The 72,089-nt window shown below is 37.7% G+C and overlaps 1 pseudogene; it reads left to right on the top strand.

Annotated features, from left to right (window-relative positions):
* The first annotated feature begins 16,912 nt into the window (after positions 1–16,912).
* LOC101447729 (melanoma inhibitory activity protein 2-like) lies at positions 16,913–19,061 on the top strand (annotated as a pseudogene).
* Positions 19,062–72,089: the final 53,028 nt, after the last annotated feature.

Raw genomic sequence — 72,089 nt, 5'->3', positions numbered from 1 at the left:
CACTGTCTGTTCTCTGTGTCCATTTGCTACATGTTCTTCTGTGTCTGCTTGTCTTCTCTTCTCATCTTCTCTTTACAAGGCACCGGCAATTGATCCTGGGACCTTCAGTGTAGGAGAGAGGCACTCAGTCCCTTGAGCCACCTCAGTTCCCTGGTTGATTGTGTCTTGTTGTCTTTCTTCTCTGTCTCTTTTTTGTTGCATCAGCTTGCAGTGTGGACCAGCTCTCTGCAGTGCAGGTTAGCTCACCTTTACCAAGATGCCTGGGAACCAAACTTGGGATCTCCCATATGGTAGACAGGAGCCCAATCCACATCCTCTTCCCTTCACTGTTTTTTTTTTTTAGTTTTTATTGTAGTAACATATATGCAACCTAAAATTTGCCCTTTTAACCACGTTCAAATATACAATTCAGTGCTGTTAATTACATTCACAATTACATTCACCACCATCAATTATCAAAACTTTTCCATTACCCCAATTAGAAACTATGTACCAATTACATATTAACTCCTCATTCCCTAACCCCATCCCCGCCAGTGGTAACTTACATTCTAGTTTATTACTCCTTGAATTTGCATATTCCAATTATTTCATATATGTGAAATAAAACATTTGTCCTTTGGTACCTGCTATTTTATTTAATATGATGTCTTCAAGTTTCATCCCTGGTGTAGCACATATAAGAATTTCCTTCCTTTGTATGGATGAATACTATTCTATTATATATATCCATTATATATATATATATATATATGTATGTATCACATTTTGTTTATCTATTCATTGGGTTGCTTCCATCTTTTGGCAATTGTGAATAATACTACTATGAACAGCAGTATGCAAATATCTTTTAGATATTTCAATTCTTTTGGTACTTACCTAGAAGTGGAATCACCAGGCCATACAGTAATTTTATACTTAACTTTCTGAGGAACTATCAAACTGTTTTCCACAATGGCTGCAACATTGTACATTCTCATCAAAAATGAAGTGCTTACTTCTCCACATCCTTTTTAGCACTGACTTCTGATATTCTTTTTTTAAAAATAGAAACCATTCTATTGAGGGTCAAATGTTATCTCATGGTGGTTTTGATTTGCATTTCTCTAATGGCCAATGATGTTGAGCATCTTTTCTTTTTGGGAGAAATGTCTATTTCAAGTATTTTACCCATTTTTTAAAAATTGGGTTCATCTCTTTGTTGCTGAGTTGTAGGATTTTAAAATTAAACCCTTATCAGTTATGTGGTGTCCAAATATTTTCTCCCACTGTGTAGGTTTCTTTTGATTTTCAAGATAAAGTCCTTTAATGCATGAACATTTTAAATTCTGATGAAATTCCATTTATATATTTTTTCTTTCATTGTTTGTGCTTTAGGTGCTAACATCTAAGAAACCATTGCCTAACACAAGGTGCTGAAGATGCTTTTCCTATGTTTTTTCCCAGGAGTTTCATAGTTTTGTTTCTTACATTTAGGTCTTTGATTCATTTTGAGTTAATTTTTTGTATATGGCATGCGGTTGAGGGCCACCTTCATTTTTTTGCATTTGGGCATGTAGTTTTCCCAGCACCATTTGTTGCAGGGACTATTTCCTAATTGAGTGGATCTGGCACTTTTGTAAAAAACCAATTGGTCATTGGTTGGATGTTTCTTGAAATTTGTCCTTTTCATCCATGTTATCCAATGTGTTGATGTAAAGTTGTTCATAGTATCCTTTTATAATCCCTTTTTTTTTCAATTAAGTGTACTGGATATATGTAATTTTTAAAAATCATACAATATATTACACAATGTATTTGGTTTATAGTAACATCATACAGTATTTGTCCTTTTGTATCTGGCTTGCTTTGCTCAACATAATGTCCTCCAAATTCATCCATGTTGTCATATGTGTTACAACTTCATTTCTTCTTACAGCTGCATAATATTCCACTGTGTGAGTACACCACAGTTTGCTTATCCATTCATTGGTTGATGGACATGTAGGTTGTTTCCAATTTTTGGCAAGCATGAAGAATATCACTGTGAACATCGGTGCGCAGGTATCTGTTCATGTAACCGCTCTAGGTTCTTCTGGGTATGTACCCAGTAGTGGTTTTGCAGGGTCATGTGGCAAATCTATATTCAACTTCTTTAGGAACTGCCAAACAGTACTCTACAGTGGCTGTACTATTCTGCATTCCCAACAACAGTGAATAAGTGTTCCTATCTCTCCACATCCTCTCTAACACTTGGAGTTCTCTGACTTTTTAATAGTGGCCATTTTGATAGGTGTGAAATGATATCTCAGTGTAGTTTGATGTACATTTCCCTAATCGTTAGTGATACTGAGCATTTTTTAATGTGTTTTTTTGCCATTTGTATTTCTTCTTTGGATGAATGTCTGTTTAAGTCTTTTGTCCATTTTTAAATTGGATTGTTTGGCTTTTTATTGTTGAGTTGTAACATCTCTTTATATATCATGGATATTAAGCCCTTATTAGACATATGATTTCCAATATGTCCCCCCATTGAGTTGGCTACCATTTCACACTTTCAACAAAGTCCTGTGATGTGCAAAGGAGTTCAATTTTTAGGAGGTTCCATTTATCTATCTTTTCTTTTGTTGTGTGTGCTTTGGGGTTAAGGTCCAAGAAACTACCACCTACTACAAGGTCTTGATGTTTCCCTACATTTCTTTCTTTCTTTTGGTTATAGATATCCAATACTCCCAGCACCATTTGTTGAAGTGACTGTTTGTCCCATTAACATGGATTCGGTAAGGTTGTGAAAAACCAGTTGACTGTATAGGTGAGGGTTTATTTGGGATTCTCAATTCTGTTCCACTGAACAATGTATCTATCTTTATGCCAGTACCATGCTGTTTTGACCACTGCAGCTTTGTAATATGTTTCAAGGTCAGGCAGTGAAATTCCTACCATGTTGCTCTTCATTTTTAGAAAACTTTTGGCTATTCTGGTGCACTTTACCTTCCAAATGAATTTGGTAATTGCCTTTCCTAATTCTGTAAAGTAGGCTGTTGGAATTTTGATTCCATTGCACTGAATCTATAAATCAGTTTGGGTAAGATTGACATCTTCATGATATTTATTTTTCCAATCCATGGACATGGAATATTTTTCATTTGTTTAGGTCTTATTAAAAAAATTTTTTTAGCATTGTTTTGTAGTTTTCTGCATATAGTTCCTGTACTTCTTTGGTTAAATTAATTCCTAAGTATTTGAGTCTTTTTGTTGCTACTGTAAATGGAATTTCCCCCTGTTTTCCTCCTCAGATTGTTCAATACTACTGTACAAAATATTACTGCTTTTTGCCTGTTGATTTTGTATTCTGTCACTTTGCTGAACTCATTTATTGGCTCAAGTAGCTTTGTTGTGGATACTTCAGAATTTTCCAAGTACAGGATCATGTCATCCACAAACAGCAAGCATTTTACTTCCTCATTTCCGTTTGGATGCCTTTAATTTTTTTTCTTGTCTAATTGCCCTAGCTAGAACTTCTAGCACAGTACTGAGTAACAATGGTGACAGTGGGCATCCTTGCCTTTTTTCAGCTCTTAGAGGGAAAGCTTTAAACTTTCCCCATTGAGTACAATGTTTGCTGTGTATTTTTTATATAAGCCTTTTATTATATTTAGGAATTTTCCTTCTATTCCTATCCTTGGAAGTGCTTTCTTCAAAAAAGGATGCCGGACTTTGTTGAATGCCTTTTCTGCGTCAATTGAGATGATCATGTGCTTTGTCCCCTTCAATTTTTTAATGTGGTGTATTATGCTGATTAATTTTCTTATGTTGAACTGGCTTGCAAACCAGGAATAAATTTCACTTGATCATGATCTATCAGTCTTTTGATATGTTGTTGGATCAATTTGCAAATATTTTGTTGAGAATTTTTCATCTATGTTCATTGGAGAGATTGGTCTGTAATTTTCTTTTCTCACAGTGTCTTTATCTGGCTTTGGTATTGGGTGATGTTGGCTGTATAAAATGTGTTGGGTAATTTTCCCTCTCTTCAATTTTTTGAAAGAGTTTAAACAGGATTGCTTTTAATTCTTTTTGAAATGCTTGGTAGTATTCACCTGTGAGGCCATCTGGTCCTGGACATTTTTTTGCTTGGAGTTTTTTGATGACATATTCAATCTCTTTAAATGTGATTTGTTTGTTAAGTTCTTGTATTTCTTGTAGCATCTGTGTAGGTTGAGTATTTCTAGGAATTTGTCCATTTCATCTAGGTTGTCTAGTTTGTTGGTATACTGTTTCTCATAATAACCTCTCATGATCCTTTTTATTTCTGTGAGGTCAGTTGTAACTCCCCCCCCAACCTTTCATTTCTAATTGTATTTATTTGTATCCTCTCTTTTTTTTTCTTTGTTAGTCTAGCTAGGGTTTTGTCAATTTTACTGATCTTCTGAAAGAACCAGCTTTTGGTTTCTTTATTGTTTTTTTGGTTCTCAATTTCATTTATTTCTGCTCTTGTCTTTATTATTTCTTTCCTTCTGCTTGCTGTGGGTTGATTTGCTTTTCTTTTTCTAGTTTCTCCAGTTGTTTTGTTAAATCTTTGGGTTTAGTTCTTTCTTCTTTCTAAATATAGACATATAGGGCTACACATTTCCCTTTTAAGCTTGCCTTCACTATATCCCATAAGTTTTGATAAATTGTGCTTTCCTCTTCATTTGTCTCAATATATTTACTGATTTCACTTGCAATTTCTTCTTTGACCTTCTGATCATTTAAGATTGTGTTGTTCAGCCTCTCCACATTTGTGAATTTACTTTTTTCCTGTCTATTATTAATTTCCATTTTGATACCATTATGATCTAAGAAGGTGCACTCTATAATTTCAATCCTTTTATACTTATTGAGAGCTGCTTTGTGACCTAACATGTGGTCTATCCTGGAGAAGAATGTATAACCCACTGATTTTGGATGAAGTGTTCTGTATATGCCTGTTAGTTCTAACTCTTTTATCAGATTGTTTAAGTTCTCTCATTCCTTGTCGATCTTCTGTCTAGTTGTTCTCTCTAATAATGCAATGGGGTGTTGAAGTCTCCAGCAATTATTGTAGAGATGTCTGTTTCTCCCTTCAGTTTTATCAGAGTTTGCCTCATGTATTTTGGGGCACCCTGGTTAGGTGCATTATTTATATATAATATATATATAATATATTTATTATATATATTATAATATATATAAAATTATATATATAATTATATATATATATAAATATAAAGGTATTTAAGACTGTTATATCTTTCGGGTGGATTGTCCCTTTCATTAATATATAATGGACTCATATATCTCTTATAACTTTTTTTTTGCATTTTAAATCTGTTTTGTCTGATAGTAGTAAGCTACTCTTGCTCTTTTTTGATTGCTATTTGCATGGAGTGTCTTTTCCAACCTTTTACTTTCAACTTGTCTGCATCCCTGGATCTAAGGTGAGTTTCTTATAAGCAGCATATGGATGGTTTATGTTTTTTATCCATTCTGTCAGCCTGTATCTTTTGACTGGGGGGTTTAATCCATTCACATTCAACAATGTTACTGTAAATGCTTTATTTACTTCCACTATTTTATTCTTTGATTTTCCATGTCATATCATATTTTTGTCTTTCTTTTTACTCTTTTGATTATCCTTTCCACTGTTCTTTCTTCTGTACTCTCTTCCAGGACTCTTTCTCCTGTCTTTTTATTTCAGGTTTAAGGTTTCCTTCAATAGTTCTTGCAAAAATGGATTCTTTTTCTGTAAACTCTCTTAGTTTCTGTTTGTTTGTGAGTATTTTATACTCAATTTCATACTTGAAGGACAGTTATACTGGATAAAGCATTCTCAGCTGGCAGCTTTTCTCTTTCAGTATCCTAATTTTATCATACCACTGTCTTCTCACCTCCATGGTTTCTGAAGAGAAATCCGTGCTAAGTCTTACTGGGTGTCCCTTCTTTGTCTCTCTTTCCTCTGGGTGGTGTCCAACCTTTGCCTGGTCTCCTAAACCCTAGAAGATTCTTTTCCCAGGCTGTTTCAGCCTGACCTCTAGCTATTTTTCTTTTTTTTTTTAAATTTTTTTATTTTTTATTGACTTTGTAATAATATTACATTAAAAATATATATGTGAGGTCCCATTCAACCCCATCCCCCCACCCCCCCTCTCCCCCCCCCAACAACACTCGTTCCCATCATCATGACACATCCATTGGATTTTGTAAGTACATCTTTGGGCACCTCTGCACCTCATATACATTGGTTCACATCATAGCCCATACTCTCCTCCATTCCATCCAGTGGGCCCTGTGAGGATTTACAATGTCCGGTGATTGCCTCTGAAGTACCATCCAGGGCCGCTCCATGTCCCAAAGACGCCTCCACCTCTCATCTCTTCCTGCCTTTCCCCATACCCTTCGTCCACTATGTCCACTTTTCCCATTCCAATGCCACTATTTTTCTTTTTATAACCCATTTTATTTCCTTGGGTATGGTAGTAATGTCCCCCCTTTTATTTCTTATTTTAGTAATCTGCATATTTCTCTTTTTTTCTTTGTCATTCTAGCTAAATGTTTGTTGATTTTATGGATCTTTTCAAAGAACCAACTTTTGGTTTTGTTGATTCTCACCCCTGTTTTATTATTCTCTATATCATTGATCTCTGCTCCAATATTTTGGTTTTTTTTTGCCTTCTCTTACTTTGGGTTTATTTTGCTCTTCTTTTTCTGGGTCCCCAGTTGTGAGGTTAGATCTTTGATTTGAGATATTTTTCTTTTTTAATGATGACATTTAGGGCTATAAAGTTCCCTTTCAGCTCTGCCTTTATGGCATTCCATAAGTTTTTATATGTTATGTATTCATGTTTATTTGCCTCAGGATATCTCCTATTTTCTTCTTAGATCCATTGGTTGCTTAACAGTGTGCTGGTTAATTTCCACGTATGTGAATTTTCTAATTCTCCCTCTGTTATTCATTTCTAGCTTCATTCCATTATGATAAGAGAAGATACATGTATGGTGTTAATATTCTTAAATGTATTGAGACTTGCTTTGTGACCAAGCATATGTTCTATCCTGGAGAATGACCCATGTGCACTAGAGTGGAATGTGTATTCTGATGTTGGGTGAAGGGTTCTAGCCATGTCTGGTACGTCTAGGCTTGGAATATCATTCAAATATTCTACTTCCTTATTGATCTTCTGTCTAGATGTTTGATCCATTACTAAAAGTCATGTATTGAAATCTCTTCCTATTAATGTAGAATTGTCTATTTCTCACTTCAAATCTGTCAATATTTGCCTCACATATTTTGGAGTTCTGCAATCATGTATATATACATATATACAAAATTGTTATGTCTTCTTATCAAATCGATCTCTTATCAGTATGTAATGACCTTCTTTGCCCCTCAAAACAGTTTTTTTAAACTTAAAGTCTATTTTACCTGATATTAGTATAGCTACCCCAGATCTCCTTTGGATACTATTTGCACAGAATATTTTTTCCATCCTTTCACTTTCAACCAACTTGTGCCTTTGAATTTAAGGTGAGTCTCTTGTAAACAGCATATAGTTGGGTGTATTAGTATGCCAAAGAAGTTACAATGAAAAGTACTAGAAAACATCTTGGCATTTTTTTTTTTTTATGGAAGTACTGGGGATTGAACCCAGGACCTCATACCTGGGAAGCAGGCTCTCAACCACTTGAGCTACATCTGCTCCTCTGTCTTGGTTTTTATAATGAGGATTTATTTGAGGTAAAAGCTTACAATTCCAAGGCTGTGAAAAGTCCAGGTAAAGGCACTAGACTAGGTACTTTCTCTCCAAAGTCAGCTGCTTTGTTTTGAAGCTAGATGGAGCATGGCCTCTGCCTGTTCTCTCCTCCTCCAAGCTTTCTCTCTCTCAGGCTCAGCTGCTCCACTTTCTTCCAGATTTAAGCTGCAAGCTGGTATAGGGCTTGTATCTTAGGGCTTCCAATATCAGTCTTGGCTGCTCCACTCTCTTTCCAATTTCAGCTATAAGCTATCAGGCAAATGACTCATCTCTCATTGGGGCTTCAGCTATTGGAGCCTTCTCCTTTTTGTCACTTGGTAATATCAAATAAGACAGAGCTCTCTCTTCCTATATCTATCTCAGTGAGTGCCCATTTATATCTGACACAGCAAGGGGCTTGGGAATAAACTTGAGTCATACCCTACTGACATGGTTGAATCAAAAGCCCTAAAGCAATCTTTACAGGTAATCTAATCAAAGACCCATCTACTGAATTCAATATAATCAAAAGAAATCACACCTGGAGGAACAGACTAGTTTACAAACAATCTTTCTCTTTTTGGATTCATAACATAATCTCAAACTGCCACACTCTACCTTCTGAATCCGAAAAAGACATTACAATATTCCAAAAAATCTTAAAGCATTTCAGTAGCAATGCTAAGTACAAAATAACATGAAAATCAGTTATAGGAATACAATTCGTCTTGGGGAAAAGTTCCCTCTGGTTGTAGACTTGTGAAACTTACAAAACAAATTATGTGCTTCCAATATATAAATGAGGCACAGACATAGGATCAACGTTTGCATTACCATAAGGAGAATTGGGGAGAGACACATGAGTCATGAAAACTAGAAGGCATACTCCCGTAGATTTCAAAGTTTGAGAGTCATCCTTAAGATGATGATTTCTTTTTCTCTTCAGGACCCCATGGGGGGCCCACCCTTTCCACAGGCTTACCCAAAGGCCATTTTCTTGGTTCCACTCTCATCAAGCATCTGGGTGGTGACCGAGCTCCAGACCTTACACTCCAAGAATATTGGGGTGATGGCTACACTTTTCCCAATCTTTGGGGACAGTCTCAATCCCTGTAGTGCAGTGATGTGGTGGCAACATTCTTCCTAATCTCTGGTATATAGGCCTAACTCCCTCAGAACTGTAAGGTGGTGAGCTGATCCTCCCTGATCTATTGGGACTAGGTTCAACCCCTTCAAAGAAGTGAGGTAGTGATCTAAAACTCCCCAATCTGTGGGGAACAGTCATACCTACCTCAGAGAAGTGGGATGGTGACAAGCTCTCCCCAACCACTGGGGAATGTGCTCCACCTCTCTGTAGCTTGTGGTGACCAAATTCTCCCTGAACAGTGGCCTGGAACATTCACCCTCTTCAAATGTCAAGCCAAACTCACACATGGTTGGGGTCTCTCTCTTGGCCCAAGGAGATGCCTTAATTCTAAGTTTCAGCTTCCATGGTTTTCCTCTTAAAGCTATTTGCCCTTCAGTCTCTCCTCTCCCTGTTCTTTTTTTTTTTTTTTTTTCTGTCTGGTTGCATCATCATCTTTTTGGTGCATTGCTTTGCTGTGCGGGAACCTTGCTCCTATCCATGCTGCACAGGGGCCTTGCACTTCACCACACAGATCTGGGATGCCTTTTTTCTTTTTTTTTTTACCAGGAGGTCCCATGGATTGAATCTAGGTCCTCCATATGGTAAATGAGAGCTCATTTGCTTGAGCCATAGACGCTTCCTCCTTGTCCTTTTTAGTCCAGGCTTACAGTGGTTTTGTTCATATAGATCTTGCAAATTATTGGTTTATCATGCAGGAAATAGGGGTCCAAGCCATCAGACAGTAAGACTTTCCAGAAGTCCTTCCTGGATAATTGAATTTCCAATCCTGACTTACAAGTTCCAAGTTTAGTTAATTCCTCACTCCATTCCTTTCAGTCTGAAGAATTCCCTTTAGCATTACTTATAGGGCAGGTTTAGGGTGGTGAACTCCCCCAGCTTTATTTTATTTAGCAATATCTTAATATCGCCCTCATTTTTGAAAGACAGTCACTGATACAAAATTTTTATTTGGAAATTATTTTCTTGCAGCACTTTAAATATTTCATCCTGTGCTTTATTGTCTCCCTGCTTCCTGATAAGAAATTAGCACTTAATCCTATTGGGACTTCCTTATATTAACATATGTCTCTGGGCATGGTTCTCTTCAAGTTTATCCTGTTTGGGGTTAATTGGGATTCTAGAATATACATAGTCATGTCTTTTGTTGAATTTGGGAAGTTTTCTGCCATTATTTATTTGAATATGCTTTCTGCCTTTTCTCATTCTTCTCCTTCTGTCTCCCATAATGTGCATATTGGCACACTTGATGGTGTCCCACAGGTGTCTTAAGCTCTGTTCTTCTTTTTTTAAAAAAATTCTTTCTGCTCTTAGCCTGAGTTATTTCATTTTTCTTTTCTTTGAGTTCATTGGTTTTTTTCTTCTGCCACTCTAATCTGCTGTTGAAACCCTCTTGGAAATTTTTCATTTCCATTATTGTGTTCTTCAACTTTAGTATTTCTGTTGTTTCCTTTAAAAATTTCTGTATCTTCATGGCGATTCTTATATCATTCATTCATCATTTTTTCCGATATCATTAGTTATCCTTGTTTTCCTTTATGTCTTTGAGCATGTTGAACATCTTATTTTTCACAGTTTTTGTCTGGTATATCCAATATCTGGTCTTATTTGATCATGTTTTCCAAATTTTTATCTTGTTCCTTCAGATGGGTTATCATTTCCTATTTCTTTGTTTATCGTAATCTTTTGCTGCACACTGTATATTTTAACATTTCAAGGTGTTAACTTTGGCATTTCATCTCTGAGCTGTCTGTTCCTTACGTTTGTGTACAACTAACAGATTTCCTTGAGTGTCAAGAGCTAACAAACCCAAACCAAAACAAACCAAACGAAACTCATCTTTCACAGTCTTTGTAAATTGGCTCTGTGCTGGCTGGGGTCTCCTTCAGTTAGCCCTCCTTTTAAGAAGATCAATCTGATGTGAAATTGTAAGGTCCTCTCTGTCTTTCCTGAGCTGAGTCTTGTCCATGGCTTGTGCTCATGGCCTTAGAAATTCAAACAATTACAGGAATTTGAATGCCCTCTCTATTGCCTATGACATAGACTTTCTCCCTGTCTGGGTCTTCTATTGTACGACTTAAAGCAAGTGATCCTTTGCTCTAGGTAGCTTTGATTTAATTGCTTCTATACTGCTTCTGCCTATAGGGCAAATTCTGGGAGGGTGATTCAGAGATGAGTGTCCTCATTCAGTCTTTCAGGCTGTCACCCAGTAAATTGGCACTGACATACAGGAACCCCAGGTGCATAGAGGTTAATCTGCACCCTCCAGAACAGGGACAGGGACCCACAATGGAAGCACAGGCTATCTCCTGTGTGGTGAAGGCACCAGCTGGGCACTACAAGCTTTGACCTTTTTCAAAGTTGCATTTTCTTGCTTCAACCCTTTCACTATTTTCAGGAGTTTTGAAGAAGATGCTCTGCCAATTTTGCTTGTTGTTCAAAGATTATGTGGAGGAATGGAACCCTAGAACATCTTATGCCACCATCTCAGCCAACCAAAAGTCCACATTATACTTTTAGCTCTTTGTGGGCCCGTGAGCCACTAAATTCCACTAATCCTTTTCACATCATCATTCAGTCTGTATTTTTGAGATTGAATTTTTTAACTTAAGGCAGAATTTTTATTAATGACTGCCAAATTTTATCTCATCAAATAGCTATGAGACCAAATCAGGGATAAGACTTAATAAATATTATGACAGTAAATCACAATAGTTTGAGCAGAAATCTTTCAGAATTAGAGAATACCTGACTTTAATAGCTCCCATCTAAGTACCAACCATTCACCAATACAATGATTCTTTTGCCTCAAGAAAATTAAAATGCTCTGACCAGAACTGTTAATATGAAGTGTCATTGTTTTAAGTGCTGTATCAGACTCAAACTCCAATCTGACTGAGAGCCCCAATATTTTGCAATTTATTCCCATCAATTAATGTAATAATTAGTGATTATTGAGTGTTTACTATGAACCAAATGCTGTGCTAAACATTTGGACATGAATCTTCTCATTAATTCCTCTTAACAACTCTGTGAGATGGGTGCTGTTATTACATGTATTTTGCTGAGGGGTTAAGCAATTTACCCATGGTCATTCAGCTGCTGATGAAGCCAAACTTCAATACCTAGTGTCCAAATCCAGAGTTATTTCTCTTAAAGCAGAAGGACAAGTATAATATTTCTTTTTTTGACAACTGCTAAGGAAACTTCCTAGGAAACGTAGTTGGATGATTCAGTAGAGTAAATAATTATTTCTTAAGTTTGAAGCCACTAGATGGCAACATTTCCAAGTTTTTTATTGCTTAAAGTAGAAAAAGTAATTCAACTTTATTATTGATTGTTTTACTATTAATGGTTAATTATCTTTGGTTGGCCAAATTATAATTGTTTTCACAATTTTTAGGAGGGTTTTTCAATAGAGTTATGTAAGTACTGCAGAATTTTAAGTGGGATAAAAATTGGAATGTAATTCACTGTTTCTATCTGTTCACTTTCAGCTCATTTTTTTAGATAGTGGAATGAGTTCTTGTGAAATTTAAATTTATTTCCTGAAGTTTTTCATTTATACCACAGTATTGCTGCCAAGTACTGTTTGCTCTTACATTTGTTTGTTTAATTTCAGGCATGGCAAACAATTTAATAGCACTTTTCAGAAAACGTTATGCTTTAACAAGTTTTAGTGCCTTTACAAATACAATTTTTGCTGCCTGGAATGCACCTCCCCATCTCTATATTACGCACTCTTGGGCATATTCTAAAGCCTGACTTACATATGTACCTTTTCCCTCTGATATGCCTTTCCCAATTAGTGCAGGCACTTAGGAATTCCTCTACCTGCATCATCACATATGCATGCATTGATTAGTCTTTATTACAATATATATGTCCTAGTGATATACTCATTGGTCTATCCTCTCACTATATTGGGATAACCTCAAAGTCACTATTCTTTAAATTCATATTTGTAGCCTTTTCCCCATAGTGCAGGGTATTGTCACACAGTATTTTCTCAATAACTGAAAAAAACCCAGGATATTATGTGAACTTATCACAACCTATATATCTCATCTGCTACTAATGGTTTTTGAGTTTCTTTTCACATTTTTTCCATTACATCCAATGCTTCAAAAAACATCCTTGTTCCTGTCTTGTAGGTATATGAGGATTTCTTTAGAGTATATCTAAAGGCAGTATTTCTAATCATAGGGTAGTTGACATTTATCATTCTTTTTGGCTGCTCACCAACTATTTCACCTTCCTATGCTTTGGGAATTTCTCATTTACAAGTATAGTAGGACACAGAACCTGCTTTCCACTATAAACACTGAAAATGTCAAATTATTTTTTCAGCTTCCCTTGCACCTAGAGTGTGGGCACATGATCTTGGCTCTGTACTTAAGATTGGAAGACAGCTATGTAGGTCATTGCTGCAAGATTAAATTTTCTGGTGGCAGGGGCAGCCAAGCTATTGGTGGCATTTAGTGTACAGAGCCAGCTCAGTTTTCAGTGCTGGTTGCAACAACTGGTGTTTGGTGGAAGCTGCATTGGAGTTCTCATTAAACCTCTTCTATGGTGAGATTTTGGGCATCATTCTAAGTTATAAAGTCCTTACCCTAATTCTCTAGGCTTCCCAATGATTGCATGAACTGCTCAAAATCCCTAAAAAACTTTTTTATTCTTTTAAATTTGTTGAACTTGGTTTTTTGGTTTGTTTTAAACTAAAAATGCTGACATACATAAATGGATATCAAGAGTTGGCTGGGGGTTGTTATTTATAAATATTCAGAACAGTTAAAAGAGAGAATGAAATTCTCAAATTTAAAATATTCAATTTAGGTCACAGATTGAAAAATCAGCTTTTTTTTCTATGGCTGGGCTAAAAAGAATGACTTCTCTCTTGGAACCAAAGGATTGAGATAGCCAAAAATCAAAGTCAGAATTTAATTTTGCACATTTCCCAACATCAGCTGAATTTACAGTCCTACCTAATGTCTTATATGAAAGCTATAATTGGATGAAGAATGAGCAGGGCTCTGCAAATTGAAGTGGGGTATGCAGAGAGATTTGATTTTTGACTCAGAATATGCTGACTCCTCACCCACAGAGAATTCCTTACCTGTAGAAAGGCTTATCTCCATCTGACTCATGAGATTGTTCTTACTTTCCTTGAAGACACTCTCACAATCTTACCTGAAAACCATCTTGGAGGAACAAGGCAATTTTCTTTTTGGCATAATCCCAACACTTCTCATTATCTCTAAATCTATAATGTCAGATGTTAACTAGAACTTGGTGCTGGGTGAGTGAAATTACAATGTCAATCCCAGGAGGACAAGGCTCAGACTTTCAAGATTTTTTATCTTATAGATATAAATCTGACCAATATATATGACAATGGAATCTGAGCAAACTAGACCAGTAACGGAAGAATATAATTTAAGACTGAACTGAATTTATCAAGATAAGTATACTTACCAGAAATTTGTGTTCTAATATATTAGCTTATGTATCTGGGTATGATTTTCATTGTTTTCTTGCTTGCTTGACTAAAATCTATATGGTAGCCCATGTTGAAGGAAATTAACATGCCAGAACTTTTTTGGTCATAGAGAAAAGAATTAAAAAACTTGGGAGGTAGAAATGTTAGGTTAATTTATTATGTGCATTCTGTTCTTTTACTCCTAAATATATCCCTCAAGAGAGAATAGAAGATAATTCAAAGCCTTGAGAAATACATCAGAGTGGAGAACACCATCACTGTGAGGGCTCCCTTGATTTCAGTCAGAATGAGATCATAGTTTGGCAGAAGCTAAATAGAAATACTTAATCAATAGAGTCAAATTAGCATGATTACCATAATGGTAGATAGTGAATTCCTGATGATGAGACCAGGTAATTACCAGGCCTGAGATGCATGATGAACGATATGTTATCAAATCCAAACAACTACTAAAAAGTTGGTAGCCAAGCAGCTTTCCATGGCCAAATGAAAGTAGTATATGTGGGAGTGAGCCTGAGAATATCCAAAGGCACAAGTAAGTTGCATGTGACTCACATTCTCAGTGTGAGTTCATTATCAATTCTGGTCTCATCGAGAGTTCATTATGACCCATCTATTGAGGGGGAAATTTTTTACCTTGGTTAACAGATTAGTCTATGTGATTTGCTGACACCAGCTGGCAGTGCGCTACTATAGTCTTAAACCACCCTTGAGGTTGGCCTGTAAGGACCATGGAAAAAGGAATGACTGGGTGAAATTTGGAGGATTTCAGGTTATTTTTCAGTTTTTTGTGGAAGGTGTGGTCTGAGTTAAAAATCCACACACCTTCATAGGCACTGGCTAATGGGACTTGGAAGGAAGAAGATTAGAATTTTAGAGACAAGGGGATTTGGGGAGGAAAATATGTGAATGGACCTCTTCTTACAAACACACAATATGTGAATATTGTCCCAAATGAATGCTAATCAAAAGGCCCTTACCATAGAAAAAGTTTTTAATAATCAGATTGACAAAATGACAATTCCTGTAGCTGTCCGTTATCCTTATTCCATAGCCTTATAATTTCTTTCTCAGTAAGATCATAATCAAAATGGATCCTACAGGGGAGAAGGTTCCGTATGGACTCAACATCAATGTTTACTCTGTACATCTGATTTGTCTACTATCATTGCTGAATGCTTAATTTGCCAGCAGGAGCAATTTATCCTCAACCTCTTACATGATATCTGTATTAGTTTTCTATTGTTGCATAAAATTTATCACAAACTTAATAGCCTGTAGCAACACACATTTAATTTCTCACAGTTTTCATGGGTGAGAAATCTTGACATGGCTTAACTGGCTCAGCTTTGTTGTTATCTGGAGGTTCACCTTATAAGCTCATTTAGGTTATTGGTTATATGAAAAATCCCTAGATTTTTGTCTGGCAGCTGACTACAGTTCAGAGAGTCTTTCTAAGGTTTCTTGCTGTGTGGATTTCTCCAAGTTGGCCACTTACTTAATCAAATCTACAAACAAAGCTGGCTTCATGGGCATGTGACCTAAACTATTCCATATAGCCCCACACTTAGAAAGCCCTTAGTTTAGTTTAATGGTCTTCTGTAGCCTTATTAAGATTTTCATTTTGCACTGAGCCCCACAATTTATGTAGCCAACCTGCCCACAAGGAGAGTCTGTAGCTGCAGTCTACTAAGATGGAGTCTTTTGTAATATAATGTAATCACAAGAGTAAAATCCAATCACCTTTACCATATTCTATTGATTTGAAGCAAGTCACAGATCCCATTCACACTCAAGGAGTGGGAGTTATACAATGGGTTGAATATCAAGAGGTAGAGACAATGGGAGGCCCCTCCTAGAACCTTTTTGCCATAATGCCATAATCTGCAGTAGGGCAGGTGGAGAGCAGGTAGCTAAATAGAATTTAGATTGGATTTCTCTGCCTGCCATGCTTTTGCTAGAACCACTCTATTTCTGTGGGATTTCTGTCACTGTGGAATTTCTGTCACTGTGAATAAGTATTCATGCAGCATTGCCTTTAAGGAATTCATTTTATAGATTACAGTTGATGCCTTACCATCTGCCTTATAGTTTTGTGGAATGTATTACTGAAGAATAATTTACTGTGCCAGGTAAGAATGCAGTATTTTGGGAGGTCAGGGTTTTGTCTTGCATGGTGCATTACATGCTCTGAACCAGTAACCAATAAGCAGTACTATTTCTCCATATCCAGAAGGCGAGGATTTGGGAAGCAATGAATAGAAGTGGTGGTGGTTCTTCACAAAATTAAGGACCTAGTTTTTTAAAAATGAAATTTTATTGAAGTATATCATTCATAAACAATAAATGTAGGGCAGCTTGGCCGAAACCAAACCCGGGGGTGGGGGGTGGGGGTGTGCTATGAGGATAGGGAGTGTCCCCTGCTCAGGCAGGGTGGGTTTGGATACACAGAGTCTCAGGTCGTAAAGTGTAACGTGGAGCCAAGGCTCCTGGATTGGCAGGGTGGGCACATGAGGTTGTGGCAGTGTTGCCTGAAGAATGAGACCAAGTCCTAGTCTGTATGGTTTTCCACAGGAATTGGTGATATGTGCAGTTATTGTTGGATTTTTTTGCTCTTTCTTTGTCTTTGTGGAGAAGTTTTAGATCAGTTAGAAGCTGGATTTATGTGGGAAGGGAGAAAAAGCTTGCTTTAAAACTTTCTTCACTAATTGAAGAAAAATGTAAACTCCTTGAAAAATTTAGCCTTGTTCAAAAAGAGTACGAAGGATTAGAATCATCTTAGGATACCAGCTTTGAGAAGGCGTCAACAGAAGCACAAAGTTTGAAGGCAATCCGTGAAAAGCTAAACAGGTCCAGTTCTGAACTTGAGGATGAAACTCTTTCTAGAAAAAGACTGAAAAGAAGAGAAATCTAAACATTCTGAACAAAATGAATTGATGGTGGATATTTCAAAAAAGACACAATCCCTAGAAGATGAATCAAAATCCCTAAAATCACAAGTAGCTGAAGCCAAAACAACCTTCAAAATATTTCAGATGAATGAAGAATGACTTAAGATAGCAATTAAAGATGCTTTGGATGAAAATTCCCAGCTTCAGCAAAGCCAGGAACAGTCTCTGACTGAAAACTTTGCTAAAGATGAAAGATTGGGCTGCTGTGCTTGGAGAAGACATGACAGATGATGATAACTTGGAATTAGAAATGAAGAGTGCATCAGAAAATGGTGCCCACTTAGATAACCAGCCAAGAGGAGCTTTGAGAAACTGGTTCATGCTGCTAAGCTAAATGTTTCTTTAAAAACCCTAGAAGGAGAAAGAAAATAAATTTATACTCAATTAGCTGAAGTAGATAAAACAAAGAAAGAGCTTATAGACCACAGACTGAACAAGTGTCTTTGCAGTCAGAAAATACACAATTTGAAACTGAAAATCAGAAGCTTCAGCAGAAACTTAATGTAATGACTGAACTATATCAAGAATATGAAATGAAACTGCACAGGAAATTAACTGTAGAGGAAAACTGCCAGTTAGAGAAAGAGGAGAAACTTTCCAAAGCAGATGAAAAGATCAGCCCTGCAGCTGAAGAGCTGGAGACCTACAGAAAACGAGCCAAAGATCTTGAAGAGGAATTGGAGAGAACGTTTATTCTTATCAAGGGCAGATTATTTCCCATGAGAAAAAAGTGCAGGATAATTGGTTAGCAGCTCAGACTGCTGAAAGAAATCTCAATGATTTAAGGAAGGAAAATGTTCACAGTAGGCAGTTAACTGAAACAGAGTTTAAATTTGAACATTTAGAAAAATATCCTTATTCACTTATGTTCTAAGTACAGCACTTGGCAGAGACTCACGAGGACCAGAGAATCCTCTGGACCATCAGATTACCAATGAAAGGGGAGAATCAAGTTCTGATATGTTACCTGTCCTCATAGAGCACCTTCTGATACGGGATCCCTGTCATCTCCATGGGATCATAGGATGATGACCCCTCCATCAGGCCAATTGTATCCTGATCCAGCTCTTCTTCTACAAAGGCAAGACAGTTTTTATTCTAATTCTGATAGATTATTGACCAGCAGAATTCAGAAGTTTTAATATGCCTTCTTTAGATAAAACAGATGGGCCAGTATCTTCAGAAGTAGAATCCAGTAGAAATGATATCAAAGATGATGTTGGTAATTTAAATGTGCGTGCTGCTGAAAGTGAAGCATCTGGCCCTGGCTTCATTCCTCCACATTTTCCTCCAGCCAGAGGTCCACTGTATCCAGTGGACCCAAGAGGATCATTCATGAGAAGAGGGCCTCCTTTTCCTCCACCTCCTCCAGGAAGCATATATGGAGCTTCCTGAGATTATTTTCCACCAAGGGACTTCACTGGCTCACAACATCCTCTATTAGCAATGAGAAATATCTATTCATCAAGGGGTTTTCCTTTTTATCTTCCTCCAAGAGCTGGATTTTTTCCCCCACCCCCACATCCTGAAAGTCGAAGTGAGTTCCCTTCAGGGTTAATTCCACCTTCAAATGAGCCTACTACTGAAAATCCAGAACCACAAAAAGAAACTTGATATTTTTGGTGTCTCTTCAAAAGTAATTTTTACTTATCTTTCATTTTCAGTTTAAGTAACTGCTGTTACTTAAGTGATTATACTTTTGCTCAAATTGAAGCTTAATGAAATTATAATTCTCAGGATAGTGTTTTGTAAATAACGATGATTTAAATATGAATCTTATTAGTAAATTATTTCTATTTTATTCTAGATAGTGTTGTTATTTTAATTTGATTCACTATCACACCACATAGATGATAATGGGAATTTTTTATATATAATCTTGCAGTTGGGGATGTTTTAAGCTCAAAACGCTGTCTCTACCCAAGAATTGTATTTACATTAGTTGTAGACAAGTGTGAAAGTAATTTTATGCTTAATTAAATATATTTTAATTGATTTAAAGATTTGTTTGACTTTGATAAAAATAATAAAATCAGCTAGTTCTTCCATTAATAAAACACAACAATAAATGCAGATGTGACCTTTCTACACATGCCTCTTCTGTCACTTTTACTGAACCTGTGGTTGGTGCTAGGGATGGTGTATACTCAGGGGACTTGAATCTCTGAACTGCCCATTTGCCAGCTGGGCCCTGAGCCTCAGCAGTGTTGCAACTCCTACTCTCTGGTTTGTTGGTCTTACCCAGGTCAGGTAACAGAGAGGTGAAGATGGTCAACCGCCACACCAGGGAATCAATAGTGCCTACAACTGCAAGCAGAAGAATTGCAGCCATCATCCATGTGAAATCTAAGCCCTCTCTTGATCTAGAGGTGGAGTGGGCATCATCATCCCAGGGTCCACAAAATGGAGGAATAGAATATGGATTAGAGTGGATTTAGTGATGTTCTACTATAAAAATACTGTGACTAATAATAGAAGAAAATGTAGCACTGAGGTGGAGAAAGTGGCCACAGTAGATGCCAAGGGCAGGGAGAGGGAAGAAGAGATGTGATGTGGGGGCATTTTTGGGACTTTGAGTTGTCCTAAATGATATTGCAGGGTCAGATGCTTGACTTTTTATATCCTGCCATAACCCACTGAATGTCCTGGGGGAGAGTATACTACAGGGTAAACTATTATCCATGTGATGCAGCAGTGCTCCAAAATATGTTCACCGAGTACGATGAGTGTGTCACAATGATGGGGGAGGTTATTGGTGTGGGAGGAGTGGGATGGGGAGGGGGGTATACAGAAACCTCTTATGTTTTTTAATGTAACATTTTTTGAAATTTTTTGAAATATCTTCAAAAAGTACAATTTGCAAAAATGATGGGGGTGGGGGTGGGGAGTGGGTTATATGTGAACCTCTTATGTTTTTTAATGTAACTTTCTTTGTGATCCATTAACTTTAATTTAAAAAAGTGTTAAAATAAAAAAAACCCAAATGGATAGTAAAATTTGTGAATTTACAAAACAAACACATAAATTGCCATACAAGGCCCCCATACATCTCTGCATCACCAGCACCTTGCATTGTTGTCAAAAATTTCTTACAAACTATGAGAGTCTCACTAAAATACCATCATCAGCCATAACCCCTATCCTACATTTGGTGCATTCCCCCCCCCCAAACCACCCAATTATTAACACTCTATTAGTATTATACATTTGTTATCGTTCAGGAGAAAACATCCTCACATTTGTCCTGTTAACCAGTCCATCATCCACCACTGGATTCAGATGTTTGCAGTCCCAGGTTTTGTAAATCCATTCAAAGTATACTCAATGGCTCTCATTTTCATCATAGAGTTGTGCTGTCATCATCTTAGCTAACGACCTACTTTTAAATTTTTTGCACTTCATCTCCACAACACTAGTTTCTACTGCATTAGAGCTCCTATATCTAAAAGAAATGTTTCAACTGGAGACATAAGTAAAGGTCAATTGAATTGAAAGTGTACATTGCCTGCTGGCAATTTTTGGCAATTCATGCCACTGAATAAGGAAAAAAGGGGGTTTTGGTGTTGGCAGAAGCAATCATTTCTATTTATGAAATGAAACAGACTTAATTGCCACAATGGAAGATAGGTAAAATTCCTCTTTCCAATTTTAATAATTATTATAAATTTTGATTTCATTGTCTCAGACCTCTAGTACATTGTTGAAGAACAGGGGATGTATTATGCATGACTCTAAAAGGAATACATGTAGTATTTTGTCATTAAATATGATGTTATGGAAAGCTTTAAAAAATGACTTAAGCAATTTTTCTTCCATTTTTAGCTTACTGATTTTTCTTTTTGAATGTATGTTGAATTTTCTTCTAATATATTTTGTCATTAATGAAATAATGTTGTTACTCCTTTAATTTATTAATGCAATAAATCATATACATTGATTTTTTGAGGTTAGACCATTTTGGAGTTTGTGGAATTAAGGCCCTTTGATTACCTCTATTTCTGTCTTTCATCTCTATCCTCTCTCTCTCTCTATCATCTCTATCTTTATCATCTTTACAGTGCTGGATTTGACTTGTTAAAATTTTAGATTAAGTCTCTTGGACATATGTTTAATGGGTATAGTGCTAATTATAGGTTCAAATAAGTGCTTCAATATATGTTCATCAATTGTAACAAATGTACCATACTGATGAAAGATGTTGTTGGTTTGGGTGTATATAGGAAAGGAGATGGGTATGTGGGAGTCCCCTATATTTTCCTTTTTTAAAAAAAGATTTACTTACTTTTACTTCATTTATTTATTCTCCCCCCCTTGTTGTTTGTACTCACTGTCTGCAGTTAGCTCTCTGCAGTGGTGCAGGCCAGTTTGCCTTTACCAGTTGGCCCTGGAAATCGAACCCAGGGCTTCCCATATGGTAGATGTGAGCCCAATCACCTGAGCCCCATCTGTCTTCCTATATTTTTGATGTAACATTAACGTGCTCTAAAGCTCCTTTAAATATAAAGAAAAAAAGAGAGGAAAACATTTATTTAGTATTTTGTATCTATATTTATAAATGACATTGACATACAGTTTTCCATTGTCCTTTTCCAGTTTTACTTTTAAGGCAAGTTGAGTAAACTACCAGTCAGAGTTCAGTTTAAGACAACAGAAAACAGAATCTATACCAGCTAAAAAGGATTTATCCTATAGGATGCTAAAAGGGTTAGAAAAAAGAGACTTTTATCTGAATTTCCAAATCCCTATCACAGAACTGGACTATCAAGGGAAATACTGCAGTGATGCAATAAAAAAATTTTTTTAAGATTTATTTTTATTTCATTTATTCCTGCCCACCCCTTGCCTCCTGCACTCACTGTCTGCTCTCTGTGTCCATTCACTGCATGTTCTTCTGTGTCTGCTTGTCTTCTCTTCTCGTCTTCTCTTTAGGAGGCACCAGAAACCAATCCTGTGGTCATTGAACCACCTCTGCTTCCTGGTTTGTTGTCTTTAATTGTCTTTCCTCTTGTCTTTTTTTTGTTGCATCATCTTGTTGCATCAGCTTACAGTGTGGGTCAGCTCTGTACGGTGCAGGCCAACTTGCCTTTGCTAGAGGCCCTGGGAACCTAACTGGGTCCCCCAACATGAAAGACAGGAACCCAATCACTTGAGCCACATCTGCTTCCTGAGGCAATACAAAGTTTGAAAAATTGAGATGCTACCCTCTCTGCCGTGATCAGGAAACCACTGTATCAGGAAGTCATCTGCCATTTCAGGACATAGTAGCTTCTCCTGTTGCCATCTCTAGAATTGCATCACTTCTATTAATCAGGAAGCCTCAAAATCAGGAAGCTGCTGATAAGCTACTAGCACAGGAATCATACTGTTTACCAAAATCCACTGCAGTAAAATGAATACCCTGCACCCTGCCACCCTCCCCTTTTAATTCTTTCCCAGATTAAAGTTCCACATGAGTAAAACTGGATATCATACCCAAATTCTCATCTAGATCCCAAGCAAAAGAGATTCTGGGAAATGCAGAGTTTTGCACAGCATCTACCTGCTATAAGAAGGTGGGATAGACATTGAATGAACCAATTTTTTTGTGTCTGTGGGTAATGCTCCCTTGTATTTTATTATCTGAAACAACTTAAGAATGGTATTATCTGTTTCTTGAAGGTTTTGAGATGCATGCTTATAAATTTTTGTCAGGGAGTCTTTTAAACCTATCAATTAAATTTACTTTATGTCTGGGAAGGAAGTAGAAGAAGTCATATTTGTACTAATTTGTAAATGAATAAAGTGTCCTTGGAAGTACTCCCAAGTAAATGATAACACTGAAATGCCTTTGAGGGAAACAGATTTGGCTTAATGGATAGAGTGTCTGCCTACCACATGGGAGGTCCAGGGTTCAAACACAGGGCCTCCTGACTTTGTGATAAGCTGGCCATGCGCAGTGCTGATGCATACAAGGAGTACCGTGCCACACAGGGGTGTCCCCCATGTAGGGGAGCCCCACGTGCAAGGAGTATGCCCCATAAGGAGAGCCGCCCAGTGCAAAAAAAAGTGCAGCCTGCCCAGGAGTGATGCTGCACACATGGAGAGTGGACACAGTAAGATGATGCAACAAAAAGAGATGCAGATTCCCAGTAATGCTGACAAGAATACAAGCAGACATAGAAGAACACACAGCAAAATGACATAGAGAGCAGACCACTGGGGAGGTGGGGTGGGGCAGGGTAGGAGAGAGGAAAGAAAAAAAAAAGAAATGCCTTTGCCAGGGATACAGGATGGTTGGAGGATATAGTAGGAGAGTTTTTCCCATATACACTTTAATATTTGCAGTTCAGGGCCATGTGAATGTACTATCTATTGAAGTTAACAAAATAAAATATATAAAATTTAAGAAGTATTGGCAATATTTACAGTATTGTTTTATAGGTTATAAAGTTTTCTCTTTATATATAGTTAGGTTTGCTTTTCATTCCTTATACTTGGTTATTTGTGTGACTTCTTTCTTTTATCTTTTTCTTCTCCCTTGATTACTAAGAGTTAATTTTATTAGCCTTTCCACCTAGCTTTCAGATTTTCTTTTCTTTTCTCTTATTGGCTATTTCTTCAATTTCCGGGTGTAGTTTTATTATTTCCTTCCTGCCCTTTGATTGGGTTTTCTCTCCTCTCTCTCTAATTTGAATATTTAATGATTTATTTCCCCCTCTCCTGCCATAAATGCAGATAAGGCTTTAAATTTCCCTCTGAGTGCATCCTGGCTATATTGCACATGTTCTAGTTTATAGTACATTACTTAAAAAAAAAAAGCTATCAAGGCCATTTTTATTGTTCATTTTAACAAGTTAAAAATTGGTTGTTTATGTAAATTAGTCTATCAAATGCAAGTATCTATACCATAGATATTATGGGACATTTTTTCCCCATGTACCATAATATGAAAGAAAATGATGCATTTTTCTAATGTGGAATTCAAGGAAATAAAATCAGTCTATTCATTTTCATACCTCAGTTAAATTCCTAGGGAGCATTCTCAGTTTTAAAATGATACAGAACAAAAAAATCTTTGTGAAGCCTGAGTTATCTTTGCAATTATGTCAAAATATATATCTCAATCCACAATTTTTATTTTGTTTTTTAAAATTCTAGGTCAAAGACGTGAAGGCACAAACTTTTGCCTTTTTCCCAGATTCCTTTTTTGGCAGTCTTTCTTTTCTTTATTTCTTCGTCCCAATTATACCAGGAAAAAGCAGAGAACCTATCATTGCCACTCATTTACTTACTGTCTAATTATGTTTAACCTGAAGTTTATTTGAATTTCCATCATCTGTTTGCAAATTGAATCCTTATTCTCTATGTGTGGGGTTTTAAATATCTGCAAGAGGTAAGAAGATATTGAGAGGACAATAAGACCCCTGAAATAAGCCCTGAAAGAAGCCTAGAGTTTATCTTTCAGTGTAACTCAAAATGGGGGATCAAGAAAAACTGATTTTTCCTGCTTTCCCTCTCTTCAGCCCAGTTCCTTTGAGGAGACTGTTCAAGATAGGGCCTAGTTCTATGAATTTCTGAGCATGCAAATAGCTGTATCTCTCCCTCACCAGACTAGATTTTTCTACCATCTGGGGTCCCATCCTGTCTTACTGCAGGTGTGCTTTTTAGTACATCTCTTTTTTTCCATGCTGCTTAGAATTTTTCCATCATTGATGGGCGTATTCTTTAACCCAATCCTTACCAGTTTCTCCCTCTGTACAGGTATTTACTTTATTATTTATTTTTCTTGCACAGTTTAAAATTTTTAAAATTATTTTATTTTATTATTTTAACAAATCAATTTTTTGATACAAATTAATAAAGCATAAATGCATCCAAAGTGTATAATCAATAATATTTGGTGTAATCGCATATTGTGCATTCATCACCCCAATCATTCTCAGAGCACTTTCATTATTCCAATAATAATAATAATAAACAAAAACAAACAAAATTCATCACCTTTCAATCTTTCTATGCTTCTCCTACTGCACATAGCTACTATTTTTTTCCTTCTTTCTACTATGTTTGTATTTGATATGTAAAAGCAGTCTTACATACACAATATCAGCCATATTCGTGTTTTACATGAGGCTTTACTATCTTATATATTTCCATGTTACAGCTTTTAGCTTTCCTTCTATTAATATACATGACCTTAGGCTCTCCCTTTCAATCACTGTCATATCCATATAACAGCTCTGCAAGTTACACACATCATGTTTTGCTTTCACCATTTCTATTCATTCCCAAAGATTTACAAACAACCTTTTAACCAATTCTGCACAGATTAACTGTCAGCTTTCCCTTCTCTACCCTCCTTCTATTTTCTGGTAACCTATATTCTAATTATTAACTCCAGGAGTTTACACAATGTATTAAGTTCGTACATAATGTCCTCCAGGTTCATCCATATTGTCATACGCTTCATGACTTCATTTCTTCTTACAGTTATAGCATAATAGTCCATAATTTTAACACACAATTTATCCATTCATTTGCAATGGACAAGTGGGTTGTTTCCATCAATTGGCAATTGTGAATAATTCTGCTCTGAACATTGGTGTGCAGATGTCTGTTCATGTCTCCGCTCTCAGTTCTTCTGGGTTTATACCTAGTAATGGTATTGCAGGGTCACAAGACAAGTTTACACTGAGCTTACTTAGTAACTGCCAAACAGTCCTTCACAGTGGCTGTACCATTTCTATATTCTCACCAACAATGAATAACTGTTCATATCTCTTCACATCTTCTCCAACATTTACTGTTTTCCAACTTTTTAATAGTGACTAGTCTAATTGTTTTGAAATGATATCTCTTTGTAGTATTGGTTTGCATTTTCCAGATTGCTAGTGATGTTGAACATTTTTTCATTTGTTTCTTTGCCATTTGTATTTCTTCTTTGGGCAATTGTCTTTTCAAGTCTTTTGCCCATTTTTAAATCAGATAGTTGGTCTTTTTATTGTTGAGTTGTATTGTCTCTTTGTATATCATGGATATTAAACCCTTATGAGATATGGGATTGCCAAATATTTTCTCTAATTGAGAAAAAGTCCTTTGAAGTGAAAAAGTGTTTAATTTTGAGATCACATTTATCTATTTTTTAAAAAAATTTTGTTGCTTGTGCTTCTGATGGAAGGGTTAAGAAACTGCCTGTTACTACTAGATCTTGAAGATATTTTCTTCTAGAAGTTTTTTGGCACTTTTTTTTTTTTTTTTTTTGAGATACAGGAGGCTGGGATTGAAACTGGGCTCTCGTATGTGGGAAGCTGGCACTCAATCACTGAGCCACATCTGCTTCCCTGAGTTGGTTTTCCCTTTATTTTGCTTGTTATTTGTTTTTGTTTTTTCAAGAGGCACTGGGAACTAAACCCGGAAGCTCCCAGGTGGGAGGTGTTTGCGCAACCACTTAAACCACATCTCTTCCCTGGTTGTCACTATTATATTGAGGTCCTTGATCCCTTTTGAGTTAATTTTTGTATAATTTGTGAGCTAGGGGGTCCCCTTTCTTTCTTTTGGATATGCTTATCCAGTTCTCCTAGCACCATTTGTTGAATGGACTGCTCTGGCCCAGCTGGGAGGGCTTGACTGCCTTGTCAAAAATCACTTTACTGTAGATGTGAGGGTCTACTTCTGAGTTCTCAGTTTGGTCCCATTGGTTGATATGTCTATATTTATGCCAGTACCATGCTGCTTTTTACCATTGTAGCTAAGTTGTGCCTTGAAGTCTGGCAGTGAGAGTCCTCCAACTTTGTTCTTTTTAAACATCTTTTTTGGCTATTCAGAGACCCTTACTCTTCCAAATAAATTTGATATTTGGCTTTCCCATTTCTGTAAAAAAGGCTGTTCAGATTTTTATTGGGATAACATTGAATCTGGAACTCTATTTGGTAGAATTGACATCTTTTTTTAATATACTTTTTAATTTTTTTTAAAAGAAGGTACTTAGATTACCTAAATGTTACATAAAAAATACAGGGGATTCCTATATGCCCCACTCCCTACCCCTCCCACATTTTCCCATATTAACAACATTCTTCATTAGTGTGGTACATTTGTTACAATTGATGAATACATTTTGGAGCATTGCCACTAAGTGTAGATTATAGTTTACACCGTAGTTTATACTCTCTTCCACACAATTTTGTAAGTTATAACAAGGTATATAATGGCCTGTATCTGTCATTGCAATGTCATTCAGGACAATTCCCAAGTCCCCAAATTGCCCCCATATTACACCTATTTTTCCCTCTCCCTCCCCTGAGAACCTCCAGTGGCCACTGCCTCCATGTCAATGATAAAAGTTCTTCCATGTTTAGAATAAGTATACGTCTATAGTAGAATAGCAGTAAGTCTACTCCAGTCTATCACTCATTCCCCAATACTAAGTATTCTGGGATGGTGATGCCTACTCCACCTCTAATTGAGAGGGGGCTTCAATCCCATGGGGCAAATGGATGGGATAATCTTGCTTGCAATTGCAGAACCTGTCTGTTCCTTGGGATGGTAGATGTTCATCATCATCTCCTTGGTAATTGTCCTGGGTGAAACCAATGAACTGGAGAGTAGGTGTTGCATCTCCGTTCAGATTCAAGGTCTAGTTGGCACACGGAAAGCCCAAAGATGTAAGTCTCTTGGACATATACCTACCAATTCTAGTACTAATTATAGGCTCAAATGAAGAATAGAAGAGCCATGTGTAGGGAAATTACAATTGAGACCAACTCTGTCACCCTGGGGAGCATAAATTCCAAAGTAGGGCCAACTGGCAAGGCACAAAACTCCTGAGTTAATCTGCCCTGACTATAGTGTCTGGATGTCTCCAGAGCCCTCAGGAGCCCTGCTATTTGGATAGTATCTATTTGGCAGTCAATGAGGTCCTATTGAGACATGCATAAGTGTAACCTCTGGTATGACCTCCTGACTCACATTGAAGTCTCTTAGCTGTATAAATTCATTTGTCTTTATCATTTCCCCCTTTTGGTCAAGTTATTTTTCAGTTGCATTGCTAATTGGTCCTTAGTAGTAATCCCTCAGGGCCAGGGAGGCTTATCACCTGGAGTCATGTCCCATGCTGGCCGGGAAGGCAATGCATTTATATGCTGCCATATATAAGCAACAAGGAGATCTCAGGAGATAACTCTTAGGCACCCTATCATACTAGGCTAAGTTTCAATTTCAAAAGTAAAGGTTCATGAGTAGAGTCATCAATATCAAGGGCCTGTCAATGGTCCATCCTTCTTCAGTGGTCACTGCCCCTGTAGTCAGGGGATTCTTGCTGTCTCATTAAAGAATGTGGCAGAGCTCCCAATAATGGGAATTTGATATTCTTTTGGTTATTATGTTAATTTCCCCCACTGTGACAATGCCCCATGAACACTTGAACACATTTATATGCCCTACAGGTATACTCCTGGTGAACCCCCTCCCATGCATCCACCATCACTGACACCCTGCACCAATGACCTGTCCCACCACTGTTGTAACCCTTCTGTGACCCAAAACTTCTTCAAAAATGAAGGCAACAAAATAACCAAATACAATGAATAAGAAAATGAAATAATAATGGTAGTTTTAAAAATAAGAAATAAAATACAAAACATTTTTAAAAATTTGGAATAAAAAATATAAAATAAAAAAACATTTTGACATGTCTTTCATCACTGTAAGATCTATTGTCTTTTATGTACAATGACATTATCTTCTGTTTATTCCCCCAGTGTCTTATTTTTTAAAATTTTGTCTTCAAAGAAGCTTTTGGTTACAAAACTGACATATCAAATATAGGGGATTCCTAGGTACCCAATATCCTCTCCCTTTTCCCCTTTCCCCTATTAATAATATTTTCATGTGGATGGTAAATTGTTATAATTGATGTACAAATATTGAAACATTGCTACTAACCATGGTCAATGATTTATATTATGGTTTACATTTTGGACCATACACTATCAATTTTGATGAAATTTAACATAGTCTGTTTCCATCATTGCAAGATCATGTAGAATACTTCTATTGTCCCCAAAATTCCCCATGTTCCATCTATTCTATTCCTCATTCCCTCTCCCCTCGGGACCCATGGCAACCAATAAGCTTCACTCATTGAAGAACAAGGTTCATAGTTACTTGCAACAACATTGAGGGTTTGATATACTGACAGGTCCTCCCCTATTAGGCACAACCTATACTCTGGAGAGACTCCTGCCACTCTATCTGAGAACATAGCACATCTCCCAGGCCTTCATCACTTTCCTGCTCATTACGTGGGTCTCCACCCACTGATACAACACACTATACCAAGATGAACATTCACACACTCCCTAGAAGCCTGCCCCAGGTATGTACTGCCCACCTGCCCCCTTATCCAATACCTTAAACCAGTAACCCTCCCCTACCATATTTGCCAAAAGAACATTCCCAATATTGTAGTTTCAACCACATACCCACAAATCCCCAAAGTTCACCTGCTTCCTTTCCCAACCCTCCCCTCAGTTGCATGGACAGCCCAACCCTCCTTCCCCACGCTACCCCTCTCACAAACCAGTACCGCCCAACTGAATATCATCACTGCACCACTGTCATGCCCATCCAATGAACAACTACACCCTTCAAACTTATCATAGTTTTCACCCATATGGGCATTGGCTCACAACCTTCTTCTCCCTTTCTGTCTCTTTTAAACCTATCTTCCAGACTCTAGCTCTGAGTTTGCTCAGTTTGTTTAATTCATATCAGTAAGGTCATGTAATATTTGTCCTTCAGTTCCCAACTTGCTTCACTCAATATAAGGTATTCAAGATTCATCCATGTTATCCCATGTGTTAATACTGCATTTCTTCTTACAGCTAATATTCCATTGTGTGTTTATACCACTATTTGTTTATACATTCATTTGTTGATGGGCATATAGGTTGTTTCCAATGTTTGGCAAGAGTGAATAATAATGCTATGAACATTCGTGTGTATGTATCTTTTCATGTTCCTGCTTTCCATTCTTCCAGGTATATACCCAGCAGGGGGATTGCTGGATCACATGGCAGTTTTACAGTTAGCTTCCTGAGGAACTGACAAATTGTCTTCTACAATGGCTGCACCATTCTACATTCCCACCAGCAGTGGATAAGTGTTCCCTTTCCTCCACATCATCTCCATCACTTGCAGTTCTCTTTTTTAAAAAAATAGGTACCAATCTAATGGGTGTAAGATAATATCTCATTGTAGCTTTTTTTTTAAGATTTATTTTTATTTATTTCTCTCCCCACACCTGCTCTTCCCATTGTCTGCTCTCTGTGTTCTTTCTCTGTGTGTTCTACTGTGTCTGCTTATATTCTCATCAGGCAGCCCCGGGAAATGATCCTGGGACCTTCTGGAGTGGGAGAGAGATGATTATTCTCTGGCACCACCTTCCTGTTCTGCTAAGTCTTCTCATTTTCTCTCCCCTGTGTCTCTTTTTGCGTCATCTTGCTCTAGCTCTCTGCGTTGGCTGGCACTACTGCACGGGGCCACATTCCTGCATGGACCGGCATTCCACATGGGTCATCATGCCATGTGGGCCAGCTTGCCCTCACCAGGAGGCCCTGGGCATCAAACCCTGTACCTCCTAAATGGCAGATGGGAGCCCAGTTGGTTGAACCACATCCATTTCCCTCTCATTGTAGTTTTGATTTGCATTTCTGTAATAGCTAGTGATGTTGAGCAGGTTTTCATGCACTTTTCAGTCATTCGTATTTCTTCTTTGGAGAAATGTCTATTCAAATCACTTGCCCACTTTTTAAAGGGATGTTTGTCTTTTTATTTTTGAGGTGTAGGATTTCTTTCTATATGTTGGATATCCTATCAGACATATGGTTATAAAAGATATTCTCCCATTGAGTAGGCTTCCTTTTCACTTTCTTGACAAACTCCTTGGAAGTGCAAAAGATTTTAATTTTGAGGACATCCTATTTATCTATTTATTCTTTCATTGCTCATGCTTTGGGTGTAAAGTTTATTAAACTATTTCCTAATATAAGATCCTGAAGTTGCTTCCCTACATTATCTTCCAAGATCTTTATGGCCTTGGCTCTTATATTTAGATCTTTGATCCATCTTGTTTTAATTTTTGTGTATGGTTTGAGATGGTATTCCTCTCTCATTCTTTTGGATATGGATATCCTTCTCCAAACACCATTTGTTTAAGAGGCCATTCTCTCTCAGTTAAATAGGCTTGGTGGCCTTGTCGAATATCTGTTGACTGTATATGTGAGCATCTATATCAGAATTCTCAATTCTGTTCCATTGGTCAGTATATCTGTCTTTGTGCCAATACCATCCAATTTTGACCATTGTAGCTTTGTAGTAGGTTTTATAGTCAGGTAATGTGGTTACCCAATTTCATTTTTCTTTTGCAATATGTATTCGGCTATTCAGAGCCTCTTGCCTTCCAAATAAATTTCATAGTTAGGTTTTTTAATTCAATTTAAAAATGTTATAATTTTTATTGGGATTGCATTAAATCAATTTGGGTAAGACAGACATCTTAATGACGTTTAGTCTTCCTATCCATGAACAGGAAATAATCTTCTATTTATTTAGGTCTTTGATTTCCTTTTACAGTGTTGTATAGAATTCTGCATACAAGTCATTTACATCTTTAGTTAAAGGTGATTACTAGGTATTTGATTCTTTTTGATGCTGTTGTAAATGGGATTTTTTTCTTGATTTCCTCCTCAGATTGCCATTACTGGTGTACAGAAATGCCACTGATTTTTGCACATTGATCTTATAACATGCCACTTTACTGAACTCATTTATAAACTCTACAAACTTTGTTGTAGATTTTTCAGGTCTTTTGAGGTAAAGGATCATGTCATCAGCAAATAGTGAAATTTTGCCTTCTTCCTTTCCAATTTGGATGTATTTTGTATCTTTTACTTCCTAAATGCTCGAGCAAGTACTTCTTTTTTTTTTTTTAAGATTTATTTATTTATTTATTTCTCTCCCCTTCCCCTCTACCCCAGTTGTCTGTTCTCTGTGTCTATTTTGCTGCATCTTCTTTGTCCCCTTCTGTTGTCATCAGTGGAACGGGAATCTGTGTTTCTTTTTCTCCATCATCTTGTTGTGTCAGCTCTCCGTGTGTGTGGTGCCAATCTTGGGCAGGCTGCACTTTCTTTCACACTGGGCAGCTCTCCTTAAGGGGCACACTCCTTGCGCATGGGGCTCCCCTATGGGGGAGACACCCCTGCGTGGCCAGGCACTCCTTGTGCGCATCAGCACTGCGCATGGGCCAGCTCCACACGGGTCAAGGAGGCCAGGGGTTTGAACCGCAGACCTTCCATGTGGTAGACAGATGCCCTAATCACTGGTCCAAGTCCACCGCCATCAAGCAAGTACTTCTAACACACTGTTAAGAGCAGTGAAATTGTCATTCTTGTCTTGTTCCAGATTTTAGAGGGAAAGCTTTTAGGATTTCAGCATTGAATATGCTGTTAGATGTGGGTTTTTCATATATACGCTTTATCATAGTTTCCTTCTATTCCTATCTTTTGAAGTGTCAGGAAAGGTTGCTGTATTTTGTTGAGTGCTTTTTCTGCATTTATAGAGATGATCATGTGATTTTTTCTTTCAATCTGTTTATATGGTGTATTACATTGATTTTCTTATGTTGAACCATCCTTGCATACCAGGGATTAAACTCACTTAGTCATGGTGTATAATTCATTTGATGTGTTGTTGACTATGTTTAGCGAGTATTTTGCTGGGGATTTTAGCATCTAGGTTCATTAGAGAGATTAGTCTATAATTTTCCTTTGTCATGGTGTCTTTTTTAGGCTTTGGTATTAGGGTGATGTTGGCATCATAGAGTTAGGCAATGTTCCCTCTGTGGGAAAAAGAATTTGAATGGCATGACCTGTTCCTTTTTGTAGATGTTGCAGTGGTTCCCTTTACTGTAGATGATATTGCAGTTCTGATAGCAAACAGCTGCTTGGTAGTTTTCAATAAATACGATGTGGAAACTAGAATTGAGGCTCTCAGTTCCAGAAGCTATGAGTCCCGTGGTCCAACCTTTGTTTCCTCTCTTGTGTCTCTCTCTCAGTCTTTTATTTATTTACATTCTGTGTTGTCTTCCCTTTGAGCCAACCTATCACTGAGCTGATCACAGCAACTGGCACCCAACATGGGGCCTGATTGGAAGCTCAGCAACTGGCACCCAATGTGGGGGTCAAAGGGAAGAAGGTTCACAGCAACTGGCACCCAAGCAGCGACCCAAAGGGAAGAAGAATCACCTCAAGTGAAACTAAAGTTCGTGTAATGGTGAAGAACCCTGAGTGGTTTGGCAAGCCTTTGAAGTCCTTGAAGGTTTGCTTGTATTTCCCCAGGAGATGGAGAACATCCTGTATGGGTACCAGCTCATCGAATAAAGCCATAACATGAATGCCAAGAGATGATGAAAGTTTCTGTGAAACCCAGAACCTCTGGTCATGCAGATGGAGAAACTGATGCTAAAAACTGCATGGCTGGGTCTCATTCCAAAGACTAGAATTGCTTTACATCAAAGTACCTAAATTACAGAACTTGTTCAACCATGGTATCATAAAACAAACATTGCTTGGGACAGAAAGAGATTAAGAAAGAAACGGAGAGGAGGGAAACTGGAAAAGAAATGTTAAATTATAAAAGGAAGCAATGAAGAAATCCTAGATTAAATAGATTTGGAACTGCTTTTGTGTTTGTTCAGTGTCAGTGTGTGTGTTGTAATTGTTTCAGTGTAATTGTTTCAGTTCAAAAAAGAAAGAAAAAGAAAGAGAAAAAGGAAGGAAAATAGAAAGAAAGGAAGAATTGTCAGTGTATATTTTGATACCTACAGATGGTGATATAATTTGGTAAATAAAAGGTTCTGAAAGAGTTCTATAAAAAAATAAGTGTTTATATTATTACCTAAGTTTAAAGTGTTAATGAGAATTACTATAAGTCTTTTCATAAAGAATAGTTCTTGCATAATTTGAAATGAATAATTAATTTTCTTAATAGGATAAAATGAAAGATGTGAAAGTTAAGCAAATATTGAAAAAGGAAAAAGTTTGTGGGAATGCTAACTGAAATTTAATAAGGTGTATTTTGTCCTAAAATAAAATGGTTAGTTTTATAAAATCAGAAATGGAGATATGCAGAACAGAACTAGTATGCATATAGCAAGTTGTGAAAGTATTGTGGTAGCATTCAGTGAGATAATGTGTTTTGTAAAAGTAAAACAAACCTGAATGAATAGGAAAAGTGCAAAAACTGAGTGAAAAGGTCAACAATGGACTTTTGCAGTTCTTCCTCAAAGCTTTCTTCCCTGGCCTGATGGCAATTAGAAACCTGTGGCAGTGACCCTACTAAGAAACATCAGAGACAATGGTATTTTAAGGGCGTGTAATAGGCAAACAATTGGGATAATCTGTAAGGTCCCTGCTACTCTATCAAATTCTTAAATGTTGTTTGGTTGGGTAAAAGAAAACTATACTCTCTGCTGTAATTGATAAAGTACAATTTTTTCTCATGTTAATAGAATTTGTAATATTGTTGGAATACTAAAAATCTTTTCTCCCTCACCAAGATGTCTTAATTAGGCAAGATCTTTCATGGGAGTAGAAGGACCTTCACTTCAGTAGGCTGCTTTAAAAAATAAAAAAAAGAGGGAGAAGGTGGATATTGACATAGCCTGTGAATTGAATATGGCCCAGGTCCAGTGAAGATGCTAAGAGCACTATACAAACTGGAGAAAATGAGATAGTTTTTGATCAAGTACTGGCCTATATAGCCTTGTTGGTTGGGAATCTTAAGCCCATGAGAAATGAAAGTCTATTTATTAAATGTGTGCTAGTTGTGTGCTAGTTGGAATAAATGCAAGTCTATTTATTAAATGTGTGCTGTTGTATAATCTATGGTGATATAGGCTATGGGTGGGGGGCTGTTCATATCTTGTAGATAACCTGAGCTGTATGTGTCCTGAGCTGTATATGTGGGACAGTGAGAGCTGCAGCCCTGCCCTTGGTAACCATGGCAACAACTCCAGTCCTGGAAAAAAACAATTTAGCAATTCAAACTCTATAAACTTTAAATATTCAGGGAAAATGCAAACCAAATGTGCTAAAAGCTTACCTAGAATGTATGAAGTCCATGCTAAAAGCTTACCTAGGATGTGGGAGATATGTGTTAATTCAAACTTATTGAGCACTGAAACAAAAGACCATTTAATTCTTCCTCCGTATAAAAGGAACTTGAAAATCTTGTTTGGGGCTTGGATATTGAATGAGAAGCTCCAAGCCATAAACAAATTATGGCTGCAGCCATAAATAAATTCCTTTTTCTTTCCCAAAATTATTACAGGGTCCTGGCCTTTTCATACTCAAATAATTGAAACTCTCTAAACATCTACAACATCTGGGGGCTCTCCCAAGATTTGCAAATGAAGGCCAGAGAAGGTAGCATTTTGCTACCCCTTTTGGATCCCCAAGGAAGCCAGGAGGACTCAGGTGAATCCCAAATCTGGCCATCCCTGGACTACTAGTCCAGAAAAGATGTGGGCTCCACCAGAATCCTCCTGCCAAAAATCAAGAGCAATGAAAGGTATGAAAAAAATTCTGGGAATGAAAAAGACTCTAAACATGGAAAAAGGTAAGACTCCCCAGGGAGCATAGTGTCAGGAAAAACCCTAGCTTTAATTACTAGGAAGGGGAGCCCAATCACCTCCCAGGAGACCCCATTACCTCCAGAAATTTGGGAGGAAGCCATCTCCTTCAGGTCTGAAAGAAAGAAAAAAAGGGAAAAATCCTGGTGTTTGGGTTTGTCTAACTTCATGTTAGCATCTGGTTCTGTCTTGTCTCCACTGAGGTAGTGAAGCCTTGGTTATAATAAGAAAGGACATTTATAGGTTTGAGTCCTAATGTCTGGAAATTGGTCTGGATTTTGAGAAACTTGGTTATAGGAAAATTAATTGGCTTCCTAGTGAAGCTTTGTCTGGGTGTAAAGTTAAACAGTGAAAAGGTCTAGCCAGAATCTTTTGTTATGGTGCTGAATTGCAGATGAGTTCATTTTATAGACAGCAAGTGTAAGCAGGAGATCCTGTTCAGATGTTAATATTAAGTGTATTCTCTTTCTAAAGTTTGTAATGGCTGTGGGGGCAACCATGCTGAAGAAAATAAATAAAAATTGTAAGTCAGGTTGAAAAGTTTTTTGCTTCTGTCTGTGTCTGCTAAATGCTGGTGTTAAATTGTGTAATTATGTAAAGTGGTGAATTTGGTTAAGCTGGAGCCCTCCCTTGCCATTGGCAAAGGAGTGAGATGATTATAGTTTATAAAGCAAAACCGTGGAATCTAAATATGTGCACAAGCTCTGCTGTCTTGCCTCTCTGGGTCCACCCCCTTTTCTGGGGTACCGTATCTGTACCATGCACCCAAGTTTATTGAAACTGGCCCAAGTCAGGGTGGCTGGTGAAATCAGTAACTTAAATCATAGCCCAGCCAGGGTGAAGGAGTCCCTGGGAAAGGCACAGAATTTGAAAGTTCTTTCAAGCCACATTCTAGCAGCCTGAAACTTGCTGCCATCACCTTCTCTCTCCTCCTCCCTTTAGGAAAATGCATATTGAAAGCAGAAATCCTGGAAAAGGGGATGCAAAGCAGGATCAGAATAGATGCAATGAAATTCCTTCCCTAAAGTGTCAAAGGCCAAAATAAATTTGCATAATTGACTTCTGCCCAGGCCCTGCTTTTCTAAAGCTCTCTCTTTGCAAGTCGATGTAGAAATGCTTTAAAATATTTTAAAGCTGTAAACTGGTAAATTACCTTAGTCTAAAGTAAGGAGGCTATTGCTTGAAAACAATAGACCTCTAATCACATGATAGTTCTTTTAATGGTCTGGCTGGGAACAGTTAGCAGTAAGGGTCGTAAAAACTGCAGAAAACAACAACAACAACAGATAAATCTGAAAACCCAGAGACCTCATGCCATGTCTCCTTAAAAATTAGAAAAATAAACCTCAAACTTCTCAGTTTAAACTCAATTGTGCCTATAAAAGATATAAATAGTAATTGAAATAAGACCTCATGTGCCATCAATTAGGGTCAGGGAGTTCCTTAAAATGCTAAGTTATGGAATTCTTTTGTTTTAATTTATGCTTAACTTTGTATTCAACTTTAACATCTGTGTTTGGATTATGCCAGTTTGCTTGCACCTAAGAAATCATAGTAAAGGTAACTTAAAATGAATCTTTAAATGGCAATACTGTCTTGCTGGTGAATTAAATGCATAACCCACAGATGAAATTTGTTCAGATACTAGAAGAAACAGGAAAATTTCACAGGGTTGTTACTAATCAGATTCTTGTAACTTAATTAATAAAGGTATCCAATTCATCTTAAAGTAAAACATACTAAAAACTGTAACTAGGAATTAAAATCATTGTTTAAGTACCTTTATATGTGTGTGTGTGTGTGTGTGTGTATATATATATATATATATTTATAACTAAAGCTATTTCAATGGAGTAAATGTGACCTAGATTTTGACTGTTGTAATGGTGATATTGAATTGATTTGCCTCTCTTTATGGCTACTTCAGGTTTATCTAATGCTTACTGTGATGGTGGTAGTTATTACTTAAACTTATCCTATGGTTATTTTATAACTAATTTCACCACTGGTCTTCAACTATTGTGGTGGTAATTATAAACTGCATTCACATTTGCCTTAGCTTATGGTTCTACCCCTTAGCAATTCAGCTTAATAATTAACTTTAAAAACTTATAGTTAAATTAGAAGGAAAGGGGTTTATGCATATCATTTTTATGCCATTGTAAATATTTTTGGTCTTCTCATTTCCTCTTCACCCTTTTAAAGGAAAAACTGTCTTTTTCCTTGACCTCTAAAATAATATAAATTAATTCTGATTGGCCATTTCCACCAGAAATCGGAAATAACTGTTGCCAGGCTTTCCAAGAGTAAACAATACTCTTCTCAGTGTACCAGGCCTTACTAAGCAACTACCCCATTGTTCAGGATGTCTCAAAGAAAAAAAAAATGAGTAAAAGCTACCCAGTTTCTTTCCAGTCTAAATAAAAGCCCAAATGCTTGCCAGGTTCCCTCCAAACAACAATGTAACCAGTAAGGGAACTATATTTTGAATTAACCAGCAAAGAAAAAGGGGTTTAAAATAACTAACTGGTCTTTTTGTATCAAACTATTCATGTCTGCCTATTTGCTCAATTTATTAAGGTTAAATATGCAGTTATATAAGTTATATATATATTTCTAAAACCCAAATTAAACTAAATGGTATAAAAAATCATGTAAAATCTAAATATACAGAACTGTTAAAAAGCTATGAAATCCTCATTACATTGAATTATAATTAAAACAGGTTAGGGAAACGGACTTTGGCCCAGTGGTTAGGGCATCCGTGTACCACATAGGAGGTCCGTGGTTCAAGCCCCGGGCCTCCTTGGCCCGTGTGGAGCTGGCCCATGCACAGTGCTGATGCGCGCAAGGAGTGCCATGCCACACAGGGGTGTCCCCCACGTAGGGGAGCCCCACGTGCAAGGAGTGCACCCATAAGGAGAGCCGCCCAGTGCGAAGGAGGGAGCAGCCTGTTGAGGAATGGTGCTGCCCACACTTCCTGTGCCACTGACAACAACAGAAGCGGACAAAGAAACAAGACGCAGCAAAAAGACACAGAAAACAGACAACCGGGGGAGGGGAGGGGAATTAAATAAATAAAAATAAATCTTTAAAAAATAAAAAAAATTAAAAAAAACAGGTTAAATAATTGCTTTATATTCCAAAGCCTAAAAGTTAGTATGCTTCTAAAATTATTCACAGCTTTAGAATTATCAAAAACAAAATGTTTTAAGCCCCTGTAAAAAGGAAAACAACAGTTTTTTGTCTAATCAATAACATTTCAACTTGTTTAGCTTAAGTATTATCTCTTGGGTTTATAAAATACCAGGTTAATAAATTAACATTGTATGTGTTGAATATTTAAAATAATGGAAACTGTAAGTTCATGTTTAATGAAATTAAATTAAGTGTAAAGCTGCTCTTTCTTACATGCATGGGGTAGATTCCATTTGTTGCTATTTATAATCTGGAGTAAATTTGCCAGTCTATAATTATGGTCAATTGTAAAAAGTTTGTAAAGACATCTTCCAAACTGAAGCATTTAAATGGTTCTAGTTCTAGAAGCCATTGTTAACTAAAGACCTGGATTGATATTGATGGCAAAAAGTAACTTCATGATAATGAAGCCTGTCTGAAAGTCATTGCAAGGTGCATATTTAAGTAAATGAAAAGGTTACCTTAATTCCATTAGAAATCTTCCATTTTCATTTTAACAATGAAAAATAGTTTTTTCTTCTACTACTAAGGTAAAATGCATACTAATATCTTCATGGTAAAATTGTAAAAGTAAGCAAAGCTATTTAATACGTAACACATTGCATTGGAAATGTTTAAAAGGTATATAAAAATCAAAAGATAAACTTCAATGTTGTCAAAAAATCTTGTGCATTCAAACCAGGCCTTGAATACCTTACAGGTTGCCTCTCCATATGAGTTTTGGGCTAGGCTGGTTGCTCACCCACCGAACAATAGAAATATTTACTACATCTCACCTCTGGTTGTGCTCCTGAAGTTGATGGAAACTATATTGCAATTTCAAACTCCTGCAGCAGCCAGTGATGGCTTGGTACAGCCAAATGTACAAAGGATGTTACCTCCAGACTGGCACTGTTCCATAGTGCCAGAGATAACTATGCACCAGGCTGGTAAAATACTGGAAACTATCTTCTTAGTTTCTCTCTAGGATCAATGATGCTGCAGATTGGTCACTGCATGAAGAAAATACCAAGTGGAGCCATAATCACCAGAGTACTGTAAGTAAAATTTAAATACAAATTGGGGGTGGTGGACTTGGCCCAGTGGTTAGGGCATCTGTCTACCACATGGAAGGTCTGCGATTGAAACCCCAGGCCTCCTTGACCTGTGTGGAGCTGGCCCATGCGCAGTACTGATGTGCGCAAGGAGTGCCATGCCATGCAGGGGTGTACCCCATGTAGGGGCTCCACACAGGGGTGTCCCCTGTGTAGGGGAGCCCCACACACAAGGAGCACACCCTGTAAGGAGAGCCGCCCAGCACGAAAGTGCAGCCTGCCCAGGAATGGTGCCACACACACAGAGAGCTGACACAACAAGATGGCGCAACAACAAAAAAAAGAAACACAGATTCCCATGCCGCTGACAACAATAGAAGCGGACAAAGAAGACACAGCAAATAGACACAGAGAACCGACAACCCGGGTGGGGGAGGAGGGGAGATAAATAAATAAATAAATAAAGCTTACAAAAAAATACAAATTGGCATTATGGTCTGCTTCCATGCAGAGATAACATGTAAAGTATTAGAAACCTAAAACTTAAAACTATTAATTGCAACTCAGAATCCTTATGTATTAAGTAGTACATTAATTAATATTAAGTCCTGTACCTTTATCCTGTTCTAAACATGCCTAATAATTATAATATTATCTTTTCTATTCTAAATCATGTACAAAAGTACATTAGATGTGTTAAATTCCTGGTAAACTTCATTTTCTAAATAGTTAATAAACATGTCTATAAAATAAGGTAGCAATCTTAGCTAAAAACAATGGGGCCACCAGTGGCTTTCAGGTAGCCAGTTAATTGGTGCCAGACTCAGCCATCCAACTATTCTACTGTACTTTACTGTGTAGCAAAATGAGGCTTGCTTACTAGTGATAGGCCACCTTTTGAACAGTCAAAGTTACCAGGAATTGTACAATTAAAACCAAAATGTAAAAAAACTTTATTCTGTAGTTCTCATCACTCTCACAGCTAAAAACTAAGAGAATCTCCAATTTGGTGCACTAATCGTGAATGCAACCAATTGCCCAAAAGTTGCCAGTTTACCAGAAGTACCTGATGAAGCACATGAGTGCCAGTCATTAAACAGCCTGAAATGTGTCTTCAAAACAAAGCTAAGTAACTAATACTGTTATCTATTACAATTTCTCTCTGAAAATGAAATAACTTAAAAAAGATATAAAATATATATAAATAAAAAAAAAATATATATATATACTGTTCCCCACTAACTTTTAAAAAAAGGGGCCATCTTTACAGGCACCTAACCTTGTCTACCTCAGAAATCCAAAGTCTTCTTTTAAAAACAGGTATTCCAAAATTCTAATTAAGTTTGTTTCTTTCAGAATGAACATCTTATTAGCCATGTGAAAACTTCATCCAGCTTCATACAGAATGTGAGATCCATCTTCCTCCAGTCAAAATAAAATAATAAAGTTTTTATGCCTTGCTAGGTAAGGACTACCACCCATGGCCAGCAGGAAATAGTTACAGAAAAAAGATCATCTCCCTTCAGCACCCCTTTAAGTTTAAAAGTGTAAACTCTCTAAGGGTAAAATATAATTAATAGGTGGATCTGGAGCCTGGCAAGAAATTCCCATTAGCACCAGTAACCCCCAGGATGGCTGCTAGGGGGGCCCCACCCCCAGGATTCTATTGTCCAGAATGAGAACTTCTTCTGAGAACAGGATAAGCCTGGATGTTACCCAGGAACTTTGTCTTTAGGCCTTCACTAAAAAAAATTAATAAGGGGGATAATCAATCAAAACAACAAACAGCCACCCACCTCATAACTCCAAAGATAATTATGCCAAAACTTAGCAAGTTAAGCTGGCATAAGGGGGAATGATATAGGTTATGGGTGGGGAGCTGTTCATATTTTCGTAGATAACCTGAGCTATATGTGCCCTGAGCTGTGTGTGTGGGACAGTGAGAGCTGCAGCCCTGCCCTTGGTAACCATGGCAACAACTCCAGGCATAGAAAAAACAATTTAGCAATTCAAACTCTATAAACTTTAAATATTCAGGGAAAATGCAAACCAAATGTGCTAAAAGCTTACCTAGAATGTATGAAGTCCATGCTAAAAGCTTTCCTAGGATGTGGGAGATATGTGTTAATTCAAACTTATTGAGCACTGAAACAAAAGACCATTAAACTCTTCCTCTGTATAAAAGGAACTTGAAAATCTTGTTTGGGGCTTGGATATTGAATGAGAAGCTCCGAGCTTGGTTGGCCATAAATAAATTCCTTTTTCCTTCCCAAAATTATTACAGAGTCCTGGCCTTTTCATATGCAAAATAATTGAACCTCTCTCAAAGTCTACAACATTGGCAGTTATGGATTATGTATAAAATGCTTGAATACTAATCAGAACTTTAATATGAAACATATTGTGTACTTAAGTGATTTGATGAACTGTAAGTGATATATAAATGTACCTTGTTGAATATATCTGTAAATCTTTTGTTTTAAGTTTAAACAATCCTTGGACTGAATGTATTGAGAAAAAATTTAATGAGTATTGTTCAAACCTAAAAGTGAAAATATCATGCAGGAAGCTTTATTAACCAGTGAAACATCATTTGTGTAGACTTAGCAAAAACAAAAAGGGGGAAATATGGGAAAAAGAGTTTGAATTGCATTTGAATTTTTTATGACCTGTTCCTTATTGTAGATGTTGCAGTTTTCCTTATTGTAGATGTTGCAGTGGTTCCCTATTATTGTAGATGATATTGCAGTTCTGATAGCAAACAGCTGTTCGATAGTTTCCAATTAATATGATGTGGAAACTAGGGTTGAGTCTCTCAGTTCCAGAAGCTATGAGTCTCCTGGTCCTATCTTTGTTTCCTCTCATGTCTCTCTCAGCCTTTTATTTCTTTAAGTTCTGCATTGCCTTCCTTTGAGCCATCTTATTGCTGAACTGATTGCAGCAACTGGCACCGAACATGGGGCCTGAAGGGAAACTCAGCATCCCTCTACTTCTATTTTTTGGAAGAGTTTAAGCAGGATTTGTGTTAGCTCTTTCCAGAATGTTTGGTAGAATTCACTTGTGACACTATGTGGTCCTGGGCACTTCTTATTTGAGAGTTTTTTTTTTTTTTTTTTTTTTTTTTTAAGATTTATTTATTTATTTAATTTCCCCCTTCCCCTGGTTGTCTGTTCTTGGTGTCTGTTTGCTGCGTCTTGTTTCTTTGTCTGCTTCTGTTGTCGTCAGCGGCATGGGAAGTGTGGGCTGTGCCATTCCTGGGCAGGCTGCTCTTTCTTTTCACGCTGGGCGGCTTTCCTCACGGGCGCACTCCTTGCGCGTGGGGCTCCCCCACGCGGGGAACACCCTTGCGTGGCACGGCACTCCTTGCGCGCATCAGCACTGCGCATGGGCCAGCTCCACATGGGTGAAGGAGGCCCGGGGTTTGAATCGCGGACCTCCCATATGGTAGACGGACGCCCTAACCACTGGGCCAAAGTCCGTTTCCCTTATTTGAGAGATTTTTGATGACCAATTCAATCTTGTTACTTGTGATTTGTCTGTTAAGTTCATCAGTTTCTTCTTTCATCAATGTAGGCTGCTTGTGTGTTTCTAGGAATTTGTCCATTTCCTCTAAATAATCCACATTTTCTTTAGGTTTATGTAAGTCATATGTTGTTTTTATTTTTTTTAATCATTTTACTTATTTTTGCTCTCTCCTCCAACTCTCTCTCTCTTGTTTTTCCTTCAACCTGCAGAAGTCCTTTTAGTATTTCTTGAAGTGAAGGTTTCTTATTGACAAACTCTCTTATTTTGTGTTTATCTGTGAGTATTTTGAACTCTCCCTCATTTTTGAATGCCAGCTTTGCTGGAGAGAGTTCTTGGCTGGATGTTTTTTTGTTTTAGCACCTTAATGATGTCATATCATTGCCTTCTTGCCTCCATGGTTTCAGATGAGAAATCAGCACTTATGCTATTGAACTTCCCTTGTATGTGATGGATCTCTTTTCTCATGCTCCTTCCAGTATTCTTTCTTTGTCTTGAGCATTGGGCAGTTTGACAAGTAGGTGTCTTGGGATAGGCCTGTTAGGATTTATACTATTTGGGGTGCACTGTGCTTCCTGGACATGTATGCCTGTGTCCCTCAATAGGGTTGGGAAATTTTCAGCCATTGTTGCCCCAATACTCCTTCTGCTCTCTTTCCCTTCTTTTCTCCCTCTGGGATGCCTATAATAATGTAGGTTGGTGTGTTTCATGTTGTCACTCATGTTCTTAAGTTCCTGCTGGATTTTTCTATCTTTTTATATATCTTTTCTACTATCTGTCTTATTTCAGTTGTGCTATCTTCTATATTACTGATTCTTTCCTCTGCCTTTTCAAATCTGCTGTTATGTTCTTCCAGTGTATTTTTGATCTCTTGCATTATATCATTCATCATCATCAGGTCTGTTATCTTTTTATTTATGTTTACAATTTCTTTAGTATGTACCCCTGACATCTTTTTTTTTTTCCAAATTCTACTCAATTTATTCATTTTTTAAGAAATATTTCATCTTTTTAATATACTTTATCTCTTCCTTCACTTCACTGAAATGATTCATGATATTTGTTTGGACATCCTCGATTAGTTGTTCCAGTTTTGCATCTCTTTTTTTTTTTATTTTGTTCATTAGACTGGGTCAAGTCTTCCTGTTTCTTAGCATGGCTTGTAATTTTTTGTTGGCTTGTAATTTTTTGTCTAGGCATCTGCTTATCTTATTGATCTTATTTGGTTGGTTAGCTTCTCTCTCTACTCTGGGGTTTTATTTTGTTGCTTCTTTGTGTGTGGTAAGGTTAATTTTTGATACTTCATTACTCTTATTTATCCTTCCAGTTGTCTGTGTTCCTTTGGGAAAAAAATATTAGGGCCAGAGGAAAGGAAAGAGATAAGAATAGAAAAGGAATAATAATAATAATAATACAAAAAAGGTAGAAGAGGAACCATGCAAGAGCTAGGAAACTAAGTAATATGAGTAAAAAAATAATAAAAAATACAAAGGAATAAGATTAAATGAAGTGGAATAGAGAGAAAAAAAGCAAGAAACAAAATAGAAAATAAATAGAATCAATTAAAATGCCAGACAGATGAGTAGAATAAAACAAAGCAAGAAACAAAATAGAAAAAAATAGAATGAAATAAAATTCTGGAAAGTTTAGAAGAGAATAGAAGGAAAGAAAAAAAAATAAAAAAGGTTAGAGAGAGAAAAAAAGAAAAAAATGAAGACCAAACAAGAAGCAGTGGAATGGAAGAAAAGCAACAGAAGTCAGAAGCCAGAAAAAAAGAAGAGAAATAAAGTAGGTGGAAGAAATAAGTAAAAGGAAAAAAAGGAAACAAAGAAGGGGTAAACAAGAAACAAGAAACAAAATAGCAACAAAGAAACCATCCAGGAAAAAACAGTCTTCCCTCTTAGGTGCCAAGGGAACTTCTCAGGCTGCTGGTGCTCAGCAAATAATCACCCTGCACTCTGTCTTCCACAGGTGTTGTATCCAGTTTTAGTGAATAAAATACAGGGAAAAGAAAGAGAAAAAATCCAAGAAAACTGTAAAACAAAACAGTAGAATCTCAGTTTATAAGTTCCCTATCATAAGGTGTCAATTGCATGCCTTATCCCTCCCTGGATCCCTTCTGTTAGGTAGTATAAAGACTCAGCCCAGTGATCTTCTACATGCAAGGTGTGAATTCCCCCACTCCACTACAGCAACCCTGTAGACTACATAGGCTTTTGAAAGTGTATCAAGCTCTTCCTGCCCCCATTTTTCTTAGGTGAGTTGGACTTCTAACAGTTTTCAGGAGTTGGACTAGTTAGTTGCCAGTCTCTGCCCCCTCCCTGACCAAATTCCTCTCTCCCAGGGGGCTGGGTATGACAGCCTGCCTGAGCAGATTCCCCTTCCCCTCTCCCTGGGCCAACTCAGTGCTGGCTGGTATTCTCTCCAAGGTTCAAAGGTGACTCAGGTGTCCAAACCCAAGGACAGGAAGCCACTCTCCACCCTTCACCAGACCCCTCTTCCTCCCATGGAATGTTCTCTTCTATTCAGTTGGCTAGTGAAAGCTAGGGGTTCCACAATGGCTATTTGCCTTGAATGTGGGGCTTATCTGTCCCAGTTGCCAGCCACAGGGGTGAGCAACTCATAGTTCTCCCTTGGGCTCCTTATCTCTTTGTCTGCTCCCTTCAGAACTATGCTCTGCAATATTCTGTGCTGTGGATTCCAAAAACTGCTCGCTCAGGTAGGACTTTGCCCCTTCTCTGTCATTTTTTTTTGCAAAAGAGTGGAGGAGTGCTTACCTACATTGACACCATTTTCCCAGAACTCTCTCTCAGAATTGACACCATTTTCCCAGAACTGTCTCTCTCAGAATTGACATCTTAATGATATTTAGTCTCCAATCTATGAACATGAAATGTCCTTTCATTTATTTAAGTCTTTTTGAGTTTCTTTTAGCAATGTTTTGTAGTTTTCTGAATACAGGTCCTTTATGTCCTTGGGTAAGTTTATTACTAAATATTTGATTGTTTTAGTTGTTATTATAAATGGTATTTTTTCTGATTTCATCCTTAGATTGCATATCTAGCATATAGATATGCTATTGATTTTTGCATATTAATCTTGTATCCCACCATGTTGTTGAACTCATATATTAGCTCTAATAGCTTTGTTGTGAATTTTTCAGGTGAGTTTAGATATGAGATCATATCACCAGTGAACAGTGAAAGTTTTACTTCTTCCCTTCCTATTTAGGTGCCTTTATTTCTTTAGCTAACTTAATTGCTCTAGCTAGAACCTCTAGCACAATATTGAATCACAATGGTGACAGCGGACATCCTTATTTTGTTCATGATCTCAGCGGGAAAGCTTTCAGTCTTTTGCTATTGAGCACAATGCTAGCTGTAGGTTTTTCATACATGCACTTTGCCATATTGGGAAAGCTTCCTTCTATTCCTATCTTTAGGAATATTTTTCATCAAGAAAGGGTGCTGTATTTTGTCAAATGTCTTTTCTGCATCAATCAAGAGTATCAGGTGATATTTTTTCTTCAATTTATCAGTGTGGTTTATTACACTAATTAATTTTCTTGTGTTGAACTACACTTGCATACTGGAATAAAACCCACTTGATTGTGTGTATATTTTCTTTAATGTGCTTTTGGATTCTGTTTACAGATATTTTATTGAGGGATTTTGCTTCTATATTCATTAGAGATATTGGTCTGTAATTTTCTTTTTTTGCGTAACTTTTATGTGGTTTTGGTATTTTGGTGATGTTGGCTTCATAGAATGAGTTTGGTAGCATTCTTTCCTTTTCAATTTTGTGGAAGAGATTGACCAAGATTGGTATTAGATTGTCTTTGAATGATTGGTAGGATTCATCTGAGATGCCATCTGGTCCTGGCTTTTGGGTGGTTTTTGGTGACTGGTTCAGTCTCTTCACCTGTGATTGGTTTGTTGAGGTCTTCTCTCTCCATCTATTTGAAAATTTTCCCTTTTTCCATCTGTTTTATTTCCAGTTGCATTCCATTATGACCAGAGAAAGTGTTTTGTTTAATTTCATCCTTTCATGATTTATTGAGACCTGTCTTGTGATCCAATAGATAGTCTGTCCTGGGGAAGGATTCATGAGCACTTGAAAAGGATACATATCCTGCTCTTTTGGGGTGTAATCTGCTTTAAATGTCTGTTAATTCCAGTTCAGGTATCATATTATTCAAGCTCTCTGCTTCTTTATTTATCCTCTGTCCAAATATTCTATCATATACTGAGTGGTGTATTGAAGTCTCCAAATATTATTGTAGAGACATCTATTTCTCCCTTCAATTTTACCAGTGTGTGCCTCATGTATTTTGGGGAAGCCAGGTTTCATTTGTTTCTGCTCTGATCTTTACCGTTTCTTTCTTTCAGCTTGGTTTGAGATTAGTTTGCTGTTCTTTTTTAGTTCCTCCAGATGTGTAGTTAGATCTTAATTTTTATTTTTATTTTTTTACAAATCAATTTTATTGATACATATTAATAAACATACAACTTATCTAAAGTGTACAATCAGTGGTATTTGCTATAATCACATAGTTGTGCATTCATCACTTTAATCATTATTGGAGTATTTTCATTGTTTCAATAATAATAATAAACAAAAAATAGACAAACAGGAAAATTCCTCACCTCTCAAACTCTCTATGCTTCCCCCACTGTACATAGCAGTTGTTTCTGGCTATGCTACCCAAAGTGTATAATCAATGGTATTTAGTATAATCACAGTGTTGTACATTCATCATCTCAAAAAGTTTAGAACAATTTCATTACTCCAGAAAGTCTTCTTTTTAAAATGTAAGTGTTGAGGACTGTAGCAATTTGATATTATTGATGAATTGCAAAAAGAAATATTGTATTATGTTTGTAAACTGATCTTCTCCTCTGGGCATATTAGTTTATATTGGATTCATAGGTTTACTTGATTAAGTAATTATGTAAACATCTTGTGCAAGTAGGGCGTTGAGTCCCCCCCCCCCCACTTTGATGGGTTGGGACTTGTAGATAAAAGGCATGGCAAGGAACAGAGTTGAGGATTTCTGATGCTGGAGTTTTGATGTTGGAGTTTAATGCTGAAGACTTAAGCTGGAGCACCAGGAAATAAGCTCACAGAGGAAAGAGAAGCCAGCCCCAGGAAGAAAGGAGAGAAGAAATATCCTGGAAGGGAGGAATCCAGGAAGCCTGAACCCTCACAGCCATTGGCAGCCATCTTGCTCCAACAAGTGAAAATAGACTTTGGTGAGGAAAGTAACTTACGCTTTATGACCTGGTATCTGTAGGATCCTACCTCAAATAAATACCCTTTATAAAAACCAACCAATCTCTGGTATTTCAACAGGTTCATAAGCACCCCTTTGGCTAACTAATAATACAAGGGCTATAAATGTCCTTCTCAGCACTGCCTTTACAATGTCCTGTAGGTTTTGATATGTTGTGTTCTCATTTTCATTTGTCTCAAGATATTTGCTGAATTTTCTTGCAATTTCTTCTTTGACCCACTGATTGTGTTATTTAATCCCCATATATTTTTGAATTTTCCCTTTTTACAGCCATTATATTTTTTCTATAGTCATTTTTAGTTGTCTTTTTAAAAAAGATACATAGATCACAAAAAATATTACATTAAAGAATATAATAGATTCACATATACACCCCACCCCACCCCACCCCACTCCTCCCACATCAACAACCTCTTTCATCATTGTGGCAATTCATGCATTTGGTGAATACATTTTGGAGCACTGTTGCACCACATGGATTAGAGTTTACATTGTAGTTCACACTCTCCTCCAGACCATTCAGTGGGTTATGGCAGGATTTATAATGGCCAGCATCTGTCCCTGCAGTATCATTTAGGACAACTCCAAGTCCTGAAAATGCCCCTACATCATCTCTTCTTCCCTCTCCCTGCCCTCAGCAACTACTGTGGCCACTGTCTCCACATCAATGATTCTTCCATTGCTAAAGTCACAATAGTTTGATAGTAGAATACTAGTAAGTCCACGCTAATTCATATTTTATTCCTCCATCCTGTGGACCCTGGGATGGTGGTGTCCATTCCACCTCTAAATTGAGAGGGGATTTAGATCCCACATGGCTGATGGATGCAATTCTCCTGCTTGCACTTGTAGGTAATATCGGTTCCCTGGTGTCGTGGTTGACTATCTTCATCTCCCTGTTAGCTGGCCTGGGTATGTCCAACGAACTGGAGAGTAGGAGCTGCTACTCTGCTGAGGCTCAGGGCCCAGCTGGCACAGGCCAGTCTAGACATTCAAGTCTCCTGCGTATACACCAACCCCAGTGCCAACCACAGGTTCAGTAAAAGTGACAGAAGAGGCATGTGTAGAAAGGCCACATCTGAGTCCACCTCCATCACACTCAGAGCACAAATTTTAAAGTAGGGCCAACTGACAAGGCACTGAGCCCCAGAGCCATCTGCCATGACTGTTGAATCTGTGTGTCTCCATAGCCCTCAGGAGAACCAGTACCTGGTGTTATATATTTTGCCTGTCTCTGGAATTCTGCTGAGACATGTGTAAGTGAGCCCCTCTGATGACCTCCTGACTCATTTTTGAAGTCTCTTAGCCATATAAACTCATTTGTCTTTACCATTTCCCCCTTTTATTCAAGGTCTTTTTCTAGTTGCATCACCAGCTGGTGATTGGTAGTAATCCCTTGATGCCAGGGAGGCTCATTCCTGCGAGTCATGTCCCATGCTGGGAGGAAGGTAATGCATTTACATTCTGAGTTTGGCTTAGAGAGTGGCCACATTTGAGCAACATGGAGGCTCTCAGGAGGCAACTCTTGGGCACCCATAGCTCTAGGCTTAATTGAAATTTCAGGCATACAGGCTCATAAGCATAATCATCAGTATCAAGGGCTCATTATTGGACCGTTCTTCTTCACTGGTCTTTGCCCTTGCACTTGGGGGATTGTTGCTGTTCCATTAGGGAATATGAAAGAGCTCCTCTGGCTAGGAACTCAGCACTCCCTCAGTTGTCATTTGTATCTAACTACTATGAAAATACCCAATGAATAGCCAAACATTTTTATATATTTATATACATTTTCTGGAGAACTCCCTCCCAAACATGTGTCCCCCATAAATAACACCCCAATCCAGTGTTCCTCCCCTGCCATTGTTGAGCCCCTCTGTAGTCCAAAACTTTCCAAAAATGAAGTCTAATATATTGTCAAATTCAATTAGTATGAAAATGAAGTGGTACTGATAGGTTTAAAATTAGAATACATAATAATTTAGAAAAACTAAAATAAACTAAAGAATAAATTGGGGTATTAAAAAATGAAAAATATCATACAATGTTGTTTTTGACATTTTGACTTTCATCACAGTAATGGATGTTGTCCTATATGTACAGTGGCAAGGCAATTTCTTTCTTTCCTTCCTCAGTGTCTACATGATTTTTTTTAATTTTAAATTTTGTCTTCAAAAAAGTTTTAAATCACAGTAAAGTCACATATACAATATACCGTGCAAACACATGGGGTAACATGTATGAATCTTGAGGACCTTATGTTGAGTGAAGCAAGCCGGGCATTGAAGGACAAATACTACATGACCTCTCTCATATGAAATAAGTAAACCAAGATGTCTCAGAGAGCTAGAGATTGGATGATAGGATACAGGAAATTAGGGGAGGAGAGGAAGGTTGTGAGTTGATGCCTACCTGGGTGAAATCTATGATAAAGTGGGCATAAGTGTTTGTACAGGGAAGGGATAAGATGGAGGCATAGGGATTCTATTAGGTGGGGCTTTGTAGACTTGAGGGGGGCTAGGGTTGGGAGGATGGGTCAGATGGCCCAAGGAATTGGGGGGAGATTTGGGGGGAGCAGATGAATATGAGAGATTGTTGGGTATGTGGTTGAAACTATAATATTGAGAAAAATTTAGAAAATATAATAAGGAAGGGGTACTTGTTTAAGGTGCTTAATGGGGGGCATCTGGCACAGGACATGCTTCTAGGGAGTGTGTGAGTGCTCATCTTGTCATGGTGTGTTATATCACTAGGTGGCGACCCATACAATGAGTTGGAAGGTATACTCCCATCCTGGGAAGGCCTGATGTTCTCAAACATAGGGAAAGAAGTCTCTTGAGAGAATTGGTGGCTCCCAATGTGGGAGGACAGTCTAGTGTGTCAAGTCCTCAGCATTGTTGCAAGTATCTATGAATCTGGCCCTTCAAGCAGTGAAGCTTGGTTGTCACTGTGGACCCTGAGGGGAGGGGGAGAGAGAATAGAATAGATGGAAGCAGGGATAACTGGGGCACAATGGAAGTATTCCACAAGATCATGCAATGATGGATATAGGTCATATTAAATTTCACCAAAAATTTATGAATGTATATAGTCTAAATTGTAAACCATAATGTAACTAAAAATTTAGAAAAGTATACTGTCTAAAATATAAACCATCATGTAAACCAAAATGGAACCATGTTTGGTTGCTCTGTTTCAATATCTGTATATCAGCTGCAACAAATAAAACATGAGCATGTAAAAAGATAATTGCTGGGGAAGGGGGAAAAGGGTTTGATGCTGGCTATGGGAGTTTATCCATTATTGATTTCTAGCTTCATTCTGTTATGATCAGAGAAAGTATTTTGTATAATTTTCATCTTTTAAAATTCATTGAGACTTGCCTTGTGACCCAAGAAATAATCTTCATTTCTATAGTCTTCTCCAAGTCAGAGAAAGATACAGAAGGAGCCAGAAGCTGCAGTCACAACAGGGACATCACCATGTGATTTAGGCAGAGAACATCAACAATTAAGGCAGCAAGAAGTTGTAGTAGTGATGTGGACAGGGTGGCCACGGTGGCTGCTGATGATTGGGAGAGGGAAGAAGAGATATGGTGTGGGGGCATTTTCAGGATTTAGAGTTGTCCTAGGTGTTGCTGCAGGGATGGATCCTGGACATTGTGTGTCCTGTTGCGGCCCACAGGGCAGACTAGGGGAGAGTGTGGACTACAATATGGACCACTGTCCATGTGCTTCAGTGGTTCTCCAGAATGTATTTGCCGGGTGCAGTGGATGTGCCACAATGATGGAAGAGTTTGTTGATGGGGGAGGGGTGGCATAGGTGGGGTGAGGGGGTATATGGGAACCTCATATTTTTTTTAATGTAACATTTAAAAGAAAATTTTAAAAATTAAAAAAAAGAAAAAAAAAAAGAATACTACAGACTTCAGTAGAATGCCTGGCCTTTTTGGTACCTTGATTTGGGTCTCCTGGCCTCTAAAACCATGAGCCAATAAATATTTACCAGTTAAACCAACCCATTGTGTATATGTCATAGAAGAATGGCAAACTAAGTCACCAGTTCATTTGCTTTGGCCAACGGATTGTAAGCAGAAGTGATGTGTGCCATGTCTGATCAAAATTTCCCAAATTTAATGGAAGACATAAATATGTGAATTCAAGAATCCCAAGGAACCCCAATCAGGATAGCTTCAAAGAGAACCATATCCATTCCATTCATATTAGTCAAACCGTCTAATGCCAAGGAAAAGGGGACTGTTCTGAAGACTGTTGACTTTATATATAACTCTGTTGAATTATGTATAAGGGAATCCCAATAAGATTAAGTGCCAAGTTCTCATCAGAAACCATGAAAGAAAGAAGTAAGTGGTACAAAATATTTAAAGTGTTGGAAGAAACAATTGTCAACCACAAATTTTATATCCAGCAAGACTTACTTAAAAAAAACATTAGGGTGCGATCAAGACATTCCCTGATTAACAAAAGCTGAAGGACTTCACTATCACTATACTTGTCCCATAATCAATGTTAAAAGACATTCTTCAACTTGAAAGCAAAGGACAATAGACAGTGTATCAAAGCAGAATAAAGAAATAAAGAACTCCAGTAAAGGTAACAATACTGGTGATTATAAATGCCACTACTACTATATTGTATTTTTTTGGTATATAACTCCTATTATTTCTTACAGGTTCTAAGATGGAAATACATAAAAAGCATTGAAAAGTCTATGGGTTTGAACATACAATATACAAAGATATAAATTGTAGCAAATACAAAAAAATGTGGGGGAATGGAGGGAAATATGAACAATGTATGTGTATGCTCGTGAAGTAAATTGATATTAAATTAAATGTGATTGTTATAGATTTAAGATGTTAAACCTAAAGGAAATATTAGAAAAATTAATTCAGAAAGAAACTAGATGTGATTCAAAATGGTATACCTCAAGAGATCCAATAAATAAGAAAGTAGGGATTAATGGAAGAATTGATGGCCAAAACGTATAAGACTTACAAAGACTAAGTAGCAAAATGGCAGAAGAAAGTCCTACATTATCAGTAGCTAAATTCAACATAAGTGGATTAAACTCTCCAGTCTAAAGGCAGAGATTGGCAGAATGTTTAAAAACGTATGACCCATTTGTATGCTGTTTACAAGAGACTCACCTTAAATTCGAAGGAACAAGTAGTTTGAAAGTGAAAGGGTGGAAGAAACCATACCATGCAAAAGGTAAGTAATGAGAGCTGGGCTAGCTATAGTAATATGAAAAATAGATCAATAATGGATACAATATCTATACAGAAGATCAGTAAAGAAATAGAACCCTTGAATGATACTCCAAACCAACTAAACCTAACAGAGATAGAACCACACACCCAACAGCAGCTGAATGCACATTCTTCTCTAGTGCACAAGGGTCATTCTCCAGGATAGGTCTTTGTTTAATTACAAAACAAGTGTCAACAAGCTTAAAAAATATTAAGATCATATGTGTGTCTTCTCTGACCACAATGGAATGAAACTAGAAGTCAATAACAGAGGAATCATTGGAAAATTCACAAATAAGTGGAAATTAAACAACATACTGTTAAACAACCAATGGATCAAAGAAAAATTGCAAAGGAAATTAGGAAATACCTTGAGTCAAATAAAACTAAAACACAACATAACAATACTTATGGGATGCAGCAAAAGCAGAGCTGAGAGGGAAATTTATAGATCTAAATGTCTTAAAAAAGAAAAATATCTCAGATCAGAGACCTAACCTCACAAGTGGAAGATCTAGAAAAAGAAGAGCAAAATAAATCCAAAGTGAGCAGTAAGCAGAAACTAACAAAATGTTAGAGCAGAAGTAAATGAAATTCAGAATAATAAAATAGGGGAGAGAAACTAAAAGTTGCTTTTTTGAAAATATCCATAAAATCAACAAACCTTTACTAGACTGATGAAGAAGAAAATAAGAAAAATGCAAATAACTAATACCAGAAATGAAATGGGGGACATTACCAACAACTCCCCAAAATAAAAAGGCTTATAAAAGGATACTATGAACAATCTGTACACCAATGAATTGTATAACCTAGAAGAAATGAACAAATTCCTAAAAACACGCAAACTACTTTCTCTGTCTCAAGAAGAAACAGAAGTTCTCAACAAATTAATAGCTAGTAAAGAGATGTAATCAATAATCAAAAATCTCTCAACAAAGAAAAGTCCAGGACCAGATGGCTTCACAGATGAATTTTACCAAACATTTCAAGAAGAATTAACACCAATCCTGCTGAAACTCTTTCAAAAAAATGGAAGAGGAGGGACCACTCCCTAATTCAGTCTGAGTCAAACTTCACCTCATACCAAAGCCAGATAAAGATATCACAAGAAAATAAAATTACAGACCAATATCCCAGGAATATAGATGCAAAACCCTTCAACAAAATACTAAATCTAACAAAATACCAAATCTAATAAACCATGATCAAGTAGGATTTATCCCTGGTATGCAAATGTGGTTCAACATAAGAAAATCAACGTAATAAACCATTACATCAATCATTTCAATTGATAAAGAAAAGGCATTTGAGAAAACCCAGTGCCTCATTTTGATAAAAACTCTTAGAAAATTAGGAATAGAAAGAAATTGCCTCAAAATGATAAATAGCATATACAAAAAACCCATGGCTAACATCATATTCAATGGTGAACATCTGAAAACGTTCCATCTAAGATCCGTTGCGGTCACCCCTCCGGCTGAAGTGTGGTTTGCTGGCCTGGCAGGGGAGCGGCCGCGGTAGGCCTAATTCCGCTGCCCCCATAATAGGGTGGTTGGTCGGGCCCACCGCCACCACTGAAGGAAGCTCGGCATGGGCGCAGAGTGCCCTCGGGTCTCCCCTTCTCGGCAGCCATGCTTCCGCGGCCGCCCCTCCTCCCAGATGGCGCCACCCGATGCCTTGTGGGGCGGCACCCTTCTTCTTCCTTCTCCCTGCGCAGGCGCAGGGCAGAAAATTCCAGTCTGCCCTTTTCCCCTCCCCCGACAGCAGCAACAGCCAGGTGTGGGCGGAAAAATCCAGCCCGCCCTTTTCCACTCCCCCGACAGCAGCAACAGCCAGGTGTGGGCGGAAAAATCCAGCCCGCCCTTTTCCCTTCCCCCGACAGCAGCAACAGCCAGGCGTGGGCGGGAAACTCAAGTCTGCCCTCCACCCCAGCAACAGCAGCCACCAATCCCGAAACCCTGCCCCTTCCCCCAGCAACAGCGACAGCCAATCCCTAACCACCACCCCTCCCCCGCCCAGTACCGCCCACTGACCTTTCAGCGGCAACCAATCAGAACAGGGCGTGGCTTCGACCAATCAGCCTTCCCCAGCCCCTATAAAACTGTTGCCTCTCCCTCAGTAAAGTGGACTTGCGTGTTTACCTTGTCTCCGCGGTAGTTCTTCTGCCGTGCGCCCTCCAGTCCTGAGAGCCCCCGACAAGGGCCTGGCCTCCCTTGTCCCCAGTTCGTTGCCTGCTTCTCCGGGCGACCCCTTCGTTGCCGGCTTCGCCGGGCGACCCCGTCAGCCGAACCACGCAACCCCTTGTGAGACCGATCCCTCGTCTGCTGCCGGACCGACCCCTCATCCCAGGTGGGACCGACCCCTCGTCCCAAGCGGGACTGACCCCTCGTCCAGAGCTGGACCGACCCCTCGTCTGCAGCCAGACCCCACCTCTACCGACCGAGCAAGCCGCCGCAATCCGTAACAAGACAAGGATGCCCATTGTCACCACTGTTATTCAACATTGCACTGAAAATTTTAGCTAGAGCAATTGGGGAAGGGAAAGAGCAAAAGATATACAAATTGGTAAGGAAGAGTGAAACTTTCCCTATTTGCCAGTAACATGATCCTATATACAGAAAATACTGAAAAACTCACAACAAAGCTACTAGAACTTAAAAACAAAGTCAGAAAGATGTGAAAACCAGTAGTGTTTCTATACAATAGCAGTAAAAAATCTGAGGAAGAAATCATGAAAAAAAATCAATTTCTAGTTGCAACTAAAATAACCAAGTATATAGGAATAAATCTAACCAAGGATGTAATGGACTTGTACACAGAAAACTACAAAAAAAGGAAAGGAAGAAGGAAAGGAAAGAAGGAAGGAAGGGAGGAAGGAAGGAAGGAAGAAAGAAAGAAAGAGAGAAAGAAAGAGAGAAAGAAAAAGAAAGAAAGAATATAAGTGTTGGAGAGGATAGAGAATGTGGAGAAATAGGAACATTCACTCATTGTTAGTTGTGCTATAAGATGGTACAGCATTTGTGAAAGACAGGTTAGTGGGTCTTCAGTAAGTTAAGTGTCGAATTACCATATGACCTGACAATCCCATTTCTAGGGCTATACCCTAATTAATTGAGAACAAGGACATGAATAGATATTTGCATACTAGTGTTGGAAGCAGCATTTTTACAACTGCAAAGAGATGCAAGCCATCCAAGGGTTCATCAACTGAGGAATGGGTAAATAAAATGTGGTATATAAATAACATGGAATATTATTCAACTGTGAAATGGAATGAAGTTCTGATACATGCAACAACATGGGTGAACCTTAAAGACATCATTTGAGTGAATAAGCCAGACATAAAAGGACAAATATTGCATGATATTACTGATATGAAATAATTAGAATAAATAAATTTGTAGAGTCAGAAACTGGAGTATAGGTTATCAGGAACTAGCGTGGGGTAGGAAATGTGGATTTAATGTTTAAATTATACAGAGGTTCTATTTGGGGTGATGGAAAGTTTTGGTAATGCATGGTGGTGATGGTAAGACAGCAGTGTGAATGTAATTAACAGCAGTGAATGATATATTTCAAGGTAGTTAAAGAGGATATTTTAGGTTGCATATAGGTAACTAGAAGAAATGTTTCTGATAAAACTTTAGAACTGTATAATACAGAGTGAGCCTTAATTTAAACAATGAACTATAGTTACTGATATAATTATAAAATATTCTTTCATCAATTGTAACAAATGTACCACAGTAATGCAAGGTGTCAACAATAGGGTGGAATATGAAAATTCTGTATTTTAAGCATGATTTTTCTGCAAAGTTCTCTAATAAAAAGTCTGATTAATATATACAGCCATCAAAAATTGAATATCAGTTTATACTTAAAGTTTAAAACACAATAATCACAAGTAAAAATTTAATATAAAACTTATAAAGGCAATATAAATATTGAGATGATAGAAATAAATTATAAAGTGACTTAAAAAATAAAACATAAGTACATTTAAGAAATTTACATTTAAGAAATTGACTTCAATATGTACTCATAATATTCCTTGCTATTTCTTCCTTGAATCCTTGAATGTCTCTTCCAAGGAAAAATGAATCTTTTTCTAAAGCCTTTCTTCATCATTAAGAAATTATATTTCTACCCACAATGGCAATATTCCTTGGCAATTCAAGATTTGCAAAGATTAATCAAAGAGTAGGGCTTCATTTTAAAATAAATGTTAAATATGTTAAAGGTTTTGTTTCTACCTCAGGTGTTTATTATTATTATTATTATTATTACAGCCACTTGAATTTTTCAATAAATAAATAGTTTCTATTGTTGGGGAAAGAACTCAGTCTTAACTCTTTGACTCTGGTTTTTCATTTTAATGCTGGTTAAAGAAGCTGAACAGTATCTAGTCTTACCAGTATTTAACTTGTGGCAAATTAACAATGACTCATTTTTCTCTTTACTCCCATCACTAAGGGAATATGGAAATAAACTCTCTTTTCATTGGTGACAATGACTAATCCCTGTGAACTTTTATTTTTAATATCATCAAGGTAATCTTTGCAGTAGTTTCTCTAGTTTTTGCACCTTTTCTTTGTTCACTAACTCTTGGTTTTGAAATTAACAATTCTTTAAACAATTCTTTTAACTATTCTTTAAACAAGCTACCCAAGTTTTAAAAACTTGGAGTTTTTCATGTTCATGTTCTGATTTATGTCTCAAAACACCATGTGACTTTGATTCTGTATTCAAAGCAATATATTCCTCAAGGACTTCCACATACAACTAGCTTTATTTTATAGCTTTATTTAGATATATTCACAAATCACACACTTCATGCATTTATAGTATACAATTTTAGTATATTCATAGAGTTGTACAACCATAAAAAATAATTTTAGAATATTTTCATCTCACTGAAAAGAAACAGCATTCCCAATAGTGGTCATTCCCTGTTCCCACCACACTCTGCCCTATACAACCACTAATCTACGCTCTGTCTCTATTGATAGTTTAGTTTGGACATTTCATATAAATGGAATAATGAATAATATAATGGGTGCTCTTTGAATGTTTTTTTCACATACCATAATGTTTTTAAGATTCATCCAAGGTAGAGCATACATGATTATTTTATTTCTTTCTATTATCGAATAATATTCTGTTGTATAGATATGCTGCAGTTTGTATATCCACTCATCTGTCTTTGGGCATTTGGGTTGTTTCCTCTTTCGGCTAGTATGAATAATATTACTGTGAACATTATTTATAAGTTTTACATGGATATAGGTTTTAATTTCACTTGGATAGATACCTAGGAGTAGAATTGCTAGGTGTGGAAGTTTGAGATTATTTATGAACTCCAAAAGAGAGATTATGTTTGTAAACTGGTCTGTTTCTCTGGGTGTGATACCCTTTGAATACATTAGATTCAGCTGACATGTTTTGATTACCTGTTAAGATTGTAGCTTTGATTAGACCACTTCAGTAGGACACGACTCAGGGTTGAGTCTCCCCACCTCCCTTGGTAGGCTGATATAAATAGACACTCACTCAGAAAGATATACCAGAAGAGAGAGTGCTCCGTACACACAGGAAGAGAGAGCATTTTGTCAGTTTTGATCCTGGAGCTCCAGGGAGGGATGAGCCATTTGCCTGATAGTTTGCAGCTGAAGAGAACAGAGCAGCTGAGCAGCTGATAAGGCCTGAAAAGAAATGAGCCCTATGCCAGACTGATATAGGAAGCCCTGAGAGATGAGCCGTATGCCAGTCTATAGCTGAGATCAGAAGAAGTGGGGACAATGGAGCCTTAAGAAGAAGAAGGAAGGAGGGACCAGGCAGAGATCACCTGCCATCTTGCTTCAACATGTGGCCACTGACTTTGGTGAGAAAGCAGCCTTGTGTTAGACTCTTTAGGACCTTGTAACTGTAAGCTTTTATCCCAAATAAATAAACTTTATAAAAGCCAACAGATTTCTGGTACTTTGTATCAGCATCCTTCGGGCTAACTAATATACTAGGTTATGTGGTTATTCTGTGTTAAACTCTTCAAGAATTTGCAAGACTGTTTTCCAAAGTGGCCACATCATTTTACATTTCTCAACATCCGTGTCAACACTTGTTATTGTCCATCTTTTCGAATATAGTCATCTCAGTGACTATGAAATGGTATTTCATTATGATTTAAATTTTTATTTTCTTGATGTCTAATGATGTTGTTGAGCACATTTTTATGTGCTTATTGCCCATTTGCATATCTTTTTTGGAGAGCTGTATGTTTCAATTCTTTGCCTATTTTAAATTGTGCTATTTGTGTTTTTATTACTGGGTTGTAATAGTTCTTTATATTCTAGATACAATGATTTGTATATAGGATACATGATTTGCAACATTTTTTTGCCATTCTATGTAATAACGTTTCACTTTATTAATGGTATCCTTTGGAGCACAAAGTTTTTTTCATTTTGATGATGCCCAATTTATCTAATTTTTTTCTTTTGTTGCTTGTGCTTTTGGTGTCATATCTAAGAAACCATTGCCTGATCTAAGGTCATGAAGATTTATGCTAATGTTTTTGTCTAAGAGTTTTATAGTTTTAGCTATTACAGTTAGGCCATAGATTCAGTTTGAACTAATTTTTGTATGTGGTGTGAACTAAGAGTTCAGCTTCATTCTTTTGTATGTGGATACTCAGTTGTCCCATCACCATTTGCTGAAAGACTAGTTTTTCTCTCATTGACTCATCTTGGCACTCTTGTTGAAGGTGAGGTTTATTTCTGAAATCTCTTTTCTTTTTTTTTCCCAAAGATTTATTTATTTATCTCCCCCTTATGCCCCCCTCCCCCGTTGTGGGCTCTCTGTGTCCACTTGCTGTGTGTTTGTCTGTGTCTGCTTGCATACTCGGCAGCACTGGGAAACTGTGTCTCTTTTTTGTTGCGTCATCTTCTCCATGTGTGGAGTGCCACTTCTGGGCAGGCTGGGTTTCTTTCACATGGGGCAACTCTCCTTGCGAAGCACACTCCTTGTGCGTGGGGCACCCCTATGTGGGGGCGCCCCTACATGGCATGGCACTCCTTGTGTGTGGCAGCACAGCACATGGGCCAGCTCACCACATGGATCGGGATGCCCTGGGGATTGAGCCCTGGACTCTCCATATGGAAGGTGGATACTCTATCAGTTGAATCATATCCACTTCCCTATTTCTGGAATCTCAATTCTATAATATTTCCTTGGTCTATATGTCCATTTTTATGTGAGATAACTATCTTGGTTAACTGCAGCTTTGTAGTAAGTTTTGGATGATCATTTCCAAATTAATATCAGTTTTGACGTTTACACATCATGTGATTTCTTTGAGTAATACTTAAAAGGTAAATGCTTATGATTTAGAGTATTATGGTTAGAGAGAATAAGTCTAATAGTTATGGGCACAGGATGTTTGGCATCTGAGAAATCTGGATTTAAAATGATTGCATCACTTACTAGATATGTGTATTCATATAATCCTTTCTGAGCTTCAGTTTCCCATCTTAAAATGGGAACCACGATATGTACATCAAAGAATATTGTGAGGGTTAAATTTAGTTAATACATGGAATGTGCTTGGTAAAGAGGTTTTATTTTTTTATTTTATTATTTTTTTAAAGATTTATTTATTTATTTATTTCTCTCCCCTTCCCCCCCACCCCGGTTGTCTGCTCTCTGTGTCTATTTGCTGCATCTTCTTTGTCGGCTTCTGTTGTCTGTGGCACGGGAATCTGTGTTTCTTTTTTTCTTGTTGCGTCATCTCGTGTCACCTCTCCGTGTGTGCGGCATCATTCCTGGGCAGGCTGAACTTTCTTTCACGCTGGGAGGCTCTCCTTACGGAGCGCACTCCTTGCGTGTGGGTCTCCCCTACGCGGGGGACACCCCTGTATGGCACCGCACTCCTTGCGCGCATCAGCACTGCACGTGGGCCAGCTCCACACGGGTCAAGGAGGCCTGGGGTTTGAACCACGGACCTCCCATGTGGTAGACAGATGCCCTAATCATGGGCCAAGTCCTCCACCAGGTTTTATTTTCTTGACAGCATGCCAATTTATATTATATATGCATCACGTATATACAGTTGCACTTACAGATGTGACAATGTATTGACTCTACTTTGATTAAAAAACCAATAAACTTCCAAGTGTTTGGAACTCATTTTGCATCAAATGAGAAAAAAAATGAAGCCAAAAGAGGAAGGAGGTAAAGCAAAACTGCCTGTAGGAGAGTGTGGGGAGGAGGCAGAAAGAAATCTAGGCACGTCCTTCTCCAAGAATTTAAGAAAACTCTTTCCTTCATTAATTCTTTAAAAATAGTTTAAATTGTTGGCTGGTCTGCAAAGGCTTCCAGTTTCCTTTGCAGACATCAGACACTAAAAGAACTTCTTGGAATCCCTTCTAAAAACTTTTATTGAGAGTGGACTTATATGAGAGAGTACAGTGCTGGCTTACATTTAATCTTTTTCAGCTCCTAGATCATAATTTCAGTTTTATTTTTTAAACTTTTTTTTTTTTTAAAACATAAATCACAGGACATAGGCTAAGCATTTTCTACCATGTAGCAATCAAACTATTAAACTCAGGCATTAGCGTTATTATTCTAATGAATAAAGGGTCTGGGTTCCCTTTATTAACAGATGTTTTTGGGAATACATCTGTTAACAATTTTCTCTTCCAAGTTACTCTTGGGAGCAAATTTCAATGGCCTCATCCACAAGTATTAAGTTTTCACTTTTTAGAAAACAAGTTAGAGATTATGAGCAGTCAGTAACGCAACACGAGGTGGCACTCTTCTCTCAGTGCATTCTGCAGAACTGTGCTCAGGCCTTAAAGGCACATCTTTGAGAGAAGCGGTTGGTCTGAAAGCTGTTGGGGCTCTTCTGGACAAACTGACCAGGTGAGCAGGCACAGAGTCAGAGGTGCCCTTTCTTAGAAAGTAGCCTGGTACAGTGGCATGGGGGCAAATAGTATAGCAATAACATGAGAGAAATAATAACTAGTATCTGAACACTTCTTTATAGTATAGTATACTTACTAGATGCATTTATTATTGATTTTAATCTTTGTAACAATAATCTTTCACAATGCTACTCCAGACACATGCCTAAAATGTGTATTAAATAATGACATTTCATACAGAAATAATGGTTCCCCTTGTTTTTCAGGATACAATCCTGCTTCCTCTCTAGCCAGCCTTTACCCCTTCTTTAGTACTGAAATGTCTGAAATTCCTGCAATGTATCCTGCTCTTTTGCCTCTGTGATTTTGCCCCATATTATTCTACCTAGAACTTTCTTCTCTTTTCATCCTCCTGGATGATTCCTGTTTCTCATTTTTGAATCAACTCAGCTGTTAGCTCCTCCTATAAGCCTTCCCTGACCACCTCCAGTAGGCAGGAATGTGAAGACTGAAGCTAGTATATACAAAGTACCTAACAGAATACATACCTAACAAATGGAATTTATTATTTTCTTACAAGTCCAATCGCTTTAGTCTATGTACATTCAAATCATTTTCATTTATTTATTCAAGAGTATTTAGTTTTTCCGAATCTATTTTCTGGTCTGTTAAGCTTTTATTGTTAGGCAATGACTGGAATGCCACTTAATATTTCCTGCATATGATCTTTCTCTTTATGTAGAGGTAAGATGAAATTTCTGTTTTGTTTTCAGTATTCTTCCTGATTAATTCATTTAATAAACATTTACTCAGTACTTATGTACAAGGTGCTTTCTAAACATGGGAACATAGGAAATTAAAATAAATAACATAATGGAGAAGCTTATTGTTTAATGATTCTTAATATGTTTATTCTTTAAAATTTCAAGATTAAATTGCATCATTGTCATGGGAATAAAACCTGGTAATAATGGTGTTTTTCCTGTATTATAACTGATAGCTTGTTTCCTGCTATTTTTTAACTATAGAATATATCATTAATTCCCAAAAGACCAACCCTTGCTCAGAGTAAAACTCTTAGGACTTTTCTGCTAATTAACATGGCCTTAAGAGATTCTCTTGATATTCATTATTTTATCTTTGTATTAAAAACAAACTAGGATCCTAATACCAATACACAAAATTTGTCCCTTTTTTAAAGATCTCATGCAGAATTGTGAAATTAAGGCCTTCTAACAGTCAGGATTCTGGCAAGAATCAGATGGAACACTCAAGCTAGGTAATCTGAGACAAGTTTAAATCAAAAGACTGTTTACAAAGGTGTGGGCAGAGTTTAAAAAGCCAAACTATTCCAGGGATAGTAAAATGGGGAGAAAATACTACTTGTAGGACTGAATGAACATGGAGAGGAAATGGTTGCCAGAACCCAGTGAGGCAGCTGAATGGAGAAAACTGCCTGACAAGGTCTGTAAATTTCCACAGAGCTACAGTCATTCCATGGTAACCCAGCATGCAAGGAACCATGGAAATTATTATCTTCACTTCACTCTCCTAACAACCCCAATCTCTTGCCAGGACTTCCCATAAACAGAACCCAATGGAATCCAGAGGCCAAGAGAGCCAGTTGATCCAGCAGGCCATGCAGATCAGCCTCCTGGGACATAGATTCCAGTGAAAAATAGAGCATAGATAGAGAGAATGGAAGAAGTTCCACAGAGGTTTTGACTTGTCCATAACCTGGAAGACCCAATTATTCATACATATTTTTTAAATTAAAAGACTTATAAACATGTCCCTACATTTGTCTCATGTCTACTGATCAGTTCCCTTTTCATGAAAAAAATATCCTTTCTCTCCACTTTAACCCCAATTCAGTCAATAAAATTTACTGAATCCTTCTTTGGGTCCTGTGCTAAGGCACAGAGATGAAGACACAGCCCTCCTTCTCAAAGGTCACACCTTCATGTGGGGGCTAAGAGAAATAAACAAACCATTAATTAGGTGAAGTATAGGACCTAAGGTTGCTCACAGACTGGGTGACTAGCCCAGATTATGAGTTGTCTCAAAAGGGTTCCTGGAGAAGGTAATTTGGGCATAATCCTTGCCCAAGTTTATTTGATCTTTCCTTTTATCCATGTTTATTTAAACCCAATTAAACCTTAAAGATTGGTAATAGATTGCATGACTATGATTTTTCTTTTCTTTGATTCCTTCCGAACTTAACCTTCTTAATTTTTAATTATATTTTGTTAGGTTGCTTAAATGGATATCAACAAACTGTGTTTTACAAATTTCTGGACCAATAGCTCTGGAACTAATTTTATAATCCTGCATTTGGAATGAAATTTGGGATCTTATTTTATTTTACTATGCCAGGTAGGTATCATGTGTATATGTAAGAACCTAAGAACTAGGGTGGAATAGAGAATTCTATCGACATAGGACAGGTTAATTCATGCAGTTAAATTTTAATATTATAGGAACATATATTTTGGGGCACTTCTCTGAATCCTGCCTTGGGATAAATTACAAAGTACGGATTATCATGTTAAATAGTATGAACATTTTTATGGTTTTTGATACATATTGTCATATTGCCTTCAGAAAGACTGTGCACAATTGACGTTATCTTTAGCAGTGTATGAAACAGGACTGTCATACTTGTATTATGTAAGGGTAAGTACAAATATATATATACATATAAGTATATGTATACACAAACACATATTTTGTTTTTTTTGGTGCAGAAAGAGATGTTCCACACTCACACTTCTTTTATTTATTTATTTATTTATTTCACTCCCCCCCGCCCCCGCTTATCTGTTCTCTGTGTCTATGTGCTGCATCTTTGTTTCTTTGTCCACTTTTGTTGTTGTCAGCAGCATGGGAATCTGTGTCTCTTTTTGTTGCATCATCTTGTTGTGTCAGTTCTCCATGTGGGTGGCGCCATTCTTAGGCAGGCTGCACTTTCTTTTGTGCTGGGCACCTCTCCTTATGGGGTGCACTCCTTGCACATGGGGGTCCCCTACGTGGGGGACACCCCTGCATGGCACGGCACTCCTTGTGCGCATCAGCACTGCACATGGGCCAGTTCCACAGGGGTCAAGGAGGCCCGGGGTTTGAACCGCGGACCTCCCATGTGGTAGACGGATGCCCTAACCACTGGGCCAAGTCCGTTTCCCCACTCACACTTCTTAAAGCATTCTTTAGAAAACTTGTAATTGTAAATCCTTTCTCTGCCCCTTTGAGATGTATAGAAACCTTTTTAAAAGCTGAATAAGGTTTTTGCCAGCTTTCTGCCCAGGAATAGCATTCTCAAGGACCTGGCAGCCAGCTCTGAAACATAAACATAAAGAAACATAAAGCACTTATCTCCCTATTTCCATGGAAGTTCAACTTAGGTATCTGTCTGCAAAGTATAACCATTTTCCTGTCCTAGAGATATGAGAAGTTTTGTTATGCCTAGCCCTAACCACCTGTCTCTCAGCCCTCTTGCCCACTATCCACACTCAAGATAGGGAAAAGGTGGTAAGGATGGCAAGGACAGACTATAACTCAAACCTTAGCAGCAGCTAGAGAAAGACAAAGAATAAAAGAAGAAATTAGAAACATCTGTGTTAGCTGCTCAATTAGAATTATTTTCTAAAGGAAATTATCCCTATGTTGGCTAACATAGAAAGAGTAAAGGAAGAGGGAAACTGTATGTCATTATTAAACAAGTGAGGACATTTAAAGAGAAATTATAGAAAAAGACTCTGGAGCAACCTGAAATTGCAGATCAAAGGAATCAAGAAAGTCCTTAGAAAGCTAGGGAGTGATTGGCAAGTAGAATAAAATTGACAGATTTAGGGAATCTTGGAGGTGGGAACTGCTGATACTAGGGCTACTTATTCTGCAATTTCTGCAGGAATTTCTCATTTTCCATCTGGTAATAGGTCAATATAAGATGTTGGTATTTTAGATGTTCCTTTTTCTACTTGTTCCTTTTCCTCTGCAGATTCATACAGATAGGTCACTTGACTGAGAAACATGTTTTCTTTCTTCCTTCTGATTATCTTGTAAATACTTTGGAGAGGGACCTGCAGTGAAACTTTAAGGCTACCATTCTGTAGTCTGAATGCAATGTCTGTGGAGCTCTGTTGGGGAAAAAAGTCACCTGATTTGGTTACTGTGTGCCTACTGAAACATTAGGGGTATGGCAGAGAGTGGTAGTCTCACACCATGCAGGAAAGCACCACAAGTTGACACAAATTGGTGGCTTTGCTTTGGGTACTAGGGGATAATGATATTTGTTTAATTTGAGGTATAAAACCAAGAAAAATAGCTTACCTAAAGGACAATACATGGCCACATGTAAATCAATATCCTTTGTTGAGTGCTCTATTATGTAACCGGATTTCTCTAGGTTTTTGGCTATGTTACATAAAAGAATTTGAGAACATGCCAGTTTAGTTAGGCCAGTAGTTTATTAAGGAAATGAGAGAAGAGAATAGAAATGGGAGAAAGTAACAGATCACGGGTCCTCAGTGTACTTGCAGCCTGGTCCAGGCAGAGAGGAAGCTTTCCCTTGTGTGCTTGCTTTTTAAACCACTGATTATTCCTCCCCTTGGGGGAGGGGTCCCAACTGTTTGCTGTTTTGATTGATTACCCCACCCATCAATTTCCCCAGAGGGGCCTAATTATAAGGCCTCTTGAAGATTCCAGGGCTTTTCCTTGATCCCAAATGAAATCTTGTTCCAAATGGGGGATTCTTATGGGGTTCTTCCAGCAGCCTTCTGATGGGGTCTTTCCCTCAAGTGATTTCCAGATGGGGTTCCATGACCACATGTTTCATGGTTGCATGGCCATGATTTTTTGCCAGGTTTTATATTTGTCTTCCCATTCCTTAAACTAGCCTGCCTCAACTATCCACCCCCCAGAGGGTTTATACATTTATTCTTAAGGGGGTGCCGAAGGACAATGGTCATTCTTCTGTAATTAATTCTTGCTGGTTAGGGGCAGTAGACCCTACCTGACAAGGTATAAAACTCTCTTACTACTCAATCGTGGTTGGGAGAAGATGAGTCTGGCATCATGGGTGAAGTTGGATGGAATTCCCACATGGCTAACAATGTCCATTGTACATCTAGTCATATTGAGCCATCACAGGCTACTGCAGGATCTGAAACTGCAATGTTCTCTACAGGCACTTCAGAAGCATAATCAGAGATGTAGTAGATACTTTTATTGTTTTAGGAATCAGCAACCAACCTAGCCAATAACTAAAATGGAGAGGCATCATGCAGGGTATTTGGGCATGCACAAAGAGTTTGACAATGCTGAAATCTATCTCTTTTAGACTTTATACAGTTTCTAAACACTTCCAGTGCGATGTATAACCTATCAAATGAACTTAACTTTTTACTACTTTGTTTTTCACCTCTACACCTTTTTTTTAACCATGACTACATTAATCAACAGTATAAGAAAAACTACTTTCTCAATTATTTTACAAAAATTTAAGATTCCCAATGTAATCAAGGTTATCTTTTTTACCACCACTTCAATATACATATTGAGGTGGCCCCTGACAAGTTTCCCTGTTATGAAGTTACTTTTTGTTATTAATATCAATTTATATTTGTAATTAATAGTGGCTGCCTGGAATAAACTATTTAAATGCTTCAGTTTAGAAGATGCTTTTACAGACTTCTTATAATTAACAATAACCACATAGAATGTTAATTTATTTAATTAGTATCCTGTAAACCTAGGGAGATAACACCCAAGCTGAATAAAACTGAAACTGTGGATAATTTTAAAATCATATTGACTGCTGGGTTCTGGAATAATTATAATTGTTTAATCTGCTTTAAAAAATCTTTCCATAGCTTTCAAGTACTTTTTCTTTACTTATTGAAATTTGGTAATATGATTATTAATCACTGTTATTTTAAGGCTGTTAAAAGGTTTAAATTAGGGAATTACAAGACAAACTATGATTCTTAGTTCCCCAGCCTAGAAGACAGGGTTTTAATCTGTCACACCTCATCCTTCTCCCAAAGCTCTTGCAAAGAGAAGGCATTGGGGGTCAGATAGATTAAAGAGTTTAGGAAAAACATTTTTCCTTTCCCAATAGTTTCTATATCCATAATTCTATATGACCCTTTCATCCTGCTTAGCCTAATTTGGGCTCCAGGAATACTAATTCACAGGTATAAGTGCATATTTGATTTTACAATTTAAATAGAGCTCTTTTAAGAATTTTTATTTGTTAATTTGATATTACCATCCTGATATATGAAGATATATACTGTACAAAATAGGAAGACATGAATAGAGAATTAAATACAGAAACACACAACTCACTGTTACTTATAACTTTCACTCTCTTACAAAATATGTTTAACTGTAAGATAACATTTAAAAGATCCCTCCAAAGGCTCTTTCTAATTAATCTGCACTGTGACCATGCAGTTTTGCACAGGATATTTGTTTTTTAATTTTTGGCTAATAATCAAAAAGTTCCCAATGCTTTAAAGTGCATTTTCCTTTCCTTCAGAACTTTGCTTATTTCCCATTTTGACTTTTGGAGTCCTTGGATGAACAACACTAATTCCAGTATATACTCAGTGAGGTCACTGAAGTCTCAAGGAAACTAGTTTCTCTCATGTATTGCCACTTTTAGGAATCTCAGCATTCCAGGTGGGAGGCCTTCCCCACTTCCCAGTCCTCGGAGATAACAGGACTCCCTTGGTTGCTGGACTAGAGGGGCGGACATTCAACCCCGAGGGTTGAGAATTCCCCCAGGCAGCAATTTAATCCACGCTTGGAGTCACTAGAGAAAGCAGGATTATTGGCACCAGTGGAAGGCAGGAGAGAGGGGTATCTGAGCCATAGAGGGCAGAAGTTGCCTGTCTATATACTGAAGAATAGAGTAGTTATCATCACAAAGGTGAAGCCAGCCTTGAAACAGCCACATTCAATGGCAAACTCAGTTCAGAATTCCTTTACTATAGTAGGTTCTAGGCATAAGTAAGTTCAATTTGTAAATACCATTACTAAAGATAAATCCACCCAGTCACAGCAATTTCAGATACTATTCTTCTGCTGTTTCATAATATAAAGGTACTATATAATGATATTAACTTTTAGTTACAGTTTCTAATAAGTTTTTACTTTAAAGCAAATTGGGCACTTTCTTAACTAAGTCACAAGAATTTTATTAGTAACAACTTTGCTAAGTCTTTCTGTTTTTCTAGCAGTTGAACCAATTCCGCTTGTGATTTATACATCAAATCCAAGCAAGACAGTATTGACATTTAAAGATTCATTTTTAGGTTACCTTTCACTGTTATCCAATTTGTATCCAAATCTGATTTCCTAGGCACAAGCAGACTGACAAAGTTAAACACATATTTAAAAGTTAAATACAAAGTTAAGTACAGATTAAAACAGAAGTGAGAATTTTAAACTCTTGGTATTTTTTAGGAACTTTTTAATCTTAATTGGTAGCATATAAGAAGGTTCCTTATTTTGTGGGAGAGAGGGTTAGCAAACAGCTTAGATCTGATCCCCATTCACTCCTCTTATTGGGCACTTTAACACTTTAAAACTGAGAAGGCTGTTTCTAAAACGGAGTTAATGAAGTTTGAGGTGCATTTCCTCATCTTTTTAGGGAGACATGACCACATGGTCTCTGGCCCTCAATTCTTATCCTCTCCTTTTCTCTTAGGTTTAACTGGAATTCAGGATTCCATGCAGAGGCTACTCTTGGTTATACTGTGCCATGTAGACCATCAGTGGGCAGGTTTTCCTGTTTCCTGAAAAGACAGTCCTGTGGAGAATCTGCTTGAATGCTAGAGACCATGCTCATTATACTAAGAGAAGATAAGCAGTTTTATTAATCAAGCAACTAAAACAATTTTATTAGTCAGCGGACCTGACATCCCAGAGTCTGAGCGTGACTAAACTTTTACTCTCCAAATCGAAGTGCCTGAGCCACTTAAGTCTCAGAGTTGCTGCTCTGGTTCCAGCAACTCCAGGAATCACTGAGTCCTTGCTGCCATGTATCCCCAGGGCCAAACTAGGTCTTGAGAGATGCTCGAACCTGAAATTCAGACCAAAGCACCCAAGTGTTTGTGAGAGATGTTGGTAGCAGTTACCCTCCCAACTGGAGGGCCCAGAATACGAGATTCTTCCTAGGAAAATGGCTGCCCTAAATGGCCCTTCCCTTCTCTTCTCCTCTCTTCTCTTTTCTCTTCCTCCCTCACTCCCTTCCTTCTTTTTTTTTCAGTCTGTTATGGCCCTGCCTGGAAGTTTCACAGTTAAACAACACATTAAAAACCCATTAAGAGATTAGAGATTAATTGTTCCAGTCTACAGCTAAGGGGACCCTGAGGCAATGTTGTCAGGGCCTCCCAGGGGCAGGGGAAGGAACAAAACTTCCCTGTGCCGTAAGTGGGACCATGGCTTCACTAGCAAATGCATTTTCAGTTTCTAAGACATCCTAAAGCGTTTACAAACTCAAAATAAGGAATTCAGTAGTAGAAAGATTAAATGTGGAGTTGAGATGAATTATGGACACGGCCCTCTGGTCAGGGACCGACCCTGGGAAAGGGAATGCAGGCCGCCCCGCAGCACCTACCTTGGCCTTGCCTGCCACTGCTCTCCCATCCCAGAGAGCCGAGTGGGGTGGATAGGAAGGTGGGCTCACAGGGTGATAGGAGCAGGCCTGGTGGCTGCTAAGATGTCCCAGGCTTTAGAGTGGAGACACCTCATTCAGGCCAGAAAAGGTGGCTCTGCTGTGCCTGGACCTCCACCCAGGACCCCTTGCAGGGTGCTGCTTTGAGCCCCCCGCCACGGTCAGGTCCAA

This window comes from Dasypus novemcinctus, chromosome 1 (genome assembly GCF_030445035.2).
Source record: "Dasypus novemcinctus isolate mDasNov1 chromosome 1, mDasNov1.1.hap2, whole genome shotgun sequence".
Classification (NCBI taxonomy): Eukaryota; Metazoa; Chordata; class Mammalia; order Cingulata; family Dasypodidae; genus Dasypus; species Dasypus novemcinctus.
This window is presented reverse-complemented; position numbering and strand designations above follow the sequence as displayed.